The 60,199-nt window shown below is 39.7% G+C and overlaps 2 protein-coding genes across 3 annotated transcripts; both read left to right on the plus strand.

Moving 5' to 3' along the window:
• The first annotated feature begins 1,648 nt into the window (after positions 1 to 1,648).
• Positions 1,649 to 51,110, plus strand: LOC124259260 (beta-1,3-galactosyltransferase 5-like). Of its 2 annotated transcripts, none has more exons than XM_046693369.1 (2): positions 1,649 to 1,751; positions 50,010 to 51,110. In XM_046693369.1, the coding sequence occupies exon 2, from the start codon at positions 50,010 to 50,012 to the stop codon at positions 51,105 to 51,107; it is 1,098 nt and encodes a 365-aa protein (XP_046549325.1). In that variant the 5' UTR covers positions 1,649 to 1,751; the 3' UTR covers positions 51,108 to 51,110. The 2 variants fall into 2 exon arrangements, with proteins under 2 accessions (XP_046549325.1, XP_046549326.1); XM_046693370.1 differs by lacking the exon at positions 1,649 to 1,751 and adding an exon at positions 27,796 to 27,949.
• A 90-nt stretch (positions 51,111 to 51,200) lies between these two features.
• LOC124259261 lies at positions 51,201 to 51,835 on the plus strand. The gene is made up of 2 exons (XM_046693371.1): positions 51,201 to 51,286; positions 51,338 to 51,835. The coding sequence occupies exon 2, from the start codon at positions 51,338 to 51,340 to the stop codon at positions 51,833 to 51,835; it is 498 nt and encodes a 165-aa protein (XP_046549327.1). The 5' UTR covers positions 51,201 to 51,286.
• The last annotated feature ends 8,364 nt before the right edge of the window (positions 51,836 to 60,199 follow it).

The raw sequence follows: 60,199 nt of genomic DNA on the forward strand, positions 1-60,199 counted from the left end.
TATAACATGATGTATTTGTTTGACACCAACGGAAAATCAAATTGGGTAACGAATGTTAGAAATTTACTAAATCATTGTGGTTTTAGTGATGTATTTTTGTCACAAAAGATTACCTGCCCAAAGTCATTTTATAATGCTTTATCGCAAAGATTAAAAGATATATACATTCAGACCTTGAACTCATCTTTAATACAGTCGCCCAAATCCACTTTTTACAGTACTTTTAAATCTTTTTTCCATACAGAGCAATACCTACACGATATTAATCTTAGAAAATTCCACGTTTCATTATCCAGATTTAGATGCTCTTCACATGGTCTTATGATCGAGAAGGGCAGATATTATAATATTCCAAGAGAAAACAGATTGTGCAAATTTTGTGCACTAAATGTAATTGAAGATGAGTTCCACTTTTTGCTGGTATGTCCTTACTATGCTGATTTAAGGACAAAATATCTACCACAATATTACTATTCACATCCTACCATGTTTAAATTTAATTTGATAAAGAACTCTAATAATACAACTTATATTCGTTGGTATGTATATATACCATGCTTTTGAACATAGAAAATAACGTTTGCAAACATTGTGATTGTATGCCATTATTGTTTTTTATATTTTGTACTATAGGCCTGTGGCCTCTTCAGTAGTGGAATAAAGAGAGTTGACTATGTGACCTGGGTGGACGACAGTGACGACCTGGGTTGGCGACAGTGACGACCTGGGTGGACGACAGTGACGACCTGGGTCTCTGACTTTCAGTACTTTATTTAGTTTTAGTGCTTTATTGATCATTAAAATATGTGCTTTATTGTGTAAATATGTAACTGCACCTATGCCACACTATACATTTTACCTTATTCTTCTAAAGTGTCTGACGAAAGGAGGGGCGGTGGGGTAGCCTAGTGGTTAAAGCGTTGGCTCGTCACGCCGAAGACCCGGGTTCGATTCCCCACATGGGCACAATGTGTTAAGCCCATTTCTGGTGTCCCCCGCCGTGATATTGCTGGAATATTGCTAAAAGCGGCGTAAAACTAAACTCAGTCAATCAGTCTGACGAAAGGACTTTCAGCTGGACTAGTCCATTATCGTAATGGGTAACAGCTTTTGCTTTTCTGTTTACTCAACCATATAATTTTATGTACTCGACTGACTGACAAATAGGGGACACCTTTAAAATCACCCATCCTCTTTACAACTGAAATTAATTCAGCCGGCAGACTTAAAATTGTGAAAACAATACAGCAGGCTAAACGCTAAGCGCCCAATGAACTTAGTTTCTTAAATATATAACGTTGACAGTTTCAGCTGAAAACATGTCAACATCAACTGAGGTTCTTTCCTTGCGTGGTCTAATGGGGCATGACATACCTGGTTATGGAGGCTGTGTCGGTGAGAGGACAACTGTCAGATGCTGTCTGCCTGTAGCCACAGTCTGCTGGCAGTAGTAGACAGATCGACAAGAAAAACACGCTATTAGTTTTTATCTATAGTTGTTGAAGTTTGGGTTTGAGTGCAGCAGTCGCACTTGTCAGGCTGCTTACTTTAATCCGGTTCTGTATGCTCCCTTTGTGGAGGTGGGAGAACCCGTTTCTGAACACCCGCCCGGAGCTGTGGTATAGATCCTTTGTGATGTGGAGTATTCAGGTAGCCAGGTAGCTAGGCAACCATTAGGGTAAAAGGGTAGTGTGTGTTTACTGCGCACAGTGGAATACTGACATGCGATGCATGGAGCTTGACTTATTCAGGTAAGTGTGTACTAGGGTGACCAAACACTGCTGAAAGTGTCCATTAATCCATATTCCGTTAACATAGACTATCCTTGTTGACTATTGCCCAGTCTATACGGTCTAGTTCGCCGGTGGACGGTCTGTTTTGTAAGGTCGCGCACCGATAGTCACGTGTCCACCATTTCTTGTTCACAGCGTCACGTCTCTCGACCACAGTGCGCTCTGATTGACTGAAGTCCTGAAAATAGGACAGCATTAACCCGCAGACAATACACACACTGAACACTATATATTGATGCGGTATTCCCATACTGATTGATTCTAGACAGAACGTCATGTGCGTACAGTATACTGAATTACCGAATGACAAGCAAAGAACTAAATAGAATTAAATTCAATGACATGACACGCCACACACATATATGAAGGTATGTGACATATTGAAATAAACAGAAAAGGCTATTTAAATCCTCAAAACGTAACATCGAAATGTGCAACAGTCCTTTAATGGCATGCAAATATCACATACAAATGTAATCCTGTCTATTGTTACATCGTCTTGCAAAATGTAATGTTTTTTTTTTATGATATTTAGATTCATCTCAAGGTACTAAGAAAAACAATTGGAGCTTATATTAGTGCTGACTATTGTTGAACTTTTCTATTAACGTGATCTGTAGGTATCACTTACAACATCTTGTCATGGGGCTATAATGACAAAACACCAGGTGTGTCTTTTTTTGGTAGGTCAGTTTGCTTCAAATTTCATTCTTAAATTGAATATACTGATTACAATGATTCAACTGAACACACTCAGCATGACAGTGTTCAGTAATACCTTCTGCATTTGATTAATTGAATATACTAAATCTGGAATGGAACAACTGAATAAACTGAATAAAGCATGTTTTGATAGAATATGCAACATATAACATTATTAAACATACTGACTATAGCATATTTATAATTAAATATACAGAATAGAGTATGTTCTGATTGAATATACTCATCCTGTATACTATACACATGCATATACACACACACACCCACACATATACACCCACACACCCACATATACATACACCCACCCACACCCACCCACATATACATACACCCACCCACACCCACCCACATATACATACACACCCACACCCATATATATATACACACACACACATACATACACCCACATACCCACCCACCCACCCACCCATACACACACACACACATATATATATATATATATAAATGTGTGTGTGTGTGTGTGTGCGTGCGCGTGTGTGTGACTATATAGATATACGTTGTTTTGAGTGGATAAACTAAATATAGCACTTTACAGTGAGAGGGGTAATATTTAACATCACATCACATTATTTCAGCCATATCGCGACGAGAACAATTTGTACATTAAAGATGAATAAATTTAGAGCATAAAAATCTGAGCAAAATAGCCTTACATTAAAAGAACATGTATGCTACGATTAAAATCGAACGAAAAAGACTGAATGAAATGTGACTTATGCTTCTTGAACCCTTGTTGAAGGTACTGTAATAACAACTAACCATCTCAGTTATTTATTCATCCTTCTTAGTTAAAAGTTTTAATTATATTTACAATATATATGCTTTTCAAAATTTATCTTATATTCAATTTCTCTTAAAACTCCAGTGTTTGAATGAGAATTAATATTAGTAGAGATTCTTCATTGACGACTTGAATCACTGATCCCTTGTGCTGGAGAAGTCAGTACAATCAAGCAGGATTTACTCGATTACTTCATCACAAGGGATGCAGAACGGAGGATCCTCACCTAGCAATAAATATTCACCAGCGTATCTGCAGTGTACAATACGCCATCGTCTTAAAATGGCCTCTTCAAATCTGAACTGGCAGCCCAAGTAGGTGTAGCCGCCCATATTGATACCTTCTTGGGTGTTCCCCTTCTTTTCCGTCACATCGCTCATGTAACATTCAACAACCGGCTTATAATCGGTGAAGTGGTGCCACAGATTTTGTGAGTGCTTCTTTAGCAGCAGAACCAGTGCCAGAAACGCCAACATGACTGGTCACCCAACAAAACCCATGTCGTATTGGCCAGAAGCAAGAACATTATATAATTCATGCAGTTTGATTAAAATGGATGTATACATGACCTAGTTTAAATAGCCTGACGGTACAATATTATATACTAGTTATATTTGGACTGATTACTGATGTATATTTTAGAGCTGTTAATATGGCAGTTGCTTCATCTGTAGAGCAGTTGTCTGGTAATCGAGATGCTGCTGTTCAGAATCCAATAGCAGTGGCACAAGCAACTGCTCCTCTATCATTGGTGCCTTCTGTAGATAAAGATTTGTATATATAATATATTTAATTCTTGACTGATTAGATTCTTGTATATACTGTAAGTCATTTGTTTCTGATGTCTCGAATGTGGTCGGTGTTACGTCTACGTATCAACTGCCGAGGGTGTAGCGCGTTAAACGGATTGTTTAATATAGCAGCGTTTGCAGCGTTTAAATGGATACACAAAATATACAGATATACATGGATTTACTATATATACAGATATACACGGATACACTATAATATACAGATATACATGGATTTACTATATATACAGATATACATGGATACACTATAATATACAGATATACATGGATACACAAAATATACAGATATACATGGATGCACAAAATATACAGATATACATGGATTTACTATATATATATATATATACATGGATTTACTAAATATACAGATATACATGGATTAATAAATATACAGATATACATGGATTAATAAATATACAGATATACATGGATTAATAAATATACAGATATACATGGATTAATAAATATACAGATATACATGGATTTACTATATATACAGACATACATGGATTTTCTAAATATACAGATATACATGGATACACTATAATATACAGATATACATGGATTTTCTCAATATACAGATATACATGGATACACTATTATATACAGATATACATGGATACACTATAATATACAGATATACATGGATACACTATAGTATACAGATATACATGGATACACTATAATATACAGATATACATGGATACACTATAATATACAGATATACATGGATACACTATAATATACAGATATACATGGATACACTATAATATACAGATATATATGGATACACTATACTATACAGATATACATGGATACACTATAATATACAGATGTACATGGATACACTATAATATACAGATATACATGGATACACTATAATATACAGGATACACTATAATATACAGATATACATGGATACACTATAATATACAGATATACATGGATACACTATAATATACAGATATACATGGATACACTATAATATACAGATATACATGGATACACTATAATATACAGATATACATGGATACTATAATATACAGATATACATGGATACACTATAATATACAGATATACATGGATACACTATAATATACAGATATACATGGATACACTATAATATACAGATATACATGATACACTATAATATACAGATATACTATAATATACAGATGTACATGGATACAATATAATATACAGATATACACGGATACACTATAATATACAGATATACATGGATACACTATAATATACAGATATACATGGATACATTATAATATACAGATATACATGGATACACTATAATATACAGATATACATGGATACACTATACATGGCTATGATAAATATAGCACGTAGTAGAAGGAAATATTAAATATAGCATGTTATAAATGAATATATTAAGTATAGCATGTTATACATGGGTACTCTAAATATAGCATGTTATAAAATGATACTCCAAATATAGCATGTTATAAAGCCTACTCTCAATATAGCATGTTATAACATGATACTATAAATGTAGCATGTTATATAAGGATACTCTAAATATAGCATGTTATAAAATGATACTCTAAATATAGCATGTTATAAATGGCTATACTAAATATCCTTTGTATATACTAATTATACATGCTGTTTCCTTAATGTGCAGAGTAACATATATTATATGGATATGCTGAATGACGTGTTTTAATTGAGTATACTAAATATAGGATATCATAACTTGCACGTGAACGCCGGCTTAACGTGAGACGTTGTTTGTCAGTACTGTTGTATGGGTCGTAGCGTTGTCGAGACGTTTATGATAAATACTCATCAGACATGCTTGAGCTCATTACTTCATGGGAAAGAAAAATGATGAGGTGAAACGTCAGTCAGATGAAAATCACCATCTATCATCTCAGTTGGATATTCTTACATCAGAAAACAATTTATTGAGAGGAGAAGTTTTACGAAAGAAAAACACATTCTTTCACTAGAAACGACAATCTCTGATGAACTCTTAGCAATTAACAAAAAGGCCACTACAATTGACGGGAAAATAGACTGTATAAATACTCGAACCAAGATTGCAGCGACAGACAATGCGAACTTGTCAACAGACAAGCTGAGTCCGACATATGCAACAATGGTCCAATCACCTGCTAGCCCGAGCCCGAGCTTGCGCTCTGATCTCCACCCGGACTCGCCTATTGTTTCCCCAGCCAGTAATGCCCAACCAAGCGTGACACCTCAAATTCAGGTACAAGCAGATAATCATCATGTACTAACGCAGATGAAAGTGGGGATATCCAATCAAAACAAAGCGACTACACAACGTCGCGTTGTCTTCGATACACACTGGAAAAGAGCATTTCGTGGATCAGTTAAAGTGAAGACTAAGAGACTAGTACTATCATATGTCAGTGCTGATGAACAATTTGAAACAGTGCAAGATGCCATCTGTGACTATGCACAACAACGAAGTGTTAACATCACCCACACCCAGCTTCTCAAACACTGGAAGGGAGATAACCCCACCTTCACCATCCGTATCAACGCGTCTGAAGATGATGCCAGAAAGATAACCCAAGACAGCAAGTTTTGGCCAGATGGAGTGAGATGCAGAGAATGGGTTCCAAGCAAAGAATGGTATGGAAACGATTATAAGTCGACATGATTAATATGAACATGACATCATTTATACCATTGACTTTTCTTCTCATGACTTTCCACTTACTTACCTGGAATGTGAGAGGAGTTATGTACGGAACAAACTACCTTACAGAACAACTAAGAACATGTGATATTGTCTTTGTATGTGAACACTGGCTTCAGTCGCATAATGAACATTTCCTTGAGTCCATAAACAGTGATTTTAATGTGTTCGTTAAATGCTCGCAACAACACGAACGTAATCAACGCGGATCTGGCGGCGTCTGCTTCTTCATACGTTCTGCTATATGTCGATCTATGCGGCAGATTGACACACCGAGTGACAGGATAATAGCAGTTGAAATCAAACTTTCTTCACAAAGCTTATTTCTACTCGGTACCCACCTCCCGTCGTCCAATGTTCCTGATAGTGCTTATATAGAAGCTCTCAACGACGTCATGGCATTGTATGACATTTATTCTCAGATTGGTACTACTTTGATTATGGGAGACTTTAATGCAGACCTACGGCAAGCTTGTGCGTTGAAACTGCGTGCTAGACATCTGTGGCGGGCTGTGAACACAAGACATCTATCATCTGTTATACCTCTACACGACAACATGGCGTACTCCTACAGAAACAAAAGTGAAACTGTCAAATCGCTGATAGACTACATATTCATTAGAGAGGACAACATGAGCAGTGTGTTAACCCACTGCATAGATACCAACGCTCCCTTCACAGTATCGGACCATCTACCTGTGATGATGACCTTCAATGTTCTACCAGAACCAACTCAGTCTAGTGGATATAGACTGAACTGGCGTAAAGCAAGCTGTGACGAACACACCCTCTATCGCCATGAAACAGAAAACTGTTTCCGTGGACTGGATTTTACCCCTGATAGTTATTCATGTGCTAGTGACTGTATTGAAGCACATAATGAGTACATTACCCAATGTCTTCTAGCAACAGCTGTTGCATACATTCCAGTAACTTCTTTCCGACCATATCTTAACCCTGGCTGGAAGAGAGACAATATTAAACCCCTCCATGTTGATATGCGAAGAAGACGTAAGATTTGGGTAGAAAGGGTAAACCACGCTCAACAGATGATGTTTCATATGTACAATATAAACAAGCAAAGTCTGTGTTCAGAAGAATGTTTAGAACATCTAAGCGAAAATCGGAAAATGAAAAGCTACAGGAAGTTTATAATGCTGCTGAATTGGACATAAACGACTTTTTAGAACAACCAAACGATTGAAAAATAAAAGGGGCATATAAGAACCCTAACTTTTGAATCTGAAATTAGCAGCACTTCTCAAGAGATATGTAACTCATTTGGCAAATATTTCTGTAAACTTGCTACACCTTCTGAACTAGACGATTATGACCATGATTTTCAAAGGGTGTTTGTGAGGAAATGTCTTCTATTGTTCACAACAAGCAAGATATTTTCAAGAAATATTGGATGTTCCATTTACCAGTGATGAAATCGTCTCTTCATTAAAACGCCTTAAGAATGGCAAATCTCCTGGCCCTGATAGCTTGTGTAATGAGCACTTAAAGTATGCAGGCAGGTCCCTAACATCCCAGCTCTGTGTCCTGTTTAATAACATCTTAAAGTATGAGTATATCCCAGAGATATATAATATTGGACATATCATACCAATACATAAAGGGAAAGGGAAGAGTAAATGCGACCCCTCAATTACCGTGGGATAACCCTTACATCAACTATAGGCAAACTATTTGAACGTCTCATTTTGTCTAGAATTGAAAGATGGGCTTCACTTAAGCTAAGTAACTATCCACATCGCCTCCAGTTTGGGTTTCGAAAACATCTTGGAGCTGATACAGCTGCACTGACCTTGATAGAAACCATTTCATACTATAGAGAAAGAAAATCCCCAGTGTTTTGTGTATTTCTCGATAATGAGAAGGCCTTTGACCGAGTTTGGTTGGATGGATTGTTTCTCAAACTGTATAATCTCGGTATAAGAGGTAAAATCTGGAGACTGCTTCGAATGTCATACTTGTCCATGCAATCATGTGTTTCCTATGCTGGTTTCCTGTCTGATAGCTTTAGAATCAGTCAAGGTGTAGGACAGGGGCGAGTCATTTCCGCTTGGCTATTCAGCCTGTACATCAACGATCTAATGCAGAGTTTAGATAAGTCGGGTCTAGGTCTCCAGCTTCCATGGGGACACTGTCCAGGTATTCTTCTTGCTGATGATACTACTTTAACCTCCAGCAATCCACATAATTCTCAGACTCTTCTAGAAGCTGTGTACGATTATGGTTTGAAGTGGAAATTGAAGTATAACGTCAGTAAAAGTGCCTTGCTTGTATTCAATACAGACAGATATCTTACACCAGTTAGTCTGTATCTTGGTTCTGTGGCCATCCCTCTCATGCAATCTGTTACGTACGCTGGAGTTCAGTTGTCTTCATGTAATAAATCGTATGATAGAACAATGTCATCATGTGAAAAAGCACGTAAACTGGTTAATATGTATCATGACCTTGGCTTGTGCTATGGTTCACTCAATCCTATTTGTGCTTGTCGTATATGGAACAATGTCATTTTACCATGTGCTTTATATGGTTGTACTGTCTGGAGCAGCTTAACGTCAAAAGAATTGGACGTGTTGGAGTTAACACAAAGGTATTTCTGTAGAAAGGTACAAGGTCTGCCTAAACGCACTGCTTCTCCTGTGGTTCTAGATACCCTGGGCCTACTGCCAATTCAAGGGTATATAGAAAAATCTTGTTGCTTATGTTTGGTAGAATCTGCCGTCTAAATGATGCCTATGTTGTTAAACAATTATTTCTTCATCGTCTATTTGAATCCAGATGTATGACTACCATTGGTAAATCCCCGTCACCTATCCTGTACATGGTTAAGCTCGTAAACAAGTATGGCTTGTTTGACGCTGTTAATACATACATCACAACAGGGTTATATGTACTAAAGCAAAATGGAATGATATTGTTAAATCCAGAATCTGTGATGCTTACGAGAGTCTGTTGTGTCATCAGATAGCAGTGAGAGAGGATCTCTCAAGATATTGCCTTATCCGAGAGCCTTTTAATCCAAGTAGACTGTGGGAACTAGCCTTGATTAAAAGCCTAAATTTTACAAACTCTCTCATATTATTCACATTGGCTGTAAAAGATTGAATCCAGAGAGTGTATATGTGGAATAGTAGCTTCTGATATTGTTAAACATGTTATTATGTCCTGTACACATCTTAATGATTTGAGAAATGAAATGTTTGAAAGGATTTGTGATATTATATCAATATCTGATTTTGTTGACTTTTGGGAAAATGATGACGATGTAATAATTGCTGATTTACTTGGTGGATCTTGTACAACACTTGGTAACTTAAATATGACAGAATGGGCGGAAGTTATGTTATTAGTGGCTGAGTTTATGTCAGTCTGTCATTCTAAAATATCTGCACAATTAACTGTCTACTGAGTCATTGTATATTCAACTTGACACTTTGTTGTAACATGAAACAATCTTCATATTTTTGGAGGAAATAAAGATAATCTATCTATATACAGATATACATGGATACACAAAATATACAGATATACATGGATTAATAAATATACAGATATACATGGATTAATAAATATACAGATATACATGGATTAATAAATATACAGATATACATGGATTAATAAATATACAGATATACATGGATTTACTATATATACAGACATACATGGATTTTCTAAATATACAGATATACATGGATACACTATAATATACAGATATACATGGATTTTCTAAATATACAGATATACATGGATACACTATTATATACAGATATACATGGATACACTATAATATACAGATATACATGGATACACTATAGTATACAGATATACATGGATACACTATAATATACAGATATACATGGATACACTATAATATACAGATATACATGGATACACTATAATATACAGATATACATGGATACACTATAATATACAGATATACATGGATACACTATACTATACAGATATACATGGATACACTATAATATACAGATATACATGGATACACTATAATATACAGATATACATGGATACACTATAATATACAGATATACATGGATACACTATAATATACAGATATACATGGATACACTATAATATACAGATATACATGGATACACTATAATATACAGATATACATGGATACACTATAATATACAGATATACATGGATACACTATAATATACAGATATACATGGATACACTATAATATACAGATATACATGGATACACTATAATATACAGATATACATGGATACACTATAATATACAGATATACATGGATACACTATAATATACAGATATACATGGATACACTATAATATACAGATATACATGGATACACTATAATATACAGATATACATGGATACAATATAATATACAGATACACATGGATACACTATAATATACAGATATACATGGATACACTATAATATACAGATATACATGGATACACTATAATATACAGATATACATGGATACACTATAATATACAGATGTACATGGATACAATATAATATACAGATATACACGGATACACTATAATATACAGATATACATGGATACACTATAATATACAGATATACATGGATACATTATAATATACAGATATACATGGATACACTATAATATACAGATATACATGGATACACTATACATGGCTATGATAAATATAGCACGTAGTAGAAGGAAATATTAAATATAGCATGTTATAAATGAATATATTAAGTATAGCATGTTATACATGGGTACTCTAAATATAGCATGTTATAAAATGATACTCCAAATATAGCATGTTATAAAGCCTACTCTCAATATAGCATGTTATAACATGATACTATAAATGTAGCATGTTATATAAGGATACTCTAAATATAGCATGTTATAAAATGATACTCTAAATATAGCATGTTATAAATGGCTATACTAAATATCTTTTGTATATACTAATTATACATGCTGTTTCCTTAATGTGCAGAGTAACATATATTATATGGATATGCTGAATGACGTGTTTTAATTGAGTATACTAAATATAGGATATCATAACTTGCACGTGAACGCCGGCTTAACGTGAGACGTTGTTTGTCAGTACTGTTGTATGGGTCGTAGCGTTGTCGCGTTGAAATGTCAACCCGGGACTATGTACCTGCATGGGGTCAAGACTTGGTCCCGATACTGTATAACAGTAAGATCCCTGGACGACTTTCAATTTGGATCGACTGTTGGCATAAACTTTTTCTCAAATCTTCATGCTGCCCCTCCAAATATGTGAACCTCACGAGCAAGTTCCTCAATCCTGCCACACCCGTACCTTGTGATCAGTGTGAACCGTGACCCGTCACTGCTCGTCACTGAAGACAATCCCCTCCCACTGCTCGTCACTGAAGACAATCCCCTTTCACTGCACCCGTCACTTAAGACAATCCCCTCCCATTGCTCGTCATTGAAGACAATCCCCTCCCACTGCTCGTCATTGAAGAGAATCCCCTCCCACTGCTCGTCACTGAAGACAATCCCCTTTCACTGCACCCGTCACTTAAGACAATCCCCTCCCATTGCTCGTCACTGAAGACAATCCCCTTTCACTGCACCCGTCACTTAAGACAATCCCCTCCCACTGCTCGTCACTGAAGACAATCCCCTCCCATTGCTCGTCACTGAAGACAATCCCCTCCCACTGCTCGTCACTGAAGACAATCCCCTCCCACTGCTCGTCACTGAAGACAATCCCCTCCCACTTGTCATCCATTCCAATGTACCTGCATTCCACTGTGCTTGCATTCCAATGTACAAGCACTTGCATACCAATGTACTTGTATGCCAATGTGCTTGCATTCTAATGTACATGTACTTGTATGCCAATGTGCTTGCATTCCAATGTACTTGTACTTGCATTCCAATGTACTTGCATTCCAATGTACATGTACTTGCATGTACATTGGAATGCAAGCACATTGGAATACAAGTACATGTACATTGGAATGCAAGCATATTCGAATGCAAGTACATTGATATGCAAGCACATTGGAATGCAAGCACATTGGAATGCATGTACATGTACATTGGAATGCAGGCATATTCGAATGCAAGCACATTGATATGCAAGCACAATGAATGCAAGCACATTGAAATGCAAGCACATTGGAATACAAGTACATATACATTGGAATGCAAGCACATTGGAATACAAGTACATGTACATTGGAATGCAAGCACATTGATATGCATTCCATACATGCATTCCAATGTGCTTGCATTCCAATGTGCTTGCATATCAATGTGCTTGCATTCGAATATGCTTGCATTCCAATGTACATGTACTTGTATTCCAATGTGCTTGCATTCCAATGTACATGTACATGCATTTCAATGTGCTTGCATATCAATGTACTTGCATATCAATGTACTTGCATACCAATGTGCTTGCATTCCAATGCACATGTACTTGCATTCCAATGTACTTGCATATCAATGTACTTGCATATCAATGTACTTGCATATCAATGTGCTTGCATTCCAATGTGTTTGCATTCCAATGTACATGCATTCCACTGTGCTTGCATTCCAATGTACCAGTACTTGCAGACCAATGTGCTTGCATATCAATGTGCTTGCATTGTCCTTGCATTCCAATGTACTTGTATGCCAATCTGCTTCCATTACAATGTACATGTACTTGTATTCCAATGTGCTTCCATACCAATGTGCTTGCGTTCCAATGTGCTTGCATTCCAATGTATATGTACTTGTATTCCAATGTGCTTGCATTCCAATGTACATGTACATGCATTTCAATGTGCTTGCATATCAATGTACTTGCATATCAATGTAATTGCATACCAATGTGCTTGCATTCCAATGCACATGTACTTGCATTCCAATGTACTTGCATATCAATGTACTTGCATATCAATGTACTTGCATATCAATGTGCTTGCATTCCAATGTGTTTGCATTCCAATGTACATGCATTCCACTGTGCTTGCATTCCAATGTACCAGTACTTGCAGACCAATGTGCTTGCATATCAATGTGCTTGCATTGTCCTTGCATTCCAATGTACTTGTATGCCAATCTGCTTCCATTACAATGTACATGTACTTGTATTCCAATGTGCTTCCATACCAATGTGCTTGCGTTCCAATGTGCTTGCATTCCAATGTACATGTACTTGTATTCCAATGTACTTGCATTCCAATGTGCTTGCATATCAATGTGCTTGCATTCCAATGTGCTTGCATTCCAATGTACATGTACTTGTATTCCAATGTTCTTGCATATCAATGTACATGTACATGCATTCCAATGTACCTGCATACCAATGTGCTTGCATTCCAATGTACATGTATTCCAATGTGCTTGTATTCCAATGTGCTTGCATTCCAATGTACATGTACTTGTCAATTCCAAATGCACAATGTGTGCATTCCATTGCATTCAATGTACTTACTTGCATTTCAATGTACTTGCATATCAATGTGCTTGCATTCCAATGTGCTTGCATTCCAATGTACTTGCATAATCAATGTACTTGCATGCCAATGTGCTTGCATTCCAATGTACATGTACTTGTATTCCAATGTGCTTGCATTCCAATGTACATGTACTTGTATTCCAATGTGCTTGCATACCAATGTGCTTGCATTCCAATGTGCTTGCATATCAATGTGCTTGTATTCCAATGTGCTTGCATATCAATGTGCTTGCATTCCAATGTGCTTGCATTCCAATGTACATGTACTTGTATTCCAATGTGCTTGCATTCCAATGTGCTTGCATTCCAATGTCTTGCATATCAATGTGCTTGCATTCCATGTACATGTACTCCAATGTATTCCAATGTGCTTGCATTCAATGTTCTTGCATTCCAATTTGCTTGCATATCAATGTGCTTGCATTCCAATGTGCTTGCATTCCAATGTACATGTACATGCATTCCAATGTACCTGCATACCAATGTGCTTGCATTCCAATGTACATGTACTTGTATTCCAATGTGCTTGCATTCCAATGTGCTTGCATATCAATTTACTTGCATATCAATGTGCTTGTATTTCATTCCGTACATGTTCTTGCATTCCAATGTGCTTGCATATCAATGTGCTTGCATTCCAATGTGCTTGCATATCAATTTACATTACTTGCATATCAATGTGCTTGCATTCCAATGTGCTTGCATTCCAATGTGCTTGCATTCCAATGTGCTTGCATATCAATGTGCTTGCATTCCAATGTGCTTGCATTCCAATGTACATGTACTTGCATTCCAATGTGCTTGCATATCAATGTGCTTACATATCAATGTGCTTGCATTCCAATGTGCTTGCATTCAATGTACATGTACTTGTATTCCAATGTGCTTGCATTCAAATGTGCTCGCATATCAATGTGCTTGCATTCCAATGTACATGTACTTGTATTCCAATGTGCTTGCATTCCAATGTACATGTACATGTATTCCAATGTACTTGCATACCAATGTGCTTGTATTCCAATGTGCTTGTATGTACATGTACTTGCATTCCAATGTGCTTGCATTCAATGTGCTTGCATGTGCTTGCATATCAATGTGCTTGCATTCCAATGTGCTTGCATTCCAATGTGCTTGCATTCCAATGTACAATGTGCTTGCATTCCAATGTGCTTGCATTCAATGTTGCATTCCTTGTACATGTACATGTATTCCAATGTGCTTGCATTCCAATGTGCTTGCATTCCAATGTACATGTACTGCATTCCAATGTGCTTGCATTCCAATGTGCTTGCATTCCATGTACATGTGCATTCCAATGTGCTTGCATTCCAATGTACTTGCATATCAATGTACTTGCATTCCAATGTGCTTGCATTCCAATGTGCTTGTATTCCAATGTGCTTGCATTCCAATGTGCTTGCATATCAATGTGCTTGCATTCCAATGTGCTTGCATTCCAATGTACATGTACTTGTATTCCAATGTGCTTGCATATCAATGTACTTGCATATCAATGTGCTTGTATTCCAATGTGCTTGCATTCAATGTGCTTGCATATCAATGTGCTTGCATTCCAATGTGCTTGCATTCCGATGTACATGTACTTGTATTCCAATGTGCTTGCATATCAATGTACTTGCATATCAATGTGCTTGCATTCCAATGTGCTTGCATTCCAATGTACATGTACTTGTATTCCAATGTGCTTGCATTCCAATGTGCTTGCATATCAATGTGCTTGCATTCCAATGTGCTTGCATTCCAATGTACATGTACTTGTATTCCAATGTGCTTGCATTCCAATGTACATGTACATGCATTCCAATGTGCTTGCATTCCAATGTGCTGTACATGTATTCCAATGTGCTTGCATATCAATGTACTTGCATACCAATGTGCTTGCATTCAATGTGCTTGCATTCCAATGTGCTTGCATTCCAATGTACATGTACTTGCATTCCAATGTGCTTGCATTCCAATGCATGTACTTGTATTCCAATGTGCTTGCATATCCAATGTGCATGTACTTGCATATCAATGTGCTTGCACCAATGTGCTTGCACAATGTGCTTGCATTCAATGTACTTACATGTACATGCATTCCAATGTGCTTGCATTCCAATGTACATGTGCTTGTATTCAATGTACTTGCATTCCAATGTGCAATTGCATTACCAATGTGCTTGCATTCCAATGTGCTTGCATTCAATGTATTCCAATGTACATGCATTCCAATGTGCTTGCATTCCAATGTGCTTGCATTCCAATGTACTTGCATATCAATGTGTGTGCATTCCAATGTGCTTGCATTCCAATGTACATGTACTTGTATTCCAATGTGCTTGCATTCCAATGTACATGCTTGCATTTCAATGTGCTTGCATTCCAATGTGCTTGCATTCCAATGTGCTTGCATTCCAATGTGCTTGCATTCCAATGTGCTTGCATTCCAATGTGCTTGCATATGTACATGTACTTGTATTCCAATGTGCTTGCATTCCAATGTACATGTACTTGCATTCCAATGTGCTTGCATTCCAATGTGCTTGCATTCCAATGTACATTTGCATTCCAATGTGCTTGCATTCCAATGTGCTTGCATTCCAATGTACATGTGCTTGCATTCCAATGTGCTTGCATTCCAATGTACTTGCATATCAATGTGTTTCAATGTGCTTGCATTCCAATGCACATGTACTTGTATTCCAATGTGCTTGCATTCCAATGTGCTTGCATATCAATGTGCTTGCATTCCAATGTGCATTTGCATTCCAATGTGCATGCATGTGCTTGTATTCCAATGTGCTTGCATTCAATGTACTTGTATTCCAATGTGCTTGCATTCAATGTGCTTGCATATCAATGTGCTTGCATTCCAATGTGTGTGCTTGCATCCAATGTGCTTGCATTCCAATGTGCTTGCATATCAATGCTTGCATTCCAATGTGCTTGCATTCCAAATGTACATGTACTTGTATTCCAATGTGTGCTTGCATTCCAATGTGCTTGCATTCCAATGTGCTTGCATTCCAATGTCAATGTGCTTGCATTCCAATGTTGCATTCCAATGTGCTTGCATTCCAATGTGCTTGTACTTCCAATGTACAATGTACTTGCATTCAATGTGTGCTTGCATTCAATGTACATGTACATGCATTCCAATGTGCTTGCATACCAATGTGCTTGCATTCCAATGTACATGTACTCTGCATTCCAATGTGCTTGCATTCCAATGTACAATGTGCATTCCAATGTGCATGCATTCAATGTGCTTGCATTCCAATGTGTACTTGTATTCAATGTGCATGTCAATGTACTTGCATATCAATGTGCTTGCATTCCAATGTGCTTGCATATCAATGTGCTTTTGCATATCAATGTGCTTGCATTCCAATGTACATGTGCATGCATTCAATGTGCTTGTATTCCAATGTACATTGCTATGTATCCAATGTGCTTGCATTCCAATGTACATAAATGTGCTTGCATTCCAATGTATTCAATGTACTTGCATTCCAATGTGCTTGCATACCAATGTACTTGCTTGCATTCCAATGTGCTTGCATCCAATGTGTGCATTCCAATGCTTGCATCCAATGTGCTTGCCCATTCCAATGTGCTTGCATTCCAATGTAATGTGCTTGCATTCCAATGTGCTTGCATTCCAATGTGCTTGCATTCAAATTCAATACCAATGTGCTTGCATTCCAATGTGTACTTGCATTCCAATGTGCTCCAATGTGTCTTGCATTCCAAAATTCCAATGTGCTTGTGCTTGCATGCATCTCCAATGTACTTGCATCCAACTTGTATTCCAATGTGCTTGCATTCAATGTGCTTGCATTCAATGTGCTTGTATTTCAATGTGCTTGCATGTACTTGTATTCCAATGTTCTTGCATATCAATGTACATGTACTTGCATTCCAATGTGCTTGCATTCCAATGTGCTTGCATTCCAATGTGCATGCAACCTGCATTCAATGTGCTTGCATTCCAATGTACTTGTATTCCTTGCATTTCAATGTACTTGCATTCCAATGCACATGTACAATTATTCATGTACATGCATTCCAATGTGCTTGCATTCCAATGTGCTTGCATTCCAATGTCCAACATCAATGTACTTGCATTACCAATGTGCTTGCTTGCAATTACATGTACTTGTATTCCAATGTGCTTGCATTCCAATGTGCTTGCATATCAATGTGCTTGCATTCCAATGTACATGTGCTTGTATTCCAATGTGCTTGCATTCCAATGTACATGTACTTGTATTCCAATGCTTGCTTGCATATGTACTTGTATTCCAATGTGCTTGCATTTCAATGTGCTTGCATTCAATGTGCTTGCATATCAATGTGCTTGCATTCAAAAATGCTTGTATCTCGAAATGTGCTTGCATATTCCAATGTGCTTGCATTCCAATGTGCTTGCATTCAAAATGTATTCCAATGTGCTTGCATTCCAATGTGCTTGCATTCCAATGCAATTTGCATATCAATGTGCTTGCATTCCAATGTGCTTGCATTCCAATGCTATTGCAATGCATTACATGCATTCCAATGTGCTTGCATTCCAATGTGCTTGCATGTGTATTCCAATGTACTTGCATATCAATGTACTTGCATATTCATCGTGCTTGCATTCCCACATGTGCTTGTATTCCAATGTGCTTTGCATTTCGCATTCCAATGTGCTTGCATATCATTCCAATGCTTGCATTCCAATGTACTTGCATATCAATGTGCTTGCATACCAATGTGCTTGCATTCCAATGTACCATTTCAATGCATTCCAATGTACTTGCATTGGCATCAATGTGCTTGCATTCCAATGTACTTGTATTCAATGTACTTGCATCATGCATTCCAATGTACTTGCATATCAATGTGCTTGCATTCCAATGTGCTTGCATTCCAATGTGCTTGCATTCCAATGTGCATGCATTCCAATGAACCATGTACTTCCAGACCAATGTACATGTACTTTTATTCCAATGTGCTTGCATTCCAATGTGCTTGCATATCAATGTATTTGCATATCAAAGTGCTTGCATTCCTATGTACATGTTCTTGTATTCCAATGTGCTTGCATATCAATGTGCTTGCATTCCAATGTGCTTGCATTCCAATGTGCTTGCATATCAATGTGCTTGCATTCCAATGTGCTTGCATTCCAATGTACATGTACTTGTATTCCAATGTTCTTGCATATCAATGTACATGTACATGCATTCCAATGTACCTGCATACCAATGTGCTTGCATTCCAATGTACATGTACTTGTATTCCAATGTGCTTGCATTCCAATGTACATGTACTTGCATTCCAATGCACATGTACTTGCATTCCAATGTGCTTGCATATCAATGTACTTGCATATCAATGTGCTTGCATTCCAATGTGCTTGCATTCCAATGTACTTGTATTCCAATGTGCTTGCATTCCAATGTGCTTGCATATCAATGTGCTTGCATTCCAATGTACATGTACTTGTATTCCAATGTTCTTGCATATCAATGTACATGTACATGCATTCCAATGTGCTTGCATATCAATGTGCTTGCATATCAATGTACTTGCATACCAATGTGCTTGCATTCCAATGTACATGTACTTGTATTCCAATGTGCTTGCATATCAATGTGCTTTCATTCCAATGTGCTTGCATATCAATGTGCTTGCATTCCAATGTACATGTACTTGTATTCCAATGTGCTTGCATATCAATGTACATGTACATGCATTTCAATGTGCTTGCATACCAATGTGCTTGCATACCAATGTACTTGCATATCAATGTACTTGCATACCAATGTACTTGCATACCAATGTGCTTGCATTCCAATGTACATGTACTTGTATTCCAATGTGCTTGCATTCCAATGTGCTTGCATATCAATGTGCTTGCATTCCAATGTGCTTGCATTCCAATGTGCTTGCATTCCAATGTACATGTACTTGTATTCCAATGTGCTTGCATATCAATGTACATGTACATGCATTCCAATGTGCTTGCATATCAATGTACTTGTATTCCAATGTGCTTGCATTCCAATGTACATGTATTTGTATTCCAATTTGCTTGCATATCAATGTGCTTGCATTCCAATGTGCTTGCATTCCAATGTACATGTACTTGTATTCCAATGTGCTTGCATACCAATGTGCTTGCATATCAATGCACTTGCATACCAATGTGCTTGCATTACAATGTACATGTACTTGTATTCCAATGTGCTTGCATATTAATGTACATGTACATGTATTCCAATGTGCCTGCATACCAATGTACTTCCATACCAATGTGCTTGCATATCAATGTACTTGTATTCCAATGTGCTTGCATTCCAATGTGCTTGCATATCAATGTGCTTGCATTCCAATATGCTTGCATTCCAATGTATATGTACTTGTATTTCAATGTGCTTGCATATCAATGTACTTGCATTCCAATGTGCTTGCATATCAATGTGCTTGTATTCCAATATGCTTGCATTCCAATGTACATGTACTTGTATTCCAATGTGCTTGCATATTAATGTACATGTACATGTATTCCAATGTGCCTGCATACCAATGTACTTCCATACCAATGTGCTTGCATATCAATGTACTTGTATTCCAATGTGCTTGCATTCCAATGTACATGTACTTGCATTCCAATGTGCTTGCATATCAATGTACTTGCATATCAATGTACTTGCATACCAATGTGCTTGCATACCAATGTGCTTGCATTCCAATGTACATGTACTTGTATTCCAATGTGCTTGCATATCAATGTGCTTCCATTCCGATGTTCGTGCGGTCGGTGTATCGCTAGACGAGTCTTGTGTGTCACGACGCTATCACCGCATGGCCATGTTCATCCTGCCTGCATGTCACTGTGTGCCTGGCACAATAGAAGCGACAAAACCCTTTCCACGTCAATTAGAATCTCGATTGCACAGTTGTTACTATATCATGAGCACATATTTGTTTCAGCAGTATTACAGCTGTACGATGTTGTTTGTAAATAAATTTGGCCTGAACCAGACAATCAAGTGATTGTCACCATGCTTTGGTTTATGAATCGCTATGAAATAGTGATAATACCAAATGTTCGCAAAAGGGTGAGCGTTCCCTGCCCCACCGGTGGCACCCGTCATAAACATATGCTAAGTCTAGTCAATTGTTCACCTGAAATAATTCGGGAACGTATGGTACAAGTCAAAGTAGGGAATTGCATCGGACATCACTTTTGTCACCGACACATCGAATTTGAAAATTTCCTCCACATGTCTACCATAGAACTTCTTAAAAGCTTTACTGAGGCCTTGGATGTTGTAACCTTGATCAAACAAACTAAAAAGAATTCCCCCTTACCCATCTACCCCAGTCCCCCCTTCACAATTATTCCAAATGACGTGAGTGTCAAATGCGTCATGTTCCTGCGTATAGTAACCCATTGCAGCCATGTAGCCCCTGACCAGTGCAAACATTACAGGAGACATAAACCCATTGTTGCCATGTAGCCCCTGACCAGTTCAAACATTACAGGAGACATAAACCCATTGCTGCCAGGTAGCCCCTGACCAGTGCAAACATTACAGGAGACATAAACCCATTGCTGCCAGGTAGCCCCTGACCAGTGCAAACATTACTGGAGACATAAACCCATTGCTGCCAGGTAGCCCCTGACCAGTGCAAACATTGCAGGAGACATAAACCCATTGTTGCCAGGTAGCCCCTGACCAGTGCAAACATTACAGGAGACATAAACCCATTGTTGCCATGTAGCCCCTGACCAGTGCAAACATTACAGGAGACATAAACCCATTGCTGCCAGGTAGCCCCTGACCAGTGCAAACATTACAGGAGACATAAACCCATTGTTGCCATGTAGCCCCTGACCAGTGCAAACATTACAGGAGACATAAACCCATTGCTGCCAGGTAGCCCCAGACCAGTGCAAACATTACAGGAGACATAAACCCATTGCTGCCAGGTAGCCCCTGACCAGTGCAAACATTACAGGAGACATAAAACCATTGGCTGTGTGAGACAGGTGAAATGTATGTGCAACAACACCCCGCGCCGGGTTTGTCACCCATCCCACTTGGTGCACAGGGAAAGTTGTTTACTGCTGTATCATGTCGATTTGAACATAACCGATGCCCGCTAGTTGTTGATCCACACCGGCGGATAGCATCACACATTTGATCCACTGTTGAAGGAGTGATCCACACAATCGGGTCCCGATCACACATTTGGTCAACTCTTGAAGGAGTGATCCACACCGGCGGATAGCGTCACACATTTGGTCCACTGTTTTAGGAGTGATCCACATCATCGGGTCCCGATCATACATTTGGTCCACTGTTGATGGAGTGATCCACACCGGCGGATAGCGTCACACATTTGGTCCACTGTTGAAGGAGTGATCCACATCATCGGGTCCCGATCATACATTTGGTCCACTGTTGATGGGTGATCCACACCGGCGGATAACATCACACATTTGGTCCACTGTTGGAAGAGTGATCCACATCATCGGGTCCCGATCACACATTTGGTCCACTGTTGAAGGAGTGATCCACACCGGCGGATAACATCACACATTTGGTCCACTGTTGATGGAGTGATCCACATCATCGGGTCCCGATCATACATTTGGTCCACTGTTGATGGAGTGATCCACACCGGCGGATAACATCACACATTTGGTCCACTGTTGAAGGAGTGATCCACATCATCGGGTCCCGATCACACATTTGGTCCACTGTTGATGGAGTGATCCACACCGGCGGATAACATCACACATTTGGTCCACTGTTGAAGGAGTGATCCACATCATCGGGTCCCGATCACACATTTGGTCCACTGTTGAAGGAGTGATCCACACCGGCGGATAACATCACACATTTGGTCCACTGTTGATGGAGTGATCCACATCATCAGGTCCCGATCACACATTTGGACCACTGTTGAAGGAGTGATCCACACCGGCGGATAACATCACACATTTGGTCCACTGTTGATGGAGTGATCCACATCATCAGGTCCCGATCACACATTTGGACCACTGTTGAAGGAGTGATCCACACCGGCGGATAACATCACACATTTGGTCCACTGTTGATGGAGTGATCCACACCATCAGGTCCCGATCACACATTTGGACCACTGTTGAAGGAGTGATCCACACCGGCGGATAGCATCACACATTTGGTCCACTGTTGATGGAGTGATCCACATCATCAGGTCCCGATCACACATTTGGACCACTGTTGAAGGAGTGATCCACACCGGCGGATAGCATCACACATTTGGTCCACTGTTGATGGAGTGATCCACATCATCAGGTCCCGATCACACATTTGGTCCACTTTGATGGCCCCAAGATCGTCCCTTTCCTACACGTACTGGTTACCTGGACCCATCTGTACCCGTGGTTTCCATGGTGATCCAAGTGCCCATCGTTATGCCAGGGAATACAGTGACCAGAGTGACACGTCGTGGTGTAACTGAAACACTGCTGACAGCGGCGTTAATCCCCTCACTCACTCACTCACTCATAGATTTCGGCTGGATAGGCATGGGTGATTATAGTAATTATAGATGTTATAAGTCTGTCTGTTGGTTTCACCACAGTGGTAAACGTTTTCGGCCTTCTTGACATCTTGTGTAGCTCCGACGTCATGTTGAACTCGTTTTCAGAGTAGTTCCTTCTCTGACACATTGACCATTGACGTGTAACGAACTGTCTGAAATGAAATGAAAGAAATGACTAATCTTTCTATTTTTAAAACATTGTATACATCCATCTGAATGAGACTATGTATTGTATTGAGGAACGGTATCTATTTCCAAGAGTGCCTCTACCCAGTGTACACTTGTGGTGGGACAGCACGCTATATGGACTCTCCACCATCTACTTCTTCTAACTGCCACTGTGATTGGTTGACACGCACGCATATGTCCTGCAATATGAGATAAATGTAGAGGTTACCTTACCCTGGGGTGCACCAGCCCAAGTGTATTGATCTCTGCATGGTGGTGACTGGCCAATCAGATTGCAAGATTTTTAAAAAAGGTAATGGTGGGTTATAGCCAGTAACAAACAGTTAAAGGAATGTTTCCTGTTCAGAGCTGAGCGACAATTTAACGCAAAGTTAGCCCATAACACACACGAAGCACTTGTCGTGGTAAGCTGGTTGTCAACCCGGGGTGTGAACTTGAACACGTGGCGTATATACAGGTAAGCAGATACCTTCATCTACAGTTACAATGGAAACGGTGAGGTAGCCTACTTGTACCTTCTGTCATCGGGGCCAACCGTCTAGTATCAGCAAGGAATTGTAGTGGGAAACAACTGTGAAAATAGGACACTCGTTCTGCGTAAATAACACTTTAATGTGGAAATAGGACATTCTTTCTGTATAATTGGTGCTAGGTGTGAAAATAAGACACCGTTTTTATAGCGACAACTGGACACTCTTTTCATTACATACACCACCATTCGTACGTTACAAGCAAGTCAAACATGACAGAAAATGTGTAGCCGTAGCTTTTAATTGTCTTACCACAAGATTTGAGTTCTTTGTCAATAATGCCTGCTGCTATCGCCCATTTTGAAGAAGTTGCACTGCTTGTTTTGGAGGGCCAGATCACTTCCCTGGACTAAACCCACTCCACAGTGACTTCGTCTGGGGAACAGAACACTCCACTCAGTATTCCTAACTCTCCCCATTGCAGGATGACAACTCCCAAATCATTATTCATAACTCTCCCCCATAGCAGTATGAGAGCACTCCCCTCAATATTCATAACCCTCCCCCATAGCAGTATGAGAGCACTCCCCTCAATATTCATAACCTTCCCCCATAGCAGTATGAGAGCACTCCCCTCAATATTCATAACTCTCCCCCATAGCAGGATGAGAGCACTCCCCTCAATATTCATAACCCTCCCCCATAGCAGTATGAGAGCACTCCCCTCAATATTTATAACCCTCCCCCATAGCAGGATGAGAGCACTTCCCTAGAGAGAGGCACTCCCCCTATACTTGTTTGTATAATGTATTACAATATAGTTATATTGTATAAATCCTAGGACATTTGTTTTAAGCATATTTTATTTCAAGAGAAAGAAAGGGATTGGCAAACAAGCTCAGTGGGCAATAGTAATGCCTCTCCCGAACATGTTCATATTTATGGAAGCTATTTACAACAAATCAATTGCCAAAAGGTAATAGAATGTGTTGGTACCACACTTTTGCTCGTTGAATAAAATATGGTATTTAATTGTTGAACTTAATGAATGATTTCTTAAGTCATCTTTTTGAAAACTGGATGAAATGGTGAACAGAGGAGATAATATTTTGTTAGCTGCCCGTGGTCACCACAAGATTTTGTGTTCTTTGTCAATAATGCCTGCTGCTATCGCCCATTTTGAAGAAGTTGCAACCGTTCACTGCTTGTGTTGGAGGGCCAGATCACTTCCCTGGACTAAACCCACTCCACAGTGACTTCGTCTGGGGAACAGAACACTCCACTCAGTATTCCTAACTCTCCCATTGCAGGATGACAACTCCCAAATCATTATTCATAACTCTCCCCATAGCAGGATGAGAGCACTCCCCTCAATATTCATAACCCTCCCCCATAGCAGTATGAGAGCACTCCCCTCAATATTTATAACCCTCCCCCATAGCAGGATGAGAGCACTTCCCTAGAGAGAGGCACTCCCCCTATACTTGTTTGTATAATGTATTACAATATAGTTACATTGTATAAATCCTTGGACATTTGTTTTAAGCATATTTTATTTCAAGAACGAGAAAAGGGATTGGCAAACAAGCTTAGTGGGCTATAGTAATGCCTCTCCCGAACATGTTCATATTTACGGAAGCTATTTACAACAATCAATTGCCAATAAAGTAATAGAATGTGTTGGTACACGTTTGCTCGTTGAGTAAAATATGGTATTTAATTGTTGAACTTTATGAATGATTTCTTAAGTCATCTTTTTGAAAACTGGATGAAATGGTGAACAGAGGATATCATATTTTGTTAGGTGCAGGGTCTAGATAAAAAGTACCATATAATACCAAATGTATGTCGTATCCATGTTGATAAAAGTACATTGACAAACGGAAGTCATTATACAACGGACAGGTGAAGAAGTAATGAATATTGTCTCGGGTGACCGCAAGGGCAGGCCCGGTTTGACGAGATGTGTCTATCGAACTTATGGGAATTTAAATCACTACACCCGAGTCTGAGGCGCGCATCGATTACTTTACATTGTCTATTACCAATATTGATATCAAAGAAAAACGAGGCACCTTTACGAGTAGATATTAAACGTTTGAAATCAGACTGATTATTAACAGAGCTTGTTGATTGTGACAGATGGTTCCATTGTCTGATTACATCTGGTATAGGAGATCTAGCATAGAGTGTAGATCTGCAATAGTTATTGCGAATTTGTCCCGAATGTCTTAGCGTGCAGTTGCCATTTTGTGATTTTCAAGGGAATTGCTTTGTTTTTTACTGCAATTGTCCCAGATGTGAGAACAGTAGTCAAAGAGAGGAAGAATAAACTGTTTGTATATAGTGTCTAGGCTCTTACGTGATAATCTATATTTCAAGGACCTCAAGCAGTTGATCATCGGGATACTTTCTTGATTATGTCACTAATGTGCTCATTCCAATTACAGTTACTTTGCAATGTTAAACCAATATGTTTATGATGAGAAACTACTTTAATGATATTAATCATGTGAAGATCAGGAAGTCTAGTGGGTGGTTGTTTGCGTGAAAATAATATGCTTTCAGTTTTGTTAGGATTGAAAACGACATTCCAATGTCTAGCCCAATTAAAACATTTTTCTGAGTCATTATTGAGGTAAGTAGCAGTAACATCGGGTATTTTAGCAAAATATAAGGGATGTGTCATCAGCGAATAAACGGATATTACTATCAATGTTAACAACTAAGTCTTAAATGTATATCAGGAATTATAGTGGACCCAAAACGGAGCCTTGTGGTACACCTGCATTAGCACTGAGGAAATCAGATCGAAATCCATTTATAACAACTTGTTGTTTTCTGTCTTGCAAATAACTCTTGAACCATTTCAGTAAAGAACATGAAATCCCTATTTTTTCTACTTTATAAATCAAACCTTCATGCCAAACTTTATCAAATGCTTTACTGATAGGACCTATTCCTGCCCCACCGTTACTTGTGGGTTTCCTTAACGATTTCCATGCAATCACACTGATTTAGAGACATTTCACCAGAATATAGCGAGGATGATGTTGTTCAGGCAATGTGAGACAGACTAGCATATGTCCTGCAATATGAGATAAATGTAGAGGTTACCTTACCCTGGGGTGCACCAGCCCAAGTGTATTGATCTCTGCATGGTGGTGACTGGCCAATCAGATTGCAAGATTTTTAAAAAAGGTAATGGTGGGTTATAGCCAGTAACAAACAGTTAAAGGAATGTTTCCTGTTCAGAGCTGAGCGACAATTTAACGCAAAGTTAGCCCATAACACACACGAAGCACTTGTCGTGGTAAGCTGGTTGTCAACCCGGGGTGTGAACTTGAACACGTGGCGTATATACAGGTAAGCAGATACCTTCATCTACAGTTACAATGGAAACGGTGAGGTAGCCTACTTGTACCTTCTGTCATCGGGGCCAACCGTCTAGTATCAGCAAGGAATTGTAGTGGGAAACAACTGTGAAAATAGGACACTCGTTCTGCGTAAATAACACTTTAATGTGGAAATAGGACATTCTTTCTGTATAATTGGTGCTAGGTGTGAAAATAAGACACCGTTTTTATAGCGACAACTGGACACTCTTTTCATTACATACACCACCATTCGTACGTTACAAGCAAGTCAAACATGACAGAAAATGTGTAGCCGTAGCTTTTAATTGTCTTACCACAAGATTTGAGTTCTTTGTCAATAATGCCTGCTGCTATCGCCCATTTTGAAGAAGTTGCACTGCTTGTTTTGGAGGGCCAGATCACTTCCCTGGACTAAACCCACTCCACAGTGACTTCGTCTGGGGAACAGAACACTCCACTCAGTATTCCTAACTCTCCCCATTGCAGGATGACAACTCCCAAATCATTATTCATAACTCTCCCCCATAGCAGTATGAGAGCACTCCCCTCAATATTCATAACCCTCCCCCATAGCAGTATGAGAGCACTCCCCTCAATATTCATAACCTTCCCCCATAGCAGTATGAGAGCACTCCCCTCAATATTCATAACTCTCCCCCATAGCAGGATGAGAGCACTCCCCTCAATATTCATAACCCTCCCCCATAGCAGTATGAGAGCACTCCCCTCAATATTTATAACCCTCCCCCATAGCAGGATGAGAGCACTTCCCTAGAGAGAGGCACTCCCCCTATACTTGTTTGTATAATGTATTACAATATAGTTACATTGTATAAATCCTTGGACATTTGTTTTAAGCATATTTTATTTCAAGAACGAGAAAAGGGATTGGCAAACAAGCTTAGTGGGCTATAGTAATGCCTCTCCCGAACATGTTCATATTTACGGAAGCTATTTACAACAATCAATTGCCAATAAAGTAATAGAATGTGTTGGTACACTTGTTTGTATAATTTGCTCGTTGAGTAAAATATGGTATTTAATTGTTGAACTTTATGAATGATTTCTTAAGTCATCTTTTTGAAAACTGGATGAAATGGTGAACAGAGGATATCATATTTTGTTAGGTGCAGGGTCTAGATAAAAAGTACCATATAATACCAAATGTATGTCGTATCCATGTTGATAAAAGTACATTGACAAACGGAAGTCATTATACAACGGACAGGTGAAGAAGTAATGAATATTGTCTCGGGTGACCGCAAGGGCAGGCCCGGTTTGACGAGATGTGTCTATCGAACTTATGGGAATTTAAATCACTACACCCGAGTCTGAGGCGCGCATCGATTACTTTACATTGTCTATTACCAATATTGATATCAAAGAAAAACGAGGCACCTTTACGAGTAGATATTAAACGTTTGAAATCAGACTGATTATTAACAGAGCTTGTTGATTGTGACAGATGGTTCCATTGTCTGATTACATCTGGTATAGGAGATCTAGCATAGAGTGTAGATCTGCAATAGTTATTGCGAATTTGTCCCGAATGTCTTAGCGTGCAGTTGCCATTTTGTGATTTTCAAGGAATTGCTTTGTTTTTACTGCAATTGTCCCAGATGTGAGAACAGTAGTCAAAGAGAGGAAGAATAAACTGTTTGTATATAGTGTCTAGGCTCTTACGTGATAATCTATATTTCAAGGACCTCAAGCAGTTGATCATCGGGATACTTTCTTGATTATGTCACTAATGTGCTCATTCCAATTACAGTTACTTTGCAATGTTAAACCAATATGTTTATGATGAGAAACTACTTTAATGATATTAATCATGTGAAGATCAGGAAGTCTAGTGGGTGGTTGTTTGCGTGAAAATAATATGCTTTCAGTTTTGTTAGGATTGAAAACGACATTCCAATGTCTAGCCCAATTAAAACATTTTTCTGAGTCATTATTGAGGTAAGTAGCAGTAACATCGGGTATTTTAGCAAAAATATAAGGGATGTGTCATCAGCGAATAAACGGATATTACTATCAATGTTAACAATTAAGTCTTAAATGTATATCAGGAATTATAGTGGACCCAAAACGGAGCCTTGTGGTACACCTGCATTAGCACTGAGGAAATCAGATCGAAATCCATTTATAACAACTTGTTGTTTTCTGTCTTGCAAATAACTCTTGAACCATTTCAGTAAAGAACATGAAATCCCTATTTTTTCTACTTTATAAATCAAACCTTCATGCCAAACTTTATCAAATGCTTTACTGATAGGACCTATTCCTGCCCCACCGTTACTTGTGGGTTTCCACGATTTCCATGCAATCACACTGATTTAGAGACATTTCACCAGAATATAGCGAGGATGATGCACCATGACAACTGAAGGTTAGGACTATTCACCTCCACCGGTGGAGGAGCTGCTGTCACTGTACAGCTCAGGTGTTTCAAAACAATGTCCCGTTGTATTAAAATCAATATTCAGATTAACAGCTTCCTGTGTCGTCGTGTGCATGTCAGGTCAGTACCGTGTACATGGGTTCACATTTGGTTGTCAAAATAGTCACAGGGTTATCATCATTTGACAGCTTGTTGTGCAATCTACTTCTATCAGTTCTGTAGGGACGTTTACAGATTACATGGCGATACTATACAAACAGCGACAAAAAGGCTTTCCTCAATCTGAAGACATTTCTTTTAAAACCAGACCCAAAATGGCGTTCTATTTCTTCCTCTCAAAATACTTTAGGCGACCGTCCTACGTCTAGCTTGTGATCTGGTTCCGGACTCAATGTGCGCTGCGGCAACATTTGACACATAAAGACAGATCCCAGCTCACAGTTTCTCTTTTGTGCTAACCTTCATTGCAATTCATGTACCACAGAATACTGGCGCATGTTGTTTAGTGACACTAGTGTAGAACAGAAGCATTTGTTTATCTGTTGGATTGGTATTTCAGAAGTTGGTGAGTAATAGGAAAGTAAGACAATTTATGGATAACAACTTACTTATTATATAAGATGCGACGTTTCGGAACAGATTCTTATATGTTGTCAAGCAGGACTGAAGTACTACAGCACAGAACAGATATATATATACATGTTATATATATACATGAACAGGGATTGAGTAAAGACAACATGTAAGCATGAATCAAGGGGATTAACAACAACAACAATGGGTGGTGGTAATAATACAGTGACAATAGGAGGAAGCCAATGTTCCATGAGGCAGAACAAAATATGACTGATTAGCAAGGGTGGTTGGTGTGCTCTGTTGTTTGTATCAGTTCATTGTAGGCGGGTGGAATGAGGTATCCTTGGTCTCTGTTGATTGAGGGCTTGTGTCGGCGGATTTGAACTGCTTCTGCGAGTTTTCTTTTGGTGAAGTCCTGGAAGTTGTTCGATAATAATTTTGGACAACGTAGAGATACTATCGGAAACCCTCCAGGACTTAACCAAAAGAAAATTGGCAGAAGCAGTTCAAATTCATCTACTATCCAGCAAAGTTTTTATATTTTTTTATTTTCCTTCAACATTACTTTAACTGTAGTGTTAAGTCTGTTTGTTTGAAAATATTCTAATATGGAAAATTTGATTTAAAAAAGTCTAAAATCAAATATTTTCGGTCAAATAAAATTTGAAACGATGAAGCTATGTCAATAATAATCATGATTGTCAAGGCAAACAACACTCTTGTACAGACAAACAACATCCCTGTACAGCAAACAACATTCTTGTACAGACAAACAACATTCTTGTACAGACAAACAACACTCTTGTACAGACAAACAACACTCTTGTACAGGCAAACAACATTCTTGTACAGACAAAACAACATTCTTGTACAGACAAACGACATTCTTGTACAGACAAACAACATTCTTGTACAGACAAACACTGAATGAATGTGATGATTGTCAAGGCAAACAACATTCTTGTACAGACAAACAACATTCTTGTACAGACAAACAACATTCTTGTACAGACAAACAACATCCCTGTACAGCAAACAACATTCGTGTACAGACAAACAACATTCTTGTACAGACAAACAACATTCTTGTACAGACAAACAACATCCTTGTACAGGCAAACAACATTCTTGTACAGACAAACAACATTCTTGTCTTGTACAGACAAACAACATTTTGTACAGACAAACACTGAATGAATGTGATGATTGTCAAGGCAAACAGCATTCTTGTACAGACAAACAACATTCTTGTACAGACAAACAACATTCTTGTACAGACAAACAACATTCTTGTACAGACAAACAACATCCTTGTACAGGCAAACAACATTCTTGTACAGACAAACAACATTCTTGTCTTGTACAGACAAACAACATTTTGTACAGACAAACACTGAATGAATGTGATGATTGTCAAGGCAAACAACATTCTTGTACAGACAAACAACATTCTTGTACAGGCAAACACTGAATGAATGTATTGTTTCTGACTTTTAAGATGAAGAAATGCTTTAAGTAAGTTCCTTTCAATATGTATTTACACTATACACATCGCAAAAACATACACTGTCCATTATATCAATATGTTACCTCAGTTCAACTAACGGTCTAAATAAACTGACCCTACTGTCGGCAGTATGAAGATGTTAGAAAAAAACGCCCAACCTCACTTGAACACACACACACACACACACACACACACACACACCCACCCACCCACCCACCCACCCAAAACCCAACAACCCCAAAACAGACAAAACAACAACAACAACTGGCCCTCAATGAATAATTAAAGACAAATCTAAACGCACAAAGAACGAAAAACTAGTTTATTTATGGAAGCAAACATGGTAAAAAGTGACTCATTTTGGTTTGCTGATGACTATGGTCTTAGGACGTCACCAAATACGGCCATGTTCCAGCTTCCAGCATACAGTCCTCAAGAAATCACTTGTATCCATCACCGGGCACAGTGTTGTCAATACCCGGTATAACCCCCCGCCTCCTGCAACAACATCCCTGACCCTCTCACACATTGTAGCAGATATTGAGGTTTGGCGTCGATTCTTGATGAAGGTCTTGTTCCAATCTTTCTGACATCTCAAAGACGGAGTGAATCTGAGCAATTTCTTGGAACAGGCGCTATGTAGGTATCAAATTTATAATCTTCCACCACCACACTGACACATGCTAAATTTTTATTGGTCTAAGATTTACAAGCTTTTCAAACATCAAACGTGCGTATGAACATATCGATTTATCGATACCTAGTTAACAACAGATGTCGATTTCCCGTCAAATAAGCAGTTACTGCTGAAGGAGCTAGCTGTATTGATAGTGGTGCAGTACGACAGGTGAGCACGGACCATTTCCAAACCAGCAGCCGTTCTGCCGGGGTCATCTCCATTCAACCATCCCACGTTTCACTCTACGGCCTTTGTAAGTATCAACAATCTGTCTTGCTTATTCTTGCTATGGAAAGTCTTTGTTCCTTGCTCTGTTCATGCCGGTATTGGGTGACTTTGTATCAATACCTGGCATCCATCTCCCCGCTCGTGAACTGGAGACACGCTGATCACCAGGCAGATGGAGGCCAAGGATCCACAGTTTCATTCCGGAATCAGTTGTCAAGTTGTGTTTTGCCCCACATGCTTACAACCGAACACTTTTAACTTGTAAATCCCACCTGTTGTGCCTGTCACAGCAGGGTGTCTGAGCGTACGAGACAAGACTAAAACTGTTGCCAGCATTGTTGAAGACAATATAGCTTATAGCGGGCACCACAGTAACTGGGCAGCTCTCAGTAAGCATCGGACTTCGAACGGTGAAGCTAACGTTTACCAAATCTACAAATCAACGAAAGCTATTCCAGATTCAGATTCCTTTATTACAGTATAAAGGCCCAAGGCTCAGAATACATTCTTGATTTTGTTAACATGCTGCGCTTACCGGTAATATAGAAGAAGATGTACAATTATATGCAAGGAATCAACGAAAGCTATTCCAACACAGGTTATCTCCCGCCATTGCCAGACACACCGGAACATATAGAGGATACCTCCGTGTACCACATACAATTGACCCTGCAAGCTGTGGCGTCCATCCAGTGTACTTGAGTGTGGAGTGGCGTCCATCCAGTGTACTTGAGTGTGGAGCGGCGTCCATCCAGTGTACTTGAGTGTGGAGTGGCGTCCATCCAGTGTACTTGAGTGTGGAGTGGCGTCCATCCAGTGTACTTGAGTGTGGAGTGGCGTCTATCCAGCGTACTTGAGTGTGGAGCGGCGTCCATCCAGCGTACTTGAGTGTGGAGTGGCGTCCATCCAGTGTACTTGAGTATGGAGCGGCGTCAATCCAGTGTACTTGAGTGTGGAGAGGCGTCCATCCAGAAACTTCCTTTCTCTCTCCAAAGCCATGGATAAGGCATCGGTATCAGGCTGTGTGAACACCTCGCCTACGACAACTGTCCTACCGTGTTCACTTTACAATGGACATGTAAGTGTATTACTCCTTTACCGCGTACCATGTTAAACTGCGTAATCAACTTGAACATGCATTGGAATGACAAACGATGGTTTACTGTTAGAGGGTTCCCGCGTGTTGACTGTAAGAGACGGGAAAGCTGGATAGTGGTCTGCACCAAGGTTCGTTCCTAGACCCTGTTGTATTAACTGTAAGAGACGGGAAAGCTGGATAGTGGTCTGCTCCAAGGTTCGTTCCTAGACCCTGTTGTGTTTACACTTCGTACAAGGAAGTAACCTAGGGTCATCTTCAGTGACTGCCCTTCACTAGAACATGTCGACAGCACCAGCCAGGAACTACATCAAGTGTATTTGTCAGTTGTAGGGCATCAATATACCAGGTTGGTGCTCGTGGTTTGATGCTTGGTCTGAGAACGTATATCAGGTTTTGTTTAAGCTGAGATAGGCCGCCAGATGATAGCTTTACATAATTTCATGCAAACTTTAACGTGAAACAGTCCGTCTTTCTGGTTTATTTCGACTGGAACTCTACACATGATCTTACAAATGCCGTGTCCCTTGCTTGTCAAGGGTAGTTTATGTATATGGAGAGACAGCGTTTCTCAGATTCTCGGGAGACATGCACAAAATAAAACCGTTCTATGTGAAATAAAAACAGTATCGATACGAATATTCCATCAACTGGGATAGTAATGTGTCAGGTACAGTTACTGGTACCACATGCTGCAGCCTGTATACCGTGAACAATAGCAGAGTTACCACATGCTGCAGCCTGTATATCGTGAACAATAGCAGTCGAAGCATTCTACTATGTAGCATTTAAACTAGTAGGCGTTGGAGCTAAACACTGCTGTTTCTAAAGTTAAGCAGTGGGCGGCTATCGTTCAAGCTTTGTGTATAAACGATTTCGCTTACAGGAAACCGGATCAATAGAACCCTGTTAAATGTGAGACCCTGCATTGATGAAACACTGCACACTGACCCCCTCCGTCCGGATCTGTCACGTGGTGGGGGACTTATCTCTATACATTTCTTCTGTTATGTTATTTTCCAAACTGAAACAACTAGTTCACCAACAACTCTATACACAAAAAGAATTCACCGTGACAGAAATGATATAAAATTCACACTTTATAGAACACTCTATATAACACTTTGTATATCACTTTATTACATGAGCGACGTTTACAAATCACCCCATGACGTTATAATGACGTTACACAATAGAGTGGAGGTACAAAGTTCAGCAGCAGCCAAGTACCAGGCAGCAGTGAACCCCGTCTGAGTGCACGCCAAGTCGTTTGACAACAGTTTTTGCAATATTCACACGCAGAAGCTTGTTTAATGACCTCAGTCGTCAACACAATTCAAATACAGAAACGTGGTAACCATATCGATAGTATCAGTTTTGCAACAGGTATTCATGATGAAGAAACATGTCAACATCAATCACAAGGTTTTAACTTCAAGGGGCCCAATTAGGGTTGCAATACATTGTGGACAGTAATTCAATTACTTGCCAATCGATTACAAAAAAGCTCATTATTCACAACTTTCTTTGCAAACAAACTATAGGTCAATTTTACAACATGTACTTATGATAACCAATCATGTCCCACGAAAAATCACAGGGGCCCATTTTAGGTCTAATTACATTTTTGGCACAGCTTGATTTGAACAAGTAAGTGTTAAAAGTCAGTATTCACAACCGGTTTTAGCAAATATACAGTAAACATCTCATTCACAACATGTTACTACAATAACCAATCATGTTGCACTAAAAATCACAGGTCTTGACCTCAAAGGGGCCTATTTCAGGTGAAATTACATTCTTGGCACAGCTTGATTTAACACCATGTAAGTGTTAAAACTCAGGATTTACAACATTCTTGCAAATATACAGTTAACATCTCATTCACAACATGTTGTTATAATAACCAATCATGCTTCCCTAAATATCACAGGTCTTGACCTCAAAGGGGCCATTTTGGGTGGAATTACATTCTTGGCACTGAGCTTGATTTTAACACCATGTAAGTGTTAAAAGTCAGTATTTACAACATTCTTGCAAATATACAGTAAACATCTCATTCTCAACATGTTGTTATAATAACCAATCATGTTGCACTAAAAATCATAGGTTTTGACCTCAAAGGGGCCTATTTCAGGTGAAATTACATTCTTGGCACAGCTTGATTTTGACACCAAGTAAGTGTTAAAAGTCAGTATTCAAAAATCTTCAAAAAGTAATTATTCACAACTCATTCACTGCAAAGATAAAACATCCATTTTCACTCTTCATCCACATGGTCCAATCTCTGAATCAGTTTCTGAATCACTGTCAAGAACTGCAGCATTCAACCGTGTATCACTAGACTTGCTGGAAACAGGCATATTGTCTTGGTGTCTGCCACACCCAGATCTTCTCTCAACTGAAAAACAGATGACTTTATATCAAAAGAAAATTCTGTTTTAAAACTTTGATATTATAAATCTATTCAAGGGTAACATTACTTATTTATTTTCAAATGTCAGTAGTCTGGCTTTGAAGGCTTATGCAGATTTAATCACCACTGAGACATCAGTATTTCTGAAATTCTGTCACATTAAATTAGAAAATTGAAAAAAAAAAATATTGGTTATTTTTTAGCACACATATTATGCTTGCCTTCCACCTCAAGTTTTAAGTTGTCATCTTCATGAAATGACACTCCTGAAATCAGTCCAAGCAAATTTCTCTTATCTGAAAACAAATATTTGAAATCATAAAAGAATTATCATTATGTTCAAGAAATTGGTGCTTTCCAATTCTTCTAATGCTAAACATGTCAATAGTATAGTTATATAGGGAAGGGATTTGACCTTCAAAAGCATAATCAATTGTTGAGGCCACCTTTTGATCAATTATAGATATAAGATAAAAACAACTGTTAGAGCACATGAAAACAAAGGTAATCAGTCCTCAGTTTCAATATGACAATTGAAACCAATAGTCATTGATTCTGTAAACATATTTTTAAGAAGAAATAGTGAACGCTTTAATTGATTATGTGACTTGGTTATCGGTAATTGACTGGCAGCCCACAAAATATCCATAAACTAATTATTTGTTTGATCAGTGCACCACTAATTAACAGCCCTGGACAGTTTGTAAATATTTACTTAAAGAAATTACCATACTAACATTTTGAAACAATGCTTACCTTCTACAGGTTCTTTATTGTGTGGGAACAAAGTGGAAAAGTCAGTGTCTTCAGGCTTAAACAAGATTTACATGATGTTAATTCAAGTTTGTTTGAACAGTGTAACTTACATTACCAAACTTAAGAAAAAAAAATTACAATTTTTTTATTTCATGTGCACAAGTTCGGTCAGCCAATTTACAATGTTTAACTTAACTTTTGAAAAAAAAAAGGAGAAAAGAAAAAAAACATTAGGATTTGAACCTGCATGTCTGATAACAGAAAAAAATTGAGAGGCCATCACTGTAACCACTAGGCTACAGTTTCTACTTTCTTGTTTGTCACTTTAACCTTATATATTACACTTTGCAACAATGTGTCACTTGGCGTCTGCTTGCTTTTCATCATCTGCTAGACCTTGATACAATGTTCTTATTCTAGTAATATTAAATGTAGCCTGATATATCCTAGAAAACATCAAGGTACATTATTTTTGTTAAAATGTGTATGTTTATACACAGTTACATCCAGTGGAATGCCAGTGTTATTTTACAGTGACAGGTGACACAGAGGGGTTTTGCTAAACAGATGATAGAACAAATATGATAAAATTCTAGCATAATTACAAAGATTCTCACCTTTAGAATGCTGCCTGATCATATTTGAAAAATCTTCTGATGTCTTCTTATTTTTCCAGCAGTGATCAACAGGGTCTCCAAGAAACTACCCTTGTTTACCTCAAAGTAATCAGCCTTGAGAGTCCCTTACGGTATTGAAATCTTTTAATAAACATGTTTGATAAGTTCATTTTAGTGCTCTAAAACATTCAAAATAGTAATGAAGCATGGTATAGTTGTGTAAATGTGACGGATAGTTTTCAGAGATATTACTTTACGCCAATTTTTATTTATGAGATGTTGTATGGGGCAATTTCATACAACAGAAAAAATGTACTTTTTTAAACATTTTGATATGAGCAAAAGTGTGACCCACCACAATTTTTTAGGAGTGCATTCTAATTTACTCTCTTCATGTGTGGTGAAAAAATTGGGATGGGTCAAGCTTTTGCTCACACTTTTTTATCACTCTGAAAATATGAAAATGCAGGTTTTTCGAAGATATTGTAAAATAGGTTAACTTTGAGGTCTTCAAAGAGGGAAAAACGGCAAAACATATGGAGGTAATTTCAACAACTTATTTAGCATTTTTTATGCTAAAATTATCATGTTGTAGAACTTTGAATATCATGAAATATTGTGGGCCAATAAGGGCCCTTATCATACCTTGTCCTTTATTTCAACTTTTTATCAAAGGTGTGTTTTTCGGAACATCTCTTGAAATGTCAGTGCTCATATTTATATGTGTGGGCACGTCTTACACTTTCGTAGGATATTTAAAGTCAACATTTTGTCCGGGTTCCGTCCAATCCAGGAGCTAACTCTTAGCTGCCTTAAAGGGACACTGATCCAGACCAATTTCCGTGGACTGGTTGTTGCTTTTGTTATTGTTATTGTTCTCCCGTGAGTACCCGGATGATATCCCAGAATTATTGACTGGTTTGCGATCTCTGCTGCACCACCCGCAAACACAAATGGTAATATAAGTATACATTGCTCAACAAACACGAAAACATTTATATTTAAATGAAAACAAATGAAAACATTTTGAAGTTTGACTTCATCTGCCAGTGGTAAAACATGTTAGGACTGTAAAATAACGATGTCAATGTACGTCCATCTATTTTGTCTTATAATACCAATTAGTTTATTGTTATATGTGTATGCATTTTGAAATTTCTTAAGTACTAAGATCACTGCATCTCGGAATATTATCGGGTACGTTTTAACTAAATCACCGGTAGGGGAACGTGTGCACTGCACAGCTGACTGCTATTTCCGGCGCTGTATACGAGACAATTACACACAGTAATCTTAATACCTACATATAAGGCAATGCCTAACAAAAAACAAACTAGAACTGAATAGGTAAATAATCTTTTCTAGCGATGTTTAATTGCAAATTTGACGTCTTTGGTCATCTTTTGCATGTTCGTTCACGCGAAGCGATGTCAGCCACAAATCACAATGTTGACACAAGTATAATCCCGCCTCTTTCTGATTGTTTTAGTAAACACGACTCAATTATGGCAGCTAGCTTTGATCATTTCATGACTATCGGTTGTGAAAACTTTGTGATGGATACAATCACTCAGGTGTTTGAAAAGCGCGAAAAAAACAACTGCGCGAACAGGCCTTTTGTGAACTTTCCGCGAAAATTGCACCCCGCGAAAATATATACGATTACAGTACTCTATTTGTGTATTTTTAATTTATAACATGACTGTAATATCTAGACATTTTATAGATTGCCAACGTGAATAATATTTCACACAAACGCCCTAAGTGCGACCTAGCGTATGGTGTCAGTCTCATTACACTTCACGGTGAAAAAAAATAATTCTGTTGAATGCTACAACAAATGAATAAAAAGAGAATACAAATATCAAAATAAAACAGACTAACGATGTAGCAATAATATCAGGCTATTACCTTGTTGGGGCGGTGGGGTAGCCTAGTGGTTAAACTCAGTCAGTCAGTCAGTATTACCTTGTTCGAGGAATGTAGCCATCAATATCCTCATATGCCATTCATCTGAAGATGACATAGAAGCCTATTACATTTCATGTGCCTTTTAACAGTCTAATAAGCGGAAAGGCGATATAACGTCATAACTAGTGACAGTTTCTCAACTGGTCACGTGACTGTTTAATGTTTTTCACATTGGTGTATAGTCTCATTGATCACCCAAGATAGCCCACCAAACAACTACTTGCATGATTTGGTGAACTTTGCCCACAGGAGCTTTGCTCACAAGGAACTTTCCCCACAGGATCTTTGCCCACAGGAACTTTGCCCACAACAATGTTGAGTACAGCTGTTGATACCAAAGCTTGGTCCTTTTGAAGGGACTCAATTGAAGTGTGGTGGCAGGCCTTGGGTCATCTTGAGTACAGCTGTTGATACCAAAGCTTGGTCCTTTTGAAGGGACTCAATTGCACCCAAAACCAATCATGACCAATCACTTCATGAAAGCCATGGTTTCATGCCTCACAGCTGTTGTTGGTACGATGGCGATCTTCAGCCATGGTTTCATGACTCACAGCTGTTGTTGGTACGATGGCGATCTTCAACAGTGAACATTTCAAACTTCTGGTGGAAACATGGGTGCTACTCTTCTTAGTTTCAATGGTGGCTGTTCCTCTCCTATGGACCCTGGAATTTGAATGGTACGAAAGCTTCCTGATACATATGTGGAGTTGAAGTAAGATACCAAGTCTTGAGAAGCCTCAAGTATTAAAATTTATATTGTGGGCAAAGTTCCTCCCCTGTAAAAACTGTTGTGGGCAAAGTTCCTGTAGGGAAAGTTCCTGGATTCGCATGATATCCACCATTCTTAAAAATAGTAATTTAGTTAGCCAACAATGAACAATCAACGTATTGGCGGTTAATCCTTTGAAGGAAGGATGTTGTTTTTACACAGGCACTTTACGACAGAATGTGGGTACATGTATATTCAATGTACGTTAGTAAATCTTCATGCATAAACACTACCTTTGGACAAATGCACTATGCAAGATAAAAGTAATTAATCAATCAGCGTGCTATCGGTCAATCAGCGTGCTGTCGGTTAATCCTTTGATCGATGTTTTTTTTAACTCAGCTGATAATTCCTTTTGCTGCACTTCCATGCGCATATCACATAACATGTAGTACATTTGCCACATCAGACCTTCATTACTCCGGATACAAGAAATACTAAATGGGAACGTTTGTTGGGAAATCTGAGCGGTGTTATTTTGTGGGGTAATCTGAGAGGTGTTACTTTGTGGGTTGTTACTTTGTGGGGTAATCTGAGCGGTGTTACTTTGTGGGGTAATCTGAGCGGTGTTACTTTGTGGGGTAATCTGAGCGGTGTTACTTTGTGGGGTAAGCTGAGAGGTGTTACTTTGTTGGGTTATCTGAGCTGTGTTATTTTGTCGGGTAATCTCAGTGGTGTTACTTTGTGGAGTAATCTGAGAGGTGTTATTTTGTCGGGTAATCTCGGTGGTGTTACTTTGTGGGGTAATCTGAGCGGTGTTACTTTGTGGGGTAATCTGAGCGGTGTTACTGTTACTTTGCAAGTAAGCTGAGCGGTGTTCTTTTACTGTTGTGTGGAGTAATCTGAGCGGTGTTTCTTTGTGGGGGTGTTACTTTGTGGGGTAATCTGAGCAGTGTTACTTTATGGGGTAATCTGAGCTGTGTTACTTTGCGGTGTGTTATTTTGTGGGATAATCTGAGAGGTGTTACTTTGTTGGGTAATCTGAGAGGTGTTACTGTATGGGGTTATCTGAGCGGTGTTACTCTGTCGGGTGTTACTTTGTGGGGTAATCTGAGCGGTGTTACTTTGTGGGGTAATCTGAATGGTGTTATTTTTTGGGGTAATCTGAGTGGTGTTACTTTGTGGGGTAATCTGGGCTGTGTTATTTTGTCTGGTAATCTCAGTGGTGTTACTTTGTGGGGTAATCTGAGAGGTGTTACTTTGTGGGGTAATCTGAGCGGTGTTACTTTGTGGGGTAATCTGGGCTGTGTTATTTTGTCGGGTAATCTGAGCGGTGTTACTTTGTGGGGTAATCTGAGCGATGTTACTTTGGGGGGTAATCTGAGAGGTGTTACTTTGTGGGGTAATCTGAGAGGTGTTACTTTGTGGGGTAATCTGAGTGGTGTTACTTTGTGGGGTAATCTGAGAGGTGTTACTTTGTCGGGTAATCTCAGTGGTGTTACTTTGTGGGGTAATCTGAGAGGTGTTACTTTGTGAGGTAATCTGAGCAGTGTTACTTTGTGGGGTAATCTGAGCGGTGTTACTTTGTGGGGTAAGCTGAGAGGTGTTACTTTGTTGGGTTATCTGAGCTGTGTTATTTTGTCGGGTAATCTCAGTCGTGTTACTTTGTGGAGTAATCTGAGAGGTGTTATTTTGTCGGGTAATCTCGGTGGTGTTACTTTGTGGGGTAATCTGAGCGGTGTTACTTTGTGGGGTAATCTGAGCGGTGTTACTTTGTGGGGTAAGCTGAGAGGTGTTACTTTGTTGGGGTAATCTGAGCGGTGTTTCTTTGTGGGGTAATCTGAGAGGTGTTATTTTGTCGGGTAATCTCAGTGGTGTTACTTTGTGGGGTAATCTGAGAGGTGTTACTTTGTGGGGTAATCTGAGCGGTGTTACTTTGTGGGGTAATCTGAGCGGTGTTACTTTGTGGGGTAAGCTGAGAGGTGTTACTTTGTTGGGTTATCTGAGCTGTGTTATTTTGTCGGGTAATCTCAGTCGTGTTACTTTGTGGAGTAATCTGAGAGGTGTTATTTTGTCGGGTAATCTCAGTGGTGTTACTTTGTGGGGTAATCTGAGCGGTGTTACTTTGTGGGGTAATCTGAGCGGTGTTACTTTGTGGGGTAAGCTGAGAGGTGTTACTTTGTTGGGTAATCTGAGCGGTGTTTCTTTTGTGGGGTAATCTGAGAGGTGTTATTTTGTGGGGCAGGTAATCTCAGTGGTGTTACTTTGTGGGGTAATCTGAGAGGTGTTATTTTGTGGGGTGGTGTTATTTTGTGGGTAATTTTACTTTGTTGGGTAATCTGAGGTGGTGTTATTTTGTGGGGTAATCTGAGTGGTGTTACTTTGTCAGGGTAATCTGAGAGGTGTTACTTTGTGGGGTAATCTGAGTGGTGTTTGTTTGGGTAATCTGGTGTTACTTTGTGGGGTAATCTGAGAGGTGTTATTTTGTGGGTAATCTGAGAGGTGTTACTTTGTGGGGTTATCTGTAGCTGTGTTATTTTGTCGGGGCTGTGTTATTTTGTGGGTAGTAAGCTGAGTGGTGTTGTCTTTGTGGGGGTAATCTGAGAGGTGTTACTTTGTGGGGTAATCTCAGTGGTGTTACTTTGTGGGGGTAATCTGAGTGGTGTTACTTTGTCGGGTAATCCCAGTGGTGTTACTTTGTGGGGTAATCTGAGCTGTGTTATTTTGTCGGGTAATCTCGCAGTGGTGTTACTTTGTGAGGGTAATCTGAGCAGTGGTGTTACTTTGTTGGGTAATCTGCAGTGGTGTTACTTTGTGGGGTAATCTGAGCTGAGTGGTGTTATTTTGTGGGGTAATCTGAGTGGTGTTACTTTTTGGGGGTCTGAGAGGTGTTATTTTGTGAGTGGTGTTACTTTGTGTAATCTGGGTAATCTGAGAGGTGTTTCTTTGTCGGGTAATCTCAGTGGTGTTGGTGTTTGTGGGGTAATCTGAGTGGTGTTATTTTGTCTTAGGTGTTATTTTGTCGGGAGTGGTGTTACTTTGTGGGGTAATCTGAGCTGTGTTATTTTGTCGGGTAATCGCAGTGGTGTTACTTTGTGGGGTAATCTGAGAGGTGTTATTTTGTCGGGTAATCTCAGTGGTGTTACTTTGTGGGGTAATCTGAGAGGTGTTATTTTGTGAGGTAAGCTAAGGTGTTACTTTGTGGGGTAATCTGAGAGGTAATCTGAGAGGTGTTATTTTGTCGGGTAATTGCAGTGGTGTTACTTTGTGGGGTAATCTGAGAGGTGTTATTTTGTCGGGTAATCTCAGTGGTGTTACTTTGTGGGGTAATCTGAGCGGTGTTACTTTGTGGGGTAAGCTGAGAGGTGTTACTTTGTGGGGTTATCTGAGCTGTGTTATTTTGTCGGGTAATCTCAGTGGTGTTACTTTGTGGGGTAATCTGAGCAGTGTTACTTTGTCGGGTAATCTCAGTGGTGTTACTTTGTGGGGTAATCTGAGAGGTGTTATTTTGTCGGGTAATCTCAGTGGTGCAGCATCTGCAAAATCTTTGGTGTTGATGATTCCATTCCTAAGATCATGTTTTAGGACGTCCAGGCGACATGGTCGTCTCGTCTGCTGGGAAGTCGAGGCAGGACGGCTCTTCTGGCACGGTAGGGGAGGTTCCTGTTACTATCAAATGTTGGCATTGATGAAACTAGGGCTTTGGTGTCCTCAGTCCAGGAGCCTTCTCTTAAACTGCCTATTTCTTCTCCACAAAGGGAAGGCATCGGGGCGAGGGTGGATGCTGCTTTCACTTTCAAGTTATCAAGGGTTTCCTTCACCTGTGAACAAATATCAAATGTAAATTATGCAAACATGGTTCGGATCAGATATATTTATTTTACATTTATATTTTTCTTTGTAACATATTGATATTAGGCATTGAGAAAATGCTTACCTTCATGTCTACTTCGACATTGGGATGACTATGGACGCCTTTCACCTTCGTCACTTTGTCATTGACGGTTGACGCAGTGGAGTTACAGTTCTTTTCTGTGCACTTCCAAGATATCCAATCTCTCTTCCTCTTATTCACACGGTACCCGGATAGTGAACTAGACGTGCCTACAGAGTCACAAAAATATGTACCCGGATAGTGAAGTAGATGTGCCTACAGAGTCACAAAATATGTACCCAGATAGTGAACTAGACGTGCCTACAGAGTCACAAAATATGAACCAATAGTGAACTAGACGTGCCTACAGAGTCACAAAATATGTACCCAGATAGTGTAGTAGATGTGCCTACAGAGTCACAAAATATGTACCCAGATAGTGAACTAGACGTGCCTACAGAGTCACAAAAATATGCACCCTGATAGTGAACTAGACGTGCCTACAGTCACAAAATATGTACCCAGATAGTGAACTAGACGTGCCTACAGAGTCACAAAAATATGCACCCTGATAGTGAACTAGACGTGCCTACAGAGTCACAACATATGTACCCAGATAGTGAAGTAGATGTGCCTACAGAGTCACAAAAATATGTATCCAGATAGTGAACTAGACGTGCCTACAGAGTCACAAAAATATGCACCCGGATAGTGAACTAGACGTGCCTACAGAGTCACAAAAATATGTACCCGGATAGTGAAGTAGATGTACCTACAGAGTCACAAAATATGTACCCAGATAGTGAACTAGACGTGCCTACAGAGTCACAAAATATGTACCAATAGTGAACTAGACGTGCCTACAGAGTCACAAAATATGTACCCAGATAGTGAAGTAGATGTGCCTACAGAGTCACAAAATATGTACCCAGATAGTGAACTAGACGTGCCTACAGAGTCACAAAAATATGCACCCTGATAGTGAAGTAGACGTGCCTACAGTCACAAAATATGTACCCAGATAGTGAACTAGACGTGCCTACAGAGTCACAAAAATATGCACCCTGATAGTGAACTAGACGTGCCTACAGAGTCACAACATATGTACCCAGATAGTGAAGTAGATGTGCCTACAGAGTCACAAAAATATGTATCCAGATAGTGAACTAGACGTGCCTATAGAGTCACAAAAATATGCACCCGGATAGTGAACTAGACGTGCCTACAGAGTCACAAAAATATGTACCCGGATAGTGAACTAGACTTGCTTACAGAGTCACAAAAATATAATGAGTCTCCTACAGGTGCTACCTTTCCGACAATCACACAATCAGGTCGTTACATGGCACCCTGTCACTTGCTAGCAGCCTATTAGACAATCACACAATCAGGTCATTACATGGCGCCCTGTCACTTGCTAGCAGCCTATTAGACAGTCACACAATCAGGGCATTACATGGCACCCTGTCACTTGCTAGCAGCCTATTAGACAATCACACAGTCAGGTCATTACATGGCGCCCTGTCACTTACTAGCAGCCTATTAGACAGTCACACAATCAGGGCATTACATGGCACCCTGTCACTTGCTAGCAGCCTATTAGACAATCACACAATCAGGTCATTACATGGCGCCCTGTCACTTGCTAGCAACCTTTTAGATAATCACACAATCAGGTCATTACACGGCGCCCTGTCACTTGCTAGCAGCCTATTAGACAGTCACACAATCAGGGCATTACATGGCACCCTGTCACTTGCTAGCAGCCTATTAGACAATCACACAGTCAGGTCATTACATGGCGCCCTGTCACTTGCTAGCAACCTATTAGACAATCACACAGTCAGGTCATTACATGGCGCCCTGTCACTTGCTAGCAGCCTATTAGACAATCACACAGTCAGGTCATTACATGGCGCCCTGTCACAGGCTAGCAACCTATTAGACAATCACACAATCAGGTCATTACATGGCGCCCTGTCACTTGCTAGCAGCCTATTAGACAATCACACAGTCAGGTCATTACATGGCGCCCTGTCACTTGCTAGCAGCCTATTAGACAGTCACACAATCAGGGCATTACATGGCGCCCTGTCACAGGCTAGCAGCCTGTTATACAATCACACAATCAGGGCATTACATGGCGCCCTGTCACAGGCTAGCAGCCTGTTATACAATCACACAATCAGGGCATTACATGGCGCCCTGTCACAGGCTAGCAGCCTATTAGACAATCACACAATCTGGGCCTGACACTGAACGTTCAGTCCGTGGTTGTCATGACGATACATGTGCATGCTACTCAGTGCTACAGAAGACGTTCATTTAACACATGTCAGTCTTCCGGCATTGTTCATTATCTGACCCTCTCTTCAGATTGAAACAGTTAACAGTATGTATGCCCCGTCCCCTGAATCCGCCGGAGTCCGATGGGGGGAGCTGCGTTCCCTAATCATGTCAGGAACCTCTGAGCGTCGGTTCGAAACCCGCTTTGAACGTCCACCACATCCCTACCACCAATCTCATACGTCGTCACATCACTGTAGGCGTGGCCGAACTCACTCACTCACTCATCATACTAAAGAGAATAACAATCCGCGTGTGTGGCTAACCTCTTCACACTATATGTATTTATGTACATGTGTAACTGCACAACAGGCTTGGTGTCTGGAATACTGAAAGAATTGTCTGGGAAAGTAGGAGGTCGTTATTCTTACATTTGCAAGGACAAAAGGAACAAATCCAGAATGGTCGCGTTGTTAGGTCTCTTCAGAAGAGGATAACATATCGTGCTTAAATAGAACCAAACTATCAGAAAATAAAATTTGAAAAAATACAAGGTATGGAATCAGTGACAAGTTACAAGACCAATTCGTCAGCTGGTTGGCTTGTGACTGAGCGTCTGTAAGCAGTGGTCGAGCAATCCAGGCGAACAGGTGTTGCGATGTAACTGTTGTACTCTGGAGCTTGATTGCCGTGTGATATTCCACTGTAACGTTGTACTCTGGAGCTTGATTCCCGTGTGATATTCCATTGTAACGTTGTACTCTGGAGCTTGATTCCCGTGTGATATTCCACTGTAACGTTGTACTCTGGAGCTTGATTGCCGTGTGATATTCCACTGTAACGTTGTACTCTGGAGCTTGATTCCCGTGTGATATTCCACTGTAACGTTGTACTCTGGAGCTTGATTGCCGTGTGATATTCCACTGTAACGTTGTACTCTGGAGCATGATTGCCGTGTGACATTCCACTGTAACTGGAGCTTGATTGCCGTGTGATATTCCACTGTAACGTTGTACTCTGGAGCATGATTGCCGTGTGATATTCCACTGTAACGTTGTACTCTGGAGCATGATTGCCGTGTGATATTCCACTGTAACGTTGTACTCTGGAGCTTGATTGCCGTGTGATATTCCACTGTAACGTTGTACTCTGGAGCTTGATTGCCGTGTGATATTCCACTGTAACGTTGTACTCTGGAGCTTGATTGCCGTGTGATATTCCACTGTAACGTTGTACTCTGGAGCTTGATTGCCGTGTGATATTCCACTGTAACGTTGTACTCTGGAGCTTGATTGCCGTGTGATATTCCACTGTAACGTTGTACTCTGGAGCTTGATTGCCGTGTGATATTCCACTGTAACGTTGTACTCTGTACTCTGGAGCTTGAGCTTGATTGTAACCGTGTGATATTCCACTGTAACGTTGTACTCTGGAGCTTGATTGCCGTGTGATATTCCACTGTAACGTTGTACTCTGGAGCTTGATTGCCGTGTGATATTCCACTGTAACGTTGTACTCTGGAGCTTGATTGCCGTGTGATATTCCACTGTAACGTTGTACTCTGGAGCTTGATTGCCGTGTGATATTCCACTGTAACGTTGTACTCTGGAGCTTGATTGCCGTGTGATATTCCACTGTAACGTTGTACTCTGGAGCTTGATTGCCGTGTGATATTCCACTGTAACGTTGTACTCTGGAGCTTGATTGCCGTGTGATATTCCACTGTAACGTTGTACTCTGGAGCTTGATTGCCGTGTGATATTCCACTGTAACGTTGTACTCTGGAGCTTGATTGCCGTGTGATATTCCACTGTAACGTTGTACTCTGGAGCTTGATTGCCGTGTGATATTCCACTGTAACGTTGTACTCTGGAGCTTGATTGCCGTGTGATATTCCACTGTAACGTTGTACTCTGGAGCTTGATTGCCGTGTGATATTCCACTGTAACGTTGTACTCTGGAGCTTGATTGCCGTGTGATATTCCACTGTAACGTTGTACTCTGGAGCTTGATTGCCGTGTGATATTCCACTGTAACGTTGTACTCTGAGCTTGATTCCCGTGTGATATTCCACTGTAACGTTGTACTCTGGAGCTTGATTGCCGTGTGATATTCCACTGTAACGTTGTAGCTTGATTGCCGTGTGATATTCCACTGTAACTGGAGCTTGATTGCCGTGTGATATTCCACTGTAACGTTGTACTCTGGAGCTTGATTGCCGTGTGATATTCCACTGTAACGTTGTACTCTGGAGCTTGATTGCCGTGTGATATTCCACTGTAACGTTGTACTCTGGAGCTTGATTGCCGTGTGATATTCCACTGTAACTGTACTCTAACGTTGTAACTCTGGAGCTTGATTGCCGTGTGATATTCCACTGTAACGTTGTACTCTGGAGCTTGATTGCCGTGTGGTATTCCACTGTAACTTGATTGCCGTGTGATATTCCACTGTAACGTTGTACTCTGGAGCTTGATTGCCGTGTGATATTCCACTGTAACGTTGTACTCTGGAGCTTGATTGCCGTGTGATATTCCACTGTAACGTTGTACTCTGGAGCTTGATTTCCGTGTGATATTCCACTGTAACGTTGTACTCTGGAGCATGATTGCCGTGTGATATTCCACTTTACGTTGTACTCTGGAGCATGATTGCCGTGTGACATTCCACTGTAACGTTGTACTCTGGAGCATGATTGCCGTGTGATATTCCACTGTAACGTTGTACTCTGGAGCTTGATTTCCGTGTGATATTCCACTGTAACGTTGTACTCTGGAGCATGATTGCCGTGTGATATTCCACTGTAACGTTGTACTCTGGAGCTTGATTGCCGTGTGATATTCCACTGTTACGTTGTCTGGAGTCAAGGAACAATACATTTTCAGAGAAAGATTTCTACAAGATAGAGTTCACATTTATTCATTTCTTTGCAGATGGATTTTCGTTTGAGACGCCACCAGTCCTGGGGTAATGAAGTGATAAGGAGACGAAGAGCGTTGTTTGTGATGGCAACAACTGTCATCTGCTGCATCACCTACGTCAGATTCACCCGCGTGTGGTGCTGTCAGATCTACAGACATTCTAGTCACCATGGTAACACACAAACGAAGACTGATGAGTCTGGCGTAAGTGGACAAGAACTGACGGACGCTAAACTGGAGGCGTTTGTTCGTTCCGGGCAGGTGATGAAAGAGTATCAGTTCGTGGTCAATTCCGAGGTGTGTTCAAGGTCTGGTGTCTCCCAGCCCGTGTACTTGGTAGCCATAGTTCCATCTAAACCGTCCAACTTCCATGAACGCCAAGCAATACGGCAGACGTGGGGGTCACAGTTCAACAAAAACGAGAAACTGAAACTGATTTTTCTGTCAGGGCTGGCGGATGAGGTAACAAACATGAAACTTTCCAGTGAGCGAGATACTTTTTCCGATGTTGTACAAGCAGATTTCATCGACTCCTACAAAAATCTTACACGTAAAACGACCGCCATGCTGCAGTGGTCAAAACAGTTCTGTCCACAGGCTCGGTACGTGATGAAAATTGACGATGACGTGTTTCTTGAGTCTGCCAATTTGATTCGGATGCTACAGTTAATGGAAGGTGAAGCACGTGCGATAATTGGCTACACCACAGATACCCGCGAGGCACCAATCAGAGACAGTTCCAGCAAGTGGCACTTATCTTATGAAGAGTATCCATTTGAACGCTTCCCAAGGTTCGTTCATGGACCATCGTATGTGATCTCGGGCGATCTGGTGACTGATCTGAACGAGATTTCCCGTCACGTTACGCGCATATATTTAGAGGACGTATACGTCACGGGTTTATGTGCACACATTGCGAGCGCTACCATCGTTGGGACATCTGGTTTAAATACTGGGCTCATGTATTCGCCTGTGTGGTATATGAGCGAGTTGGCGGGGACGTCCCACGGGTTCACGCCGCTCACGATGAGGAGGTTGTGGCGTGTGCTGCAGGCGTGGAGCAGCTGGCGACCTGTTTTCAGATATATAGGCTCCGTTGTCGGCTACTGAAGGAATGATGTCACAGACTGTATAATCGTGGAACGAAATGTTTGGGTCAGTGCTGTCAGAAAAAGAAAATATATCTATTTGTGGGATTTTACGTCAAATATCACGACGGACACCAAAAACGAGGGTGCCAACACCTTTTTGGCACGACGGACGCCCAGCTCGATGAAGCGGTATTCCAGATGCTAGAGTGCGGTACACAGGACGCCCAACTCGATGAAGGGGTATTCCAGATGCTAGAGTGTGGTACACCGGACGCCCGGTTCGATGAAGCGGTATTCAAGATGTCAGAGTGCGGTACACAGGACGCCCAGCTCGATGAAGGGGTGTTCAAGATGTCAGAGTGCGGTACACCGGACGCCCAGATCGATGAAGGGGTGTTCAAGACGTCAGAGTGCGGTACACAGGACGCCCAGATCGATAAAGGGGTATTCAAGATGCCAAAGTGCGGTACACAGGATGTCCAGCTCGATAAAGGGGTATTCAAGATGTCAGAGTGCGGTACACCGGACGCCCAGCCCGATGAAGGGGTATTCAAGATGTCAGAGTGCAGTACACCGGACGCCCAGATCGATGAAGGGGTATTCAAGATGTCAGAGTGCAGTACACCGGACGCCCAGATCGATGAAGGGGTATTCAAGATGTCAGAGTGCAGTACACCGGACGCCCAGATCGATGAAGGGGTATTCAAGATGTCAGAGTGCGGTACACCGGACGCCTCAGCTCGATGAAGCGGTATTCGAGATGCCACAGCCTGGTACACCGGGTGCCTCAGCTCGATGAAGCGGTATTCGAGATGCCACAGCCTGGTACACCGGGTGCCTCAGCTCGATGAAGCGGTATTCGAGATGCCACAGCCTGGTACACCGGGTGCCTCAGCTCGAGCACAATTCGAGATGTGACACAATCAGTTGAATAGTTAGTATTAGGTTCAGGTTAAGCTCATTGACTACCATTCTTTTGCAAATTTCAGCTATATTTATTCGTATTCCTACTAGCAGTTCACACCCTTATGAATCAACCCCAACCCCACCCCTTTTCCCCTTGACAACCGGCATACCAATCAATTTGTTTTTGAATCTGTTGGGTTTGTTTGCTTGACTTATCTCACTACCAGATTCTTGCTTCATGCTTGAGTAAAGAATGTGAACATTTTTCTATTGGCGTTGTTATATTTGGAACCTTGGAGTGAATACAAAACGTGCACACCAGAAACTGGTTTTCTGGACAGGCTGCTGCACTAGACACCACGAAACAGTGAATGTTATGGAAATCTTAATGACGACTTGAGTCACTGTCAAAATTGTGATTTTCTAACTTGCTATCAGTTGGAATCGTAGCTGTAACATAATTCGGGATGCTCAGTAATGGGCCAAAAGAACAGAACAGAAATTTGCATAAAGCCATTTTGTCCCGGACATATCTGAACATATCTACATTAATTGTTTGATGAAAGAACACCCGCGATGTCTCAAATAGAAATATCTCTTTTAAATGATTGTAATGAATGTAACTTTATATTGAAAGGCGGTATTCATTCTGGAAGTTGACCTATACAGGATTATATCATATATCACACACGAGAACTTTTACAATGTGGATTCATGGGTTCATGGGTTCAATTTGCTTTGATCAAACATCAAACGAGTCAGCTGTCAACAACTATGGCAGACAATTTGAAGATTTATGTTCCCAACTTGATCTAGACTAGCGGGTGGCGACAAGTCTGTTCACACCCGGTGGTGCACAAAGTAACAGTGGAATTGATCATTGCATATCCTCAACAGATTATATTGCAGTATGTCAGGTCATGTCACCCCTTAAGTGTTGTCAGGGTACCTGCAGATCAAACTGTGATATGGGCTGACATGCAACCACAACACGTGCATATTAGAACTATCTCTTGTGATAGCTTCGTGTGGGAACTCAACAAACTGTGTGCTTCTCACTGAAAAACTAGCCGGTGCAAAATGTACACTTGGAAGAACATTACAGGGGCGTTAACAGGTTTGTCTCGTGTTTACAACCAATATTTAATGACTAGAACATTAAAGATATGGTATTAAAAATACTAGACGACTAAGACAACCGGAGCGGCATGAAAGATACAGTTGTACAAATACTAGACGACTAAGACAACCGGAGCGGCATGAAAGATACAGTTGTACAAATACTAGACGACTAAGACAACCGGAGCGGCATGAAAGATACAGTTGTACAAATACTAGACGACTAAAACAACCGGAGCGGCATGAAAGGTACAGTTGTACAAATACTAGACGACTAAGACAACCGGAGCGGCAAGAAAGGTACAGTTGTACAAATACTAGACGACTAAAACGAGCGAAGTGGCAAGAAAGGTACAGTTGTACACATACTAGACGACTAAGACAACCAGAGTAGCATGAAATATACAGTTGTACAAATACTAGACTACTAAGACAAGCGGAGCGGCAAGAAAGATACAGTTGTACAAATACTAGACAACTAAAACAACCGGAGCGGCATGAAAGATGCAGTTTTACAAATACTAGACGACTAAAACAACCAGAGCGGCATGAAAGATGCAGTTTTACAAATACTAGACGACTAAAACAAGCAGAGCGGCATGAAGATGCAGTTTTACAAATACTAGACGACTAAAATAACCAGAGTGGCATGAAAGATACAGTTTTACATATACTAGACAACTAAAATAACCAGAGTTGCATGAAAGATGCAGTTTTACAAATACTAGACGACTAAAACAACCGGAGTGGCATGAAAGATGCAGTTTTACAAATACTAGACGACTAAGACAAGCGGAGCGGCAAGAAAGATATAGTTGTACAAATACTAGACAACTAAAACAACCGGAGTGGCATGAAAGGTGCAGTTTTACAAATAGAAAACGACTAAAACAAGCAGAGTGGCATGAAAGGTGCAGTTTTACAAATACAAGAAGACTAAAACAACCAGAGTGGCATGAAAGATGCAGTTTTACAAATACTGGACCGCTAAAACAACCAGAGCGGCATGAAAAATACAGTTTTACATATACTAGACAACTAAAATAACCAGAGTGACATGAAAGGTGCAGTTTTACAAATACTAGACGACTAAAACAACCAGAGCGGCATGAAAAATACAGTTTTACATATACTAGACAACTAAAATAACCAGAGTGACATGAAAGGTGCAGTTTTACAAATACTAGACGACTAAAACAACCAGAGCGGCATGAAAAATACAGTTTTACATATACTAGACAACTAAAATAACCAGAGTGACATGAAAGGTGCAGTTTTACAAATACTGGACGACTAAAACAACCGAGCGGCATGAAAGATACAGTTTTACAAATACTGGAAAACTCAGACATTCTGAGAGGCATGAAAGGTGCAGTTTTACAAATACTAGACTACTAAGAAAAGCGGAGTTGCAAGAAAGGTGCAGTTTTACAAATACTAGAAGACTAAAACAACCAGAGTGGCATGAAAAATACAGTTTTACAAATACTAGACAAGTAAAATAACCAGAGTGACATGAAAGGTGCAGTTTTACAAATACTAGACGACTAAAACAACCAGAGCGGCATGAAAAATACAGTTTTACATATACTGGACAACTAAAATAACCAGAGTGACATGAAAGGTGCAGTTTTACAAATACTGGACGACTCAAACAACCGAGCGGCATGAAAGATACAGTTTTACAAATACTGGACAACTCAGACAACCGGAGAGGCATGAAAGGTGCAGTTTTACAAATACTAGACGAGTAAAACAACAAGAGTGGCATGAAAGATGCAGTTTTACAAATACTAGACTACTAAGACAAGCAGAGCGGCAAGAAAGATACAGTTGTACAAATACTAGACTACTAAAACAACCGGAGTGGCATGAAAGATGCAGTTTTACAAATACTAGACGACTTAGACAAGCGGAGCGGCAAGAAAGATACAGTTGTACAAATACTAGACTGCTAAGACAACCGGAGTGGCATGAAAGATGCAGTTGTTTAAATACTAGACGACTAAGACAACCAGAGCGGCGTGATAGATGCACTTTTACAAGTACGGGACGACTAAAACAACCGGAGCGGCGAGAAAGATACAGTTTTACAAATACTAGACGACTAAGACAAACGGAGAGGCATGAAAGATGCAGTTTGACAAATACAAGACGACTAAGACAACCGGAGAGGCATGAAAGGTGCAGTTTTACAAATACTAGACTACTAAGACAACCAGAGGGGCGTAAAAGGTGCAGTTTTACAAATACTGGACGACTAAAACAACCGGAGTGGCAAGAAAGATGCAGTTTTACAAATACAAGACGAATAAGACAAGCGGAGAGGCAAGAAAGATGCAGTTTTACAAATACTAGACTACTAAGACAAGCGGAGCAGCAAGAAAGATGCAGTTGTACAAATACTAGACTACTAAGACAAGCGGAGCGGTAAGAAAGATACAGTTGTACAAATACTAGACTACTAAGACAACCGGAGAGGCATGAAAGATGCAGTTTTACAAATACTAGACTACTAAGACAAGCGGAGCAGCAATAAAGGATACAGTTGTACAAATACTAGACGACTAAGACAACCAGAGCGGCGTGAAAGATGCAGTTTTACAAATACTAGACGACTAAGACAACCGGAGTGGCATGAAAGATGCAGTTTTACAAACACTATACAACTAAAACAACCGGACTGGCGTGAAAGATGCAGTTTTACAAATACTATACACCTAAAACAACCGGAGTGGCATGAAAGTTGCAGTTTTACAAATACCATACACCTAAAACAACCGGAGTGGCATGAAAGATGCAGTTTTACAAATAATAGACAACTAAAACAACCGGAGCGGCATGAAAGATGCAGTTTTACAAATACTAGACGATTAAAACAACCGGAGTGGCATGAAAGATACAGTTTTACAAATACTATACAACTAAAACAACCGGAGCGCCATGAAAGATACAGTTTTACAAATAATAGACAAGTAAAACAACCAGAGAGGCATGAAAGATGCAGTTTTACAAATACTAGACGATTAAAACAACCGAAGTGGCATGAAAGATACAGTTGTACAAATACTATACAACTAAAACAACCGGAGTTGCATGAAAGATGCATTGTTACAAATAATAGACAACTAAAAAACCAGAGAGGCATGAAAGATGCAGTTTTACAAATACTGGACAACTCAAACAACCGGAGTGGCGTGAAAGATGCAGTTTTACAAATACTAGAAGACTAAAACAACCAGACTGGCATGAAAGATACAGTTGTACAAATACTGGACGACTGAAACAACCGGAGAGGCATGAAAGATGCAGTTTTACAAATACTATACAACTAAAACAACCGGAGCGGCATGAAAGATACAGTTTTACAAATACTATACAACAAAAACAACCGGAGTGGCATGAAAGATGCAGTTTTACAAATACTAGACGACTAAAACAACCAGACTGGCATGAAAGATGCAGTTTTACAAATACTAGACGACTAAAAACAACCGGAGTGGCATGAAAGATACAGTTTTACAAATACTAGACAACTAAAACAACCGGAGTGGCATGAAAGATGCAGTTTTACAAATACTAGACGATTAAAACAACCGGAGTGGCATGAAAGATACAGTTTTACAAATACTAGACAACTAAAACAACCAGAGTGGCATGAAAGATGCAGTTTTACAAATACTAGACGACTAAAACAACCGGAGTGGCATGAAAGATGCAGTTTTACAAATACTAGACAACTAAAACAACCAGAGTTGCATGAAAGATGCAGTTTTACAAATACTAGACGACTAAAACAACCGGAGTGGCATGAAAGATGCAGTTTTACAAATACTAGACAACTAAAATAACCAGAGTGACATGAAAGGTGCAGTTTTACAAATACTGGACGACTAAAACAACCGCAGCGGCATGAAAAATACAGTTTTACATATACTAGACAACTAAAATAACCAGAGTGACATGAAAGGTGCAGTTTTACAAATACTGGACGACTAAAACAACCGAGCGGCATGAAAGATACAGTTTTACAAATACTGGACAACTCAGACAACCGGAGAGGCATGAAAGGTGCAGTTTTACAAATACTAGACGAGTAAAACAACCAGAGTGGCATGAAAGATGCAGTTTTACAAATACTAGACTACTAAGAAAAGCGGAGAGGCAAGAAAGGTGCAGTTTTACAAATACTAGACTACTAAGACAAGCAGAGCGGCAAGAAAGATACAGTTGTACAAATACTAGACTACTAAAACAACCGGAGTGGCATGAAAGATGCAGTTTTACAAATACTAGACGACTTAGACAAGCGGAGCGGCAAGAAAGATACAGTTGTACAAATACTAGACTGCTAAGACAACCGGAGTGGCATGAAAGATGCAGTTGTTTAAATACTAGACGACTAAGACAACCAGAGCGGCGTGATAGATGCACTTTTACAAGTACGGGACGACTAAAACAACCGGAGCGGCGAGAAAGATACAGTTTTACAAATACTAGACGACTAAGACAAACGGAGAGGCATGAAAGATGCAGTTTGACAAATACAAGACGACTAAGACAACCGGAGAGGCATGAAAGATGCAGTTTTACAAATACTAGACTACTAAGACAACCAGAGGAGCGTGAAAGGTGCAGTTTTACAAATACTGGACGACTAAAACAACCGGAGCGCCATGAAAGATACAGTTTTACAAATAATAGACAAGTGAAACAACCAGAGAGGCATGAAAGATGCAGTTTTACAAATACTAGACGATTAAAACAACCGAAGTGGCATGAAAGATACAGTTTTACAAATACTATACAACTAAAACAACCGGAGTTGCATGAAAGATGCATTGTTACAAATAATAGACAACTAAAACAACCAGAGAGGCATGAAAGATGCAGTTTTACAAATACTGGACAACTCAAACAACCGGAGTGGCGTGAAAGATGCAGTTTTACAAATACTAGAAGACTAAAACAACCAGACTGGCATGAAAGATACAGTTGTACAAATACTGGACGACTAAAACAACCGGAGAGGCATGAAAGATGCAGTTTTACAAATACTATACAACTAAAACAACCGGAGCGGCATGAAAGATACAGTTTTACAAATACTATACAACAAAAACATCCGGAGTGGCATGAAAGATGCATTTTTACAAATACTAGACAACTAAAGCAACCAGAGAGGCATGAAAGATGCAGTTTTACAAATACTAGACGATTAAAATAACCGGAGTGGCATGAAAGATACAGTTTTACAAATACTATACAACTAAAACAACCGGAGCGGCATGAAAGATACAGTTTTACAAATACTATACAACAAAAACATCCGGAGTGGCATGAAAAATGCATTTTTACAAATAATAGACAACTAAAGCAACCAGAGAGGCATGAAAGATGCGGTTTTACAAATACTATACAACTAAAACAACCGGAGAGGCATGAAAGATACAGTTTTACAAATACTATACAACAAAAACATCCGGAGTGGCATGAAAGATGCATTTTTACAAATAATAGACTACTAAAACAACCGGAGTGGCATGAAAGATACAGTTTTACAAATACTATACAACTAAAACAACCGGAGTTGCATGAAAGATGCATTTTTACAAATAATAGACAACTAAAACAACCGGAGTGGCATGAAAGATACAGTTTTACAAATACTAGACAACAAAAACATCCGGAGTGGCATGAAAGATGCAGTTTTACAAATACTAGACTACTAAAACAACCGGAGTGGCATGAAAGATACAGTTTTACAAATACTATACAACTAAAACAACCGGAGTTGCATGAAAGATGCATTTGTACAAATAATAGACAACTAAAACAACCGGAGTGGCATGAAAGATACAGTTTTACAAATACTAGACAACTAAAACAACCGGAGAGGCATGAAAGATACAGTTTTACAAATACTATACATCTAAAACAACCGGAGTTGCATGAAAGATGCATTTGTACAAATAATAGACAACTAAAACAACCAGAGAGGCATGAAAGATGCAGTTTTACAAATACTAGACGATTAAAATAACCGGAGTGGCATGAAAGATACAGTTTTAGAAATACTGGACAACTCAAACAACCGGAGTGGCGTGAAAGATGCAGTTTTACAAATACTACACAACTAAAACAACCAGACTGGCATGAAAGATACAGTTGTACAAATACTGGACGACTAAAACAACCGGAGTGGCATGAAAGATGCAGTTTTACAAATACTATACAACCAAAACAACCGGAGTGGCATGAAAGTTACAGTTTTACAAATACTATACAACTAAAACAACCGGCGTGGGTGAAAGATACAGTTTTACAAATACTGGACGACTAACACAATCGGAGTGACATGAAAGATGCAGTTTTACAAATACTAGACAACTAAAACAACCAGACTGGCATGAAAGATACAGTTTTACAAATACTGGACGACTAAAACAACCGGAGTGGCATGAAAGATGCAGTTTTACAAATACTATACAACCAAAACAACCGGCATGAAAGATGCAGTGCATGAAAGTTACAGTTTTACAAATACTATACAACTAAAACAACCGGCGTGGGTGAAAGATACAGTTTTACAAATACTGGACGACTAACACAATCGGAGTGACATGAAAGATGCAGTTTTACAAATACTAGACAACTAAAACAACCAGACTGGCATGAAAGATACAGTTTTACAAATACTGGACTACTAAAACAACCAGACTGGCAGGAAAGATACAGTTTTACATATACTATACAACTAAAAGAACCGGAGTGGGATGGAAGATACAGTTCTACAAATACTATACAACTAAAACAACCGGAGTGGCATGAAAGATACAGTTTTACAAATACTATACAACTGAAACAACCGGAGTTGCATGAAAGATGCATTTGTACAAATAATAGACAACTAAAACAACCAGAGAGGCATGAAAGATGCAGTTTTACAAATACTAGACGATTAAAATAACCGGAGTGGCATGAAAGATACAGTTTTAGAAATACTGGACAACTCAAACAACCGGAGTGGCGTGAAAGATGCAGTTTTACAAATACTACACAACTAAAACAACCAGACTGGCATGA

This window comes from Haliotis rubra, unplaced genomic scaffold (assembly GCF_003918875.1).
Source record: "Haliotis rubra isolate DU_JTF1 unplaced genomic scaffold, ASM391887v1 Scf715, whole genome shotgun sequence".
NCBI classification, from domain to species: domain Eukaryota; kingdom Metazoa; phylum Mollusca; class Gastropoda; order Lepetellida; family Haliotidae; genus Haliotis; species Haliotis rubra.

Excerpts from the sequence above, each read along its gene's own strand:
- LOC124259260 (XM_046693369.1), top strand. The coding sequence starts at position 50,010 with ATGGATTTTCGTTTGAGACGCCACCAGTCCTGGGGTAATGAAGTGATA.
- LOC124259261 (XM_046693371.1), top strand. The coding sequence starts at position 51,338 with ATGCTAGAGTGTGGTACACCGGACGCCCGGTTCGATGAAGCGGTATTC.